At 50.9% G+C, this 55,530-nt stretch overlaps 4 protein-coding genes and 3 long non-coding RNA genes across 7 annotated transcripts; 3 read left to right on the top strand and 4 right to left on the bottom strand.

The window, feature by feature from the left end:
- Positions 1 to 6,433: 6,433 nt before the first annotated feature.
- LOC139075204 (uncharacterized) lies at positions 6,434 to 10,777 on the bottom strand. Its single transcript, XR_011525371.1, has 2 exons — positions 9,980 to 10,777; positions 6,434 to 7,894 (listed from the first exon to the last, which is right to left on the bottom strand). It is a non-coding gene; the product is annotated as an uncharacterized lncRNA (long non-coding RNA).
- Positions 10,778 to 18,271: 7,494 nt separating this feature from the next.
- Positions 18,272 to 19,376, bottom strand: H2AC25 (H2A clustered histone 25). Its single transcript, XM_070569966.1, has one exon. The coding sequence runs from the start codon at positions 19,374 to 19,376 to the stop codon at positions 18,984 to 18,986; it is 393 nt and encodes a 130-aa protein (XP_070426067.1). The 3' UTR covers positions 18,272 to 18,983.
- On the top strand, positions 18,974 to 22,410 carry LOC103560825 (histone H2B type 3-B). The gene has a single exon (XM_008535109.2). The coding sequence runs from the start codon at positions 19,688 to 19,690 to the stop codon at positions 20,066 to 20,068; it is 381 nt and encodes a 126-aa protein (XP_008533331.2). The 5' UTR covers positions 18,974 to 19,687; the 3' UTR covers positions 20,069 to 22,410.
- LOC103560826 (H2B.U histone 2) lies at positions 20,921 to 24,852 on the bottom strand. The gene has a single exon (XM_008535111.2). The coding sequence runs from the start codon at positions 24,504 to 24,506 to the stop codon at positions 24,126 to 24,128; it is 381 nt and encodes a 126-aa protein (XP_008533333.2). The 5' UTR covers positions 24,507 to 24,852; the 3' UTR covers positions 20,921 to 24,125.
- On the top strand, positions 23,649 to 30,688 carry LOC139075205 (uncharacterized). Its single transcript, XR_011525372.1, has 3 exons — positions 23,649 to 23,775; positions 28,869 to 28,959; positions 29,420 to 30,688. It is a non-coding gene; the product is annotated as an uncharacterized lncRNA (long non-coding RNA).
- Positions 30,689 to 35,073: 4,385 nt separating this feature from the next.
- On the bottom strand, positions 35,074 to 40,511 carry LOC139075206 (uncharacterized). The gene is made up of 2 exons (XR_011525373.1): positions 40,243 to 40,511; positions 35,074 to 35,366 (listed from the first exon to the last, which is right to left on the bottom strand). It is a non-coding gene; the product is annotated as an uncharacterized lncRNA (long non-coding RNA).
- Positions 40,512 to 40,732: 221 nt separating this feature from the next.
- RNF187 (ring finger protein 187) lies at positions 40,733 to 43,799 on the top strand. Its single transcript, XM_070570011.1, has 5 exons — positions 40,733 to 40,753; positions 40,851 to 41,459; positions 42,471 to 42,563; positions 42,774 to 42,995; positions 43,509 to 43,799. Exons 1-5 carry the CDS (start codon positions 40,733 to 40,735, stop codon positions 43,509 to 43,511), a joined length of 948 nt encoding a protein of 315 aa, XP_070426112.1. The 3' UTR covers positions 43,512 to 43,799.
- The last annotated feature ends 11,731 nt before the right edge of the window (positions 43,800 to 55,530 follow it).

The raw sequence follows: 55,530 nt of genomic DNA, 5'->3' as shown, positions 1-55,530 counted from the left end.
GAAAGATGCCCATGTATACCCAAAGAAAAGAAACATTCTTGTCATCGAGGAGGGGAAGGTAAGCCCAAGAAGGTTCTGCACAAAAGACCTTGTTAAAATAATTTGTATCTTCTGGTAGCTTCCCGTATGTTTTAGTTATTTTTCTACAATTCCCTCTCTTTGTTCAATCTGGTATAAAAGCATTTAGGTTTTGCCACTTCTGTGGGTCTTCATTTTCTTATGAGGGCTCCCGTGTTACTTGTCACATAAGACTTAAATACTTTTCTCTTGGTAATCTGTCTTTTTTAGACATCTAAGACGGGCTTCCTAAGAAGCTTCTGAAGTGGGGGCGGTCTTGTAGGACTGAGCCCTTAACCTGTAGGGTCTGATGCGATCTCCAGGTAGACAGTGTCAGAACTGAGTTAATTGCTTGGAGGTGGGAAGAAACCCACACCTCAGAACTGGAATTGGAATCATAGTGCAGGGCTCCCTAAGCCTGAGGCCCCCAGCGGATTCTTGTTCTCAAGCAGGTCCACATCCGGCCTCCAGCATTTATCAGAATGACAGTCAAAGTGCTTCTACCTGTTAATGCTCCAGCTGCTTCTGCCCCCAGCAAGCAGCTCTCACCTGTGACTATCTGCATGTACCTGTCTCTCCTGATTTGAGAAGAGGCTCTGCAACAACAGTTCTCTGATGGGCCCAAAAAAGTCATTAATTTTCAGTGTGTTCAGCTTTTCTGGCAAGGACGAGAAGGATGACTTCCAAGCTCTTTACATGTCAAGCTGAAACCTGAAGTCTCTGTAATGAGACACAGAAACACCTGCAATTTATCTTGGGGACAAAGTCACAGATATCACCAACACCAACCACCGTGCAAGGGAGGGAAATTCTACCCGTGGGCAGACATTACTGAGCATAAGGACGCAGCTTTCCCTAATGGTGGAAGTTTGTGGGTCCCCTTCCAGGCGATGACTCCCTGGAAGAGAGGATGCTTTCTCCACTTTGTCAGCTTCCACTTTAAGGAAGATGATTGAGGGCTGATACTTGCATGAGGCTCGAGAAGGACAGGACGTGCCTTGAAGCAGGGGCCAATTGGGGTCACAGCTCCTAACTCTGCTCATTATAGGACTCCGATCCCAGGAAAACTCAGAGAACACACAGACACCCAGGAAAATAAGGAAAAGCAGAAAGCACCTAGTGATGATTAACTTTGTGCATCAACCTGATACACTACAGGCACCCAGATTAAACATGATTCTGGGTGTGTCCGTGAGGTGTTTCTGGGTAAGATTAGCATTTGAACGTTGGACAAATAAAGCAGATCGCCCTCCCCAAGCAGGTGTCATCCAAGCAGTTGAAGGCCTGAATAGAACAAAAAGGCAGAGGAAGGAGGAATTCACCCCTTCTGCCGTGACTGAGCTGGGACATCCCTCTTCTCCTGCCCTTGGCCTCCTGGTTCTCAGGCATTGGGGCTCAGAGCGAATGGCCCCACCAGCTCTCCTGGGTCTCCCCAGCTTGAAGATGGCAGATCCTGGGACTTCTCAGCCTCAGTAATCACATGAGCCAATTCTTTATAATAGATCTCTTTCACTCTGTATATCCTATTGGTTCTGTTTCTCTGGAGAACCCTGACCAATACACACCTTTTAAGAGAAAAATGAAACTAAAGGTAGCAAAAGCCCCCTAAACACAGGGCCTGTGGTGTTTGAGAACATCTAATCCATTTCATGAATACAGCTTTCTTAGTGTGGGTGGCGACAGCGGTGAACTAGAGGGAGATTTGAGGGCCCTGTGGTGAAGGGACCTTTTTGACAAGTCAGGGAAATTGGGTTGGATCCTTTAGGTTACAGACAGTCAAGTTTTTGAAAAAAGATATGCTGTTAAACCTTTTTTTAAGAGAGATGAATTCTTTCATGAATGGCCTCTCCTTTCGAGTACGCTCTCACTTGGTGCGTTCATTGCAACAGACGATCAACCGTCACATCCCCAAGGTGCCAACGGCCTGCGCCTGCTGCTGCCTGGCAAGCTGGCCGAGCACGCTGTGTCGGAGGGCACCAGGTCCGCCGCCAAGTACACCAGCTCCAAGTGAGGCACTGGGAGCAGCTGAGCAACCTGCAGAACCAATGGCTCTCCTCAGAGCCCCCTCCACTACCAAGAGAAGAGCTGTGGTACTCATCAGCTTTTGTTTCAGTTTGCAGCAGGAAATAGAACAACATAGCACATTGATTTAGAAAATAAATTTATTTTGCTCCTCCCCTGTTATGGGCTGAATTATGTCCCCCCCCAAATTCATATGTTGAAGACATAACCCCGAGTACCTCAAAATGTGACTGTGTTTGGAGACAGAGTATTAAAGTGGAATGAAGTCATTAAGGCCCTAGTCTAATATGACCAGTGTCCTTGTAACAAGGTCAAATTTGGACACGTAGACACGCACAGAAGGAAGACAATGTGAAGAGACACAAGGAGAAGACAGCCATCTACAGGGAGAGAGACCTGAAACAGACACTTCCCTCACGGCCCTGAAAGGAACTGACCCTACTGACACGTTGATTTTGGACTTTTGGCCTCCAGACTGTGGGACAATTTCTATTGTTAAGCCACCCACTCTGCAGTACCTTGTTCCAACAGTCCTAGCTGACTAATACATGCCTTTAGTGGTTTCTATTTTAACGTGTCTCCTTTCATATGTCTCACCTATGGCCAACCTGGCAGATTCACCTCTATCCCCAGAGGGAAGAAAAGTGGCCCCATCCAAGGCGCTGGCCAGCGGTATATATGCAGGTTCCCTGGGAGAGGCTGACCACCACGTCCTGGGTGTGTTTTCGGGGGCCGGCTCTCATCCCCATCATGGACTGGGTCCTTTGGTCAGTGTTTCCTCATATGATAGCACGATGCTTTGCATCTTTCCAGATTTTGCTGTTTTACTTTCAGGTGATCTTTCTAATCATCACAAAATTTAAATATTATTCTATTGTCTTAAATTGACACATGAATATTGGGGCACAGTTTTTACATGACTGAGTCTGGCTGAGTGAGGAGGCAAAACCTTCTGCTTCTTAAGTCATTTTTAACCTTCTACAGATTTTTATGCATTTCTTCATCCCATTGTTTACACACTTTCATCAAGATTACTTGTGGGTGATTTTTTGCTGTACTGAATGGGATTTCCTCATTACACCTTCTGTTCACTGTCTGTAGTGGATACTGACTTTGCACAGCCATTTTGTGTTTGGACAACTGCAATCCCTCATTTCTGTGTTTCGGAGACCTTTCGGAAGGTTTGCTCTTTGTTGAATACTGGGTGACAATGAATATTCCAGAATAATGGTAAATAGGAATGATGATGGTGGTGTTCCCTGAGTTGTTCCCAACTTTCATGGTAACTACGCTCAAGTAATTTACCAACACGATGCTGGGCTTTTGCTGATCCTAATTTATAAAGATGAATAATTTTAAAAATGATGACGGATTAAAGATGCCTATGAGCCTTTTCTTTTTAGACCTAAATAAGGAGACTCATATTTTCCCCAGTACTAACAAAGCCATTCCATCATTCTTTCAAGAAATTCCGATTCATCATTGTTATCGTCATTCTTTTGATGCACTGCTGGAATCAATTTGCTAATATTGTAGTAGAATTTCAATTTGTTTCTAAATGATGCTGGACTGAATTTTTCTTTTTTTTGGTGGGTCATCTTCATGCATTTTAATAATATCATTATATTTTCTTTAGAAGAAAAAAAATGAGATTTTCTTCCATTCTTTATTTTGGGAGAATTTGTTTATCCATAGAATTTTATATTTCTGAGCAGCTTAACAGTAATTTGCCTGGAGGCCTGGCATTTCTTCAATACTTCAGGGTTTTAAAAATCTCTAACTCATTTAAAATACTTAAAAACAATTTTGTTATGAGCATGTATAAAAGTTGTATTATAGTCTTCTTGCAAGGAATAAACTAGTCGCAGCCCAATTAAAGAATTTTTCTTTTAAGAGAGATACTTACAAGAAAAAATAATAGTTAGGAAACCATCATTAACCTAGATTAGAAACAAACAGTTGGTGACAGTCCTAGGATTTTAAGTATGAGAGAATCTCCAGACAGGAAAGGAAGAAGTAAACTTTCTCTATTTGCAGATGACATGATCTTGTATATAGAAAATTCTGATACTTTTAAAGAATGTTTCTGCCTCTTTTTAATATATATATATTTTTAAGATTTTATTTTATTTTTTTCCTTTTTCTCCCCAAAGCCCCCCGGTACATAGTTGTACATTCTTCGTTGCGGGTCCTTCTAGTTGTGGCATGTGGGACGCTGCCTCAGCGTGGTTTGATGAGCAGTGCCATGTCCGCACCCAGGATTCGAACCAACGAAACACTGGGCCGCCTGCAGTGGAGCGCGTGAACTTAACCACTCAGCCACGGGGCCAGCCCCTCCCAGCCCCTCTGCCTCTTTTTTATTTCCTTCTAGAGGATCTTTACAAGTTTTTTTCTTTTCAAATAATAAAGAAAATCCTAATGGGATTATGTTGAATGTACAGATCAATTTAGGGGAAAATAGATTTTTTTTTCAAACTTGTTTTAATAGCCAAGAAACAGGTCCCTCTGTTTTATTTAAAACTTCTCTGTCAACCTCTCAATGAACTTTATATTTTTCAACAAAATAAATTCTACTTTTTTTGAGATAATCTTTGTCAATGTTATTTACTGTAATGAGTGAAATTTCCCTATTAGATTTTCCTCTTTCATTTGGAGGCAGGAACGATAATGTTGCATTTGGTTGAATTTCTGAGTGAGCCCTTCATTTGTGTTTGGTTCTTTCTCCAGGGCAGTGGCTCTCAGACATCGACGTCCATCGGAACTCCTGAAGAGCTCGAGGTAAAAGGGGGGCTGGGCCTCACCTCTCCTGACTTGGTGGGTCTCGGGGGGACCCAAGAGTCTGCATTCCTAACAAGTTCCTGAGTGATGTTGATGCTGGCCTGAGACCACGCTTTGGAAACACTGCTCTGGGATTTCCAGGTATTAAATACTCTCGAATAATTTGAAATGTGTACCATTTACCTTTTAAAAAAAATAACTAGGTCTTATACTACATTCTCTCATAGTCCAGATTACAGGCAACACTGGCCTTGCTCGTCACTTGGGGAATGATGTATTTCACCATCATAATCACGCTGGGGCTTTCTTGGAGAGCTACTTGTTTTTATCAGGAAAAGACGTCATTAATTTATTATTATCTTACCAAAAGTTTGCTATTTATTAGAGAAAGACAACTATCCGGTATTAGTAGTTTTAGTAATGATTGGGAATGTTTTTATTTTCATATGTATGAACGTCACGAGTCATACATGTTCCTGCTCATGCTCCCCAGGTGGTCCTCTCTGGAAGGGCGGGTCATATCCTGAGCTGGCTTCTAAGCTCTGACTTCTGTGAGGCATCTTTCTTATTCCAGCTGGAAAAAGTTCTCTGCTTTTAAGGGCTCTTGAGGTTAGATGGAAAATCCAGGATAATCTCCTTATCTTAAAGTCTGTAACTTTAATGACAGCTGCAAAGTCCCGTTGGCCATGTGACATAACTTATTAACACATCCTGGGGACTAGATCTTGGGTGGGGGAGGTTGCAGTATGCCCACCATGGACTCCTGTGCTCAGATTTCCCTTATGACCTATTTGCTGTCCATTCTTCAAACCACTGAGGGTGTGGAGTAAGAAAAATCTCACATCTTCACATGGACATTCATGGAAGGCCCAACAAAAGGGGATAAAACGAAGCTGGAAGTTTTTGAGAAAAATGAGATGCCGAAACTCGAGTGTGCAGAGAACCCTGATGCAAAAGCAGAAGGTTTTCTTACGTCTCTGAGTGTCTCGAGGGGAGGGATATTTGCCTGCTTGCATGAATGACTGTGGGCTCATGGGAGACCTGTGGGAATTTGGAGTGAGTAGATACTACGGTTATACACAGATACCAGACGTGTCCAAGGCAGAACACGTCTGCTCTCATGGGGAAGAAACGAGGACAGTAATAGGATTGCACCCTCCTAGCATGTATGCTGAACACATACAGAGCAGTGACTTTGGTTATGACCATATGATAGGGGTCATGCCAAATAAGGTGACCTCAAAGGCTTTGTAGTTCAGACTCGAGAAGAACAGAAATAATGTGTTAAATAACTGCATTCTCTCCCTTAAAAAAATGTGAAATTTAAAACATATACAAATATAGACAAAATGGTAAAAAGAACTAGACTTCAGCAATTATCAGCCTAAGACCAATTTGACTCATTTATACCTCTACCCTCTTTTTGCTCAGATTATTTTGAAAAAAATCCAAAATATTATCATTTCATGTGCAAATATTTCCCTGAGTTCTTAAGCCATCCCAGTCGACTGAAAGTGTGTGATTTAATATTTCAGGGATGCAATTAATCACCCTCACCAACAGATGACAGATCTTGTCTTCCAGGTGTTTATCACCAACAAACCTCAAGAGTATGCCACACAGGGTTTACAAGCATGAATGTTTTCACGATGGTAACAGCAAAGTGGCTTTATGAAAAACATCACCAGGAGCAGAGCATTTACCCAGCGTCCTGGCATGTCAGTCAGCTTGGGCTGACATAACAAGTACCACAGATGGGGCGGCTCAAACAGCAGACATTCATTCTCTCGCAGTCCTGGAGGCTGGAAGTCAGAGATCCAGGTGTCAGCAGGGCTGGGTCCTCCTGAGGCCTCTCTCCTGGGTGCGTTGATGGCCATCTTCTCCCTGTGTCCTCACATCATCTCCCCTCTGTCATGTCCGGGTCCTAATTTCCTCTTTTTTATAAGGACACCAGTCGTACGGGATCAGGGCCCACTCTTGCGACCTCAGGCAGCCTTTGGACTCCAGCTGCGACGCAGGCTCTTCCCTGGCCCCAGCCTGCCCTACAGACTTCACACTTGCCAGTCCCACCCACCGCCACGTGAGCTAGTTCCTTAAATCTTTCTCTCTAAATCCCATTGGTCCTGTTTCTCTGGAGAATCCTGACTGATAAAACCTGGAATCAGCATTCTCTCTTTTCTCTTTCGCCCATAGTTTTAAGCAGGCCAAGTTCTTTTCTGAGATTATCATTTTTTTTGTGATGCTTTATCAAATGCAGCTTATCGATCCACTCATGCTATCAACATTATCTATCAAAACGAGCGATGGTCTTACCACATGACGAGAAGTACAGATTTCCAACCTTATTACGTAGGCCACTTTCCCTGCCACCATTTCTTCTGAGGTAACCCTGCATAAAGATAGCCCTAAAGCTCGGTGACCTCAGCAGCAAGCCCCAGGGCTGCTGGTACCATGGCTGCTGGCTGCAGATTGCAGTTCTGACTAACGTGTTCTCTCTCTGGGCTCCAGGAGCAGCTCCCCTCCGGGGTGTGCAGGTCTCGGGGTGAAGACAGGAGTGCAAGGCTGGTGGTAACCTGCGTCGCCTCCTGAAGCCCTTGCTCCACAAATGGTGCACCACCCCTTCCACCCACCTGCCATTCGCCAACTGGGGCCCGTGGCGTGTTAGCTTCTTGGGGCTGCCCTAGCAAACTACCACAAACTGGGGGGCTTGCACTAGAAATTTGCTCTTCTAGTTCTGGAAGCCAGAAGTCCAAGATCAAGTGTCCGCAGGCTGCACTCCCTTCAGAAGCTCCAGGGCCGGATCCTTCCTGCCTCTTCCAGCTCCTCGTGGCTCCAGGTGCCCAGGGTTTGTGGCCACATCAGCCCAATCTCTGCCTCCATCTTCACCTTCTCTGTGTGTGTCAATGCTCCCTCTGCCTTCCTCCCATACAGAGACACACGATTGCATTTAGAGCCCAGGATGATCCAGGATAGGCTCCATCTCTCGAGATCCTTGATTTACTGCATCTTTTCCATGTAAGGTAATATTCACCGGTTCCTAGGAGGGGGAAGATAATATTTCACTGGGCAGCCATTTTTTGAGCCAGCCACACTCTGTCACACCCAAGGTCAGCAGGGCAGGGCAGTTTGCCCCTGGGAGCAAGGAGTGGGGCACACGACTGGGGGACACTTGCAGAACTCAGATCACATCAGTGCAGGACACATCTACCTCCTGTCATGATTGGAAACTAAAAGAAGGAAACTGCATACTGGTGACTTGTTAAATTTTTATTGCTAAAAGGAGTGATTCAGATGGAACAAAATATGCACATAGCCCACCTGGCTCTGCCAAAGTGGAAGGCCACACAGGAGTTATGCAGAAGGAGGGAATGTTCCTGTCGTCAGTGGTGGCGCCAAAGAACCACGGTTTTACCCAGTGTCACTTCAAATTAGGTGAAACCACATGGATGGCAGAAAACACCAAAGTTGCAGTGGTTTCGTGAAGCAACTCTAACACGTTCTTTGTTGGCTATTCACGTGTGGAACAGTCACCAGAGCCAAGGGCAGAGCCAAGTACGTGCTTTTAGAAATATTTCTCCTTTGTTTCTACCACGTCCTCACTTGAGACAACCAGAGGCCTGGGAATTGTGGAGGCTGCCAGTGATCCCAGTGACTCTGAAGGTCAGTCTGTCTCTGCAGGACCGACACCACGGACACCTACCTCACCGTTAAAAGAGAGAACGCGAACAAAAGCAGCAAGAAGGGCAGAGTCCCTGCTCTCCACGCAGACAAATATCATGGACAAAACAGAAGCAGCATTTGCTCCCCTCCCAATACGGACACCATCACATGTGAATCCAGTTCTACAGTTCTGTCTGTGAGACTAATTTTCATGAAGAGCAGAACAAATGCCTTGGAGTGTAGTTGAATCCATGCCTCGAGTGCAAAAAAACAAACCCAAAACAAAAAAAGTTGAATCCATGTCTTGAGTCAAAAAAACAAAATGCAGTATGTTTTCCACACTACCAAGCAATTCTCCAGTTCTCTGTGGACATAGCGTGTCCCAGGAATTTAACTCAGTTCCGACACTATCTACCTGAAGACAGCATCAGACCCCTTAGGCACACCCCCCACCCCTTCAGATGCCAGCCCGAAGTCCAGGTGTCACCTGGGTTCCTGACCACAGGCTCCAGACCGGAGGCTCCCTGAGCCCTCCCCGGCTGGACTAGTTTGCTAGAGCGGCTCACAGAACTCAGGAAACGTTTTGATGCCAGATCGCTGGTTTATTGTGAGAGCATGTAACTCGGAACCGCCAGATGCAGAGACGTACAGGGCAGGTCTGGGGAAGGGGCTCTGAGCTCCCACGCCCTCTCCAGGCGGGCCACTCTCCCTGAACCTCCGTGTTCACCAACCCGGAAGCTTTCTGAGCTCATCCTTTTGGGTTTTTCCGAGGCTGCATTATGTAAGCTTGATTGATTAAATCATTGGTCATTGGTGATTGATTTAATCTCTAGGAAGGTCAGGAGGTGGGACTGAAAGTTCCAGCCCTTCTGATCACCTGGTCGGTTCCCCTGGGGACCAGCCCCATCCTCAGGGACTTTCCAGAGTCACCTCATCAGCATATGCAAAGACACCTTTATTTCTCTAATCTGAGGAAATTCCAAGCATTTCAGGAGCTCTGTGCCAGGAATGGGGACGAAGACCAAATATGTATTTCTTGTTATAAGTCACAATATCACACAAAACAAAAAAACCCAAATCAAAATCCTATGATGGATCTGAAATAACTTGTCGCTGTCAGAAAGCAAAGATACTTTCAACAATTTCAGGGGCTACGCTACAAGGACAAAACAGACGTTTATTTTAAAGAGTCTCCTTCTGGGCCACAGGTGACAATTTGAACATCACACAACAATAACAACGGCTAATTAGAATACGTTTAGCTTATAAAAGGAGAAAAGTTAATACGTGCAATTACAACCATAAGACAATAAAAGGACAGAAATAAGACTTGCATTTTTACAGATTTTGCTAAAAAGGAAAGAATTGACATACTCGGGTACTTGTTTCTTAAGCAGATGTCTGTCTGTAACGTTTAGATGTGGACGTGTGTACCCCTCGAAGCAGGAAAGAGCGAACAAACCTGGGAGACGACCTGGGCCGGAGATCCGATGGGCGCTGAGCAGAGGGGCGGCCGGACCGTCGCGCTCGGGGAGGGCGGGGCCGGCGGCCGCGCGGGCGGTGCTGCGGGGGGCCTGGGGCGGTCCAGCCCCGCGCGCTCGGGGACCGAGGCGTCACGTAAGCCATCACCAGACACGGCGACAAGGGTTCCCCTTCAGGAAGAACTCGCCCTAGCCCTTACACGTAGGGACAGCGCGACCCTGCGGGACGCCAGTGACATCAAGCGTGCAAACCCGAGAGCGTCCAAGGTCCCGAGCCCGGGGGGAGGGGCGGCGAGGCGGAGTCCGGAGGGCGCAGGGCAGCGCCAGCATCCGGAGACCCAGAGGACGGTTGCGCCGCCAAAGCGGGCAGGCCGAGAGCTTTTGAACTGACCAACCGGGAAGCCTGCCCCAGTGTAAACAAGGGCGGCAAAGGCTTCCTGTTTCCCGCTGCGAGACCCGAGCACAGCGCGCAGGAGCCGGAGCCTCCGAACCCACCGTCCGCCCTGCCACGCGCGCCAGAAGCCGCCTGCGACCGTCCCCTGCACCCCAACACCCCAGTATCCCCGCGCCCTGCCTCCCCGCACCCTTCTATCACCGCGTCTCTTGTCCCTGCGGCCCTGCATCCCCTCACCGGCACCCCTGCCGCCTGGCACCCCGCACTGCGGAGCCCCCGTGCCGCGTCGCCATCAGGAGACGGCCAAGTCTCCCGCTCTGCCGTCACCCGCCTGTGCGCCACCCCGCCCAGCGCGTCCCGGTCACACTCGAGACCCCCAGAGCATGCGCCGCATCCCGGGGCGCGGGCCGGGCACTGCAATCCCGGCTCCCGATGACGTAAAGCCCACGATCCTTTTTACATTTCAGCAAAAACAGCCTTGCGCTCGCTCCCGGAATGGCCTCTGAAGAGGCCGCGCCTTCAGACTCCCTTTGCAACTGTCTGTCGCATCTCGGAGCCTGCGGGAGGGTGGCTCTCATCCTTGGGTGCCTAGTTTTCTTTTCTTGGAAACTTCCTCCAAATCAGAACAGGACCGTTGTAGAAAAGGATCCAGTGGGGCCGTTACTTAGTGCGGGGGGACTGAGGGCGCCCAGCGGCGGGATGGCACACCCTCCCCGCTCTTTGCCTGTGTGGTCCTTGGAGCTCAATTTCATTCCTTCTCTGCCCCCATTGACTAGAGGGAGAAGGAAGCCTTCGTGTGTGTGTGTGTGTGTTTTTAAATTTCATTCACTGAGTACTTGCGATGTGCCTGGCACGGCTCTGAGCACGGGGAGGAGGGCAGCGGGGGTCTCAGAGGAAAAGTGCCTTCCAGGAGCTACATCTGTGGGGAGGAGCATGACCCGGGAAGTGAGACAGTGTTGCAGAGGTTGACCGGCTGAGCAGAAATCGAGCACCAGAGGCCTGGGCAGTGTTGCCCGGGATGGTGGAGACTGAGATGTGAGCCGAAACTTGGAGGCTCCTAGAGTGGGGAGCGTCCTGTCTGCTCTGGGGATGGTGGGACGCCTGGGTTTGGAGGGACTGAGACCAGCAGCGGGTAGAAGGCGCTGGAGTGTGGCTGGAGGCCGGTCAGAGGTATATGGAAGTGCTGCTCGGGCAGCGGCGCGGAAGGATTGGGGCTGCTACCTGGCAAGAACTCCGCAGCCCCTGCGGGGTTCTGGGCACGGGGGCTGCCTTGAAGGGCTTGTGACCACATAGCTAAAGCTTCTCTGGCTAGAAATGTGACATCTAAAGATAGAATTTTACAAATAGGAGGAGGGTGAGTGTATCACACACAGACGTGCGCCCCACTCCAGAGTGTTCATTTGCCGTCAGACTCTAGAACCTGAAGTCCGGCACACCTGTATGGGGGCCTGCTGGGCTGCGCCATTCTAAGCGCCCATGTCCTTGGGAATCAAGCCGGACAGGTTTTCTCGTCTGGTCGGGGAGACCTGAGAATCACCCCCAATATCCAGTGCTGGGAGAGGCGGAAATGGAGGGGTTCCACAGCAGTAGCGTGTCGGGCTCATCTGCCTGGGGGCAGCCTCGGACGCCTCTCAGTGGGGGACGCTGGAGGCTAAAGTGCCCTCCAAGCTCACCACAGTCATGGCGCAGAAGGGTTCACAGGCCCGTTAGGAAGCTCAAACCACGAGGTTTATTAAGTCGACTTAAACCTCGCAGCAGGTAGGAAAAGATGAGCAAGGTGACAAACTTAGGAAGGGTGTCAGGGGAGGAAAGGCAGCATGCCTGATCCTGATGCACGTGTTGGTGGTTCGGCAGCTCGCTGTTGCCTTGGCTCCCTGCTGATGGCAGGATGACTAGGACCCGGGCCAAGGCTGGGGGTGTGGGCCAGTGCGCACCGGTGCAGCCTCACAGCACAGGATGTCCTGTGCAGAGCCCAGCAGTGGCTGACTAAGACCTTATGGAAATTGAGTGCCTTGGGGGGGTCCTGAATGCTAAGTACCTGTTGCATATACTGGCTGATCCTGAATATTTAGTGCTTTTTATATACTTACTGATCCTGAATATGTAACGCCTCTGGTACACTTAGCGAGCAGATCACTGAGTGTCCGGATGCCTCACATTGACCTGGGTCTTGGCCTTCCTACTCTTCTGTCTTAAGACCCACTTGCTCTTTTAAATTTATCTTCAAACATGATAGGAAACTCATCCCCCGACCACTGCCCTCCACCTTTTCTTCTTATCTTCTGTAGCAGAATTTAGTATTCTACAACAATAGAACCAATGCCCACTCCCGGAGGTGGCTGCCTGGTGGAGGCCTGGAGAGAGTGATGGCCGAGGGGGCTCCGCGTTGGCCCATTCAAGAACCGAGTGTGCTTCTTCCCTATGGAGTTTTCAGAGTCCCTTATGTGTTCTAGATTCTAGTCCTTATTTCAGATAGATGGTTTGCAAATATCTTCTTCCACTCTGTAGCTTGTCCTTTCGTCCTCATCTCATGGGCTTTTGCCGAGCAAAAGCTTTTAATATTCATGAGATCAAGTTACCAGTGTTTCCTTTTACGAATCATGCTTTAGGGCTCGCTCAAGTCCAAGCGCTCTTTGCCTAGCCCTGGATTCTGAAGATTTTCTCCTATGTTTTTCCTGAAAGTTTTATAATTTTTTGTTGTATATTTAAGTCCGTTATTTGAGTTAATTTTCACAAAGTGGGAGATTTAGCTCGAGGTTCATTTTCTGCGGACATCCCATTGTTCCAACACCACTTGTTAAAGGTTCTCCTTCCTCCGTTGAATTGCCTTTGCTCCCATCAAAGATCAGTTGGGCAGATTCGTGTGGGTCTGTTCCTGGGTCTCTGTTCTGTCCTGTTCATCCGTGTGTCTGTCCCTCTGCGACACCCACTGCCCTGACTTCTGGGGCTGTATAGCAAGGCTAAACGTCGGGTAGAGTGATTCTTCCCACTTTATTCTTCTTCTTCAAGACCATTTTAGCTACTCTGGGGCCTGTGCCCTTCCACGTGAGTTTTAGAACAAGCTTGTCTGTGCCTACAAGAGGCCTTGCTGGACTGTGATAGGAATTCCGTTAAACCTGTGGGTCAGTGTGGGGAGAACGGGCATCTTTGCTATGTTGAGTCTTCCAATCCATGAACATGGTATGTTTCTCCATTTATTTAGATCATCTGTGATTTCTTTAACCATCATTTTGTAATTTTCAGCAGACAAATTCTGTACATGTTTTGTTAGATTTATACCAGTTTTATTTTCTTTGGAATGATTTGACATGGTATTGTGTTTTTAATTTTGGTTTTTACATGTTCATTGTTTATGTATAGAAATGTAATTGATGTTTGTGTTGATCTCATACCCTGACACCTCACTGAATTCACTTATTGGTTCTAGGAGTTGTTTCAGAGATTCCTTGGTATGTTCTATGTAGAAATCATATCATCTGCAAATAAAGATAGTTTCATTTTTTTTCTTCCAATCTATATGCCTCATCTTCCTTCCCTCTCCACTCTCCATGACCTCTCTCTCTCTCATTTTTCTTTTTTTCTTTTTTGCCTTATTGCAACAGCTAGAACTTCCAACACTGCATTGAATGAGTGGTGAGGTAGACATCATTTCCTTGTTCCTGATCTTAGAGGGAAAGTGTCCGATCTTTCACCATGAACTGTGTTCTCAGGTGCAGGATTTTGCACATGCTCTTTATCAGGTTGAGGGAATTCTCCTCTGTTTCTGGTTTGTCCAGATTATTTATTTTTAAACCATGAGTGGGTGTTGGATTTTCTCAAATGCTTCTTCTGCATCAATGGAGATGATTACATGATTCTCCTTTCCTTCTACCTGTTGATATGGCTGATTCCATTGACTGATTTTATTCTCAAGCAAGGGAATTAAGTTTTTGAGAATCTCACATACGTTTTAGTGTGGGCAGTGGGAGATTGGTAGGGAGGCTGCTGAAGTAGTTCAGGTAAGAAATGATGGTGCATGAGGTTCCCACGGCTGCTGTGACAAATCACCAAAGCTGGGGAGCCTAAAACAGCAGACATGTATCTCTCCCGAGTCAGGGGCCCAGAGGTCCAAGGTCAAGGTGTGGGCAGGCTGTGTGCACCCTCTGGAGGCTGCAGGGGAGGGTCTTTCCTGCCTCTCCCACCTCCCAGTGCTCCAGGTGTCCCTGGGCTTGTGACTGCGTCAATCTCTGCTTCTGCCATCACTTGGCTCTCTTGTGTCTTCTCTTATGAGGACTTGTCATTGGATTTAGGGCCTGCACTAATCCAAGATGACCTCCTCTTCCCAAGATCCTTAATTTAGTTACACCTTCAAAGACCTTTTTTCCAAATGAGGTACAGTCACAGGTTCTGGGCATTAGAACGTGGATATGTTTCTTGGGGGGAAGGGGGTACCATCCTGCAGCCCATGACAAGTGTCATCCAGGACTAGGATGACGGCAGGTGTCACGGGGAGAGGGACCTGCCCTCCTGACTTCTGCCCACTTGCTGTTGGTCTCCCTGTGGGCAATCATGGGAAGGAACGGATGAAGGAAAGCTTCCATTCATCTGTTTATTTTATTTACTTGAGTCACCAGTGCACGGTGGGACCACTTACCAGCTAGGGAAGACTGGGGAGGTGGCCGTGTGGGGGGTGTGCCCTGCACCCACAGTACAGTCAGGGACGTCAGAGCCTGGCACTCCAGGGGAGCCTGGCACTCCAGGAAGACGTCGCTGTGGATGACCTTGGACCTCACTAAAAGCCTGGCCTGGATGAGGGCAGAGCAGATGAAGCCTCCGATGGAGCCACGGACCCGAGGCAGAGGGCAGCGTGACCCTTGTGGTTGGTTCCTTGTATCCGGAGCAGAGGCTGTTCCCCATAGCATGTGGGAGGAGCGACAGTGTGCAGGCCAGGCCTCAGGGCTCCTGGGGATTCTTCGTCTTCTTGGGACCATGTAAGGAAGTCTGAATCAGTCATGGAAAGAGACTGTGAGGAGAAAGAGGCACCCAGATGTGTGAGAGAAGATGCCAGGTCAGCACCTTCTCAGGGACCTCCCACCCACCTGTGACTGATCCGCTGCTGACCCCCAGCTGACCAACTGACCCCCACTCTAACCAACTGCCCTATCAGCTGATCCATCCCTGAACTCCAGCTCACCCCAAATGCCCATGAGCCAGCCTTCAGCATATTCACTGACCACCAGCTTCCCTGGGGGCCCGCAGACCCATGATCCGGGATGTTTCAAGCTGATCCATCGTCCTGCAGGAGAGAACTGTAGGGACATGACCAAAGGAGGCCCACCCAGGGCTGGGGGAGCAGGGGACAGAGCAGAGGCGATGGGGGCGGCCTCAAGGCCCAAGGGCAGCGCCCACAGGGGAGGCTGGAGGAGAGAAGCACCAGGACCTGGTGTCCCTGGAGCCCTGAAGACCTGCTAGGGACAGAGCCGACCAGGAGAGAGGGAGGGAAGAAGGCAGGGAAGCGCACCGAGGTGAGGATGCAGTTGAGAGAGTTTGTTGCGCTGGCCTGGGAGGAAGCAGAGCCTTTCTGAGGCTTGGTGAGCAATAGGGGCACGAGGTTGATTCTGACGACCAGGGCAGGGCCTCCATGTGACAGGGCAGCATGGGGACAACAGCTCAGCCCAGCCCAGACCGCACGGCACTCGGAACCGGTGACCCAGTCCTCCATGAGGAGTGTCACCTAATGCTCTAGCTCAGGGTCTCAGAGAGCACAGAACTGAGGGGATCCATTTGCTTTTTCACTTGGGAGATTCTCCAACATGTTGGAGAGCTTATGGGAACTGACGCAGTGGGGAGGAAAGACTAGACATGGGGCAGGGGCTGGGGACAGACCCAAGCCCAGGAGAACGGAGCGTGGGATGTGCTGCAGTGGGCAAGGGAAAGACCACAGAGCTCCGCAGAAGCAGGCAGAGCGACACCTGGCGGCCAGCCAAAGGGACTCCACGCCTGTCTTCCCACGTGGTCTCAGAGGGATGCTGCTGTGGGGGACGGCAGCCCGGTCTACCTCATCTTCCGCCTACTGGATAAAAGCGATGAAGCCACTGAGACTCCTCCTGCTCTTCCTCTTTTTGGTGTGTATCCGTGTATTAGATTGAGATTTCTCTTTAAGTCGAGGTGAAGTTCACATAATATAAAATCACCATTCTAAAGTGAAGAATTCAGTGTGGCGTTCAGAATGCTGTGCAACCATTCTCTCTCTCTGGTTCCAAAACATTATCACCCCAAAAGGAACCCTTGTACCTGTTAAGCAGTTACTCCTCATGTCCCCCCACCAGCCCCTGGCAACCACTAATCTGCTTTCTCTCTCTGGATTTGCCTATTCTGGACGTTTCGTATAATGGAGTCATAACATGCGGCCTTTTGTGTCTGGCTTCTTTCACTTAGCAGTGTTTTTGAGGTTTATCTATCTCGTAGGCTGTGTCAAGCTTCATTCCTTTTTGTGGCTGAATCATATTCCATCGTATGGATAGACCACATTTAGTCTATTGATCCACCTGTTATGGATGTTTGAGCTGTTTCTGCCTTGGGAGCTATGAAAAGGCTGCTGTGAGTGTGAGTGTACGAGCATCTGAGCCCTTGCCTTCAGGCCTCTGGGGTACAGACCTGGGAGTGGAATTGCTGGGCCACGTGGAGCTTTCTTCTTTAAGCACGAGTCTGACGGGCTTTCTCCCGCAGAGGCAGGCAACTCTGGACGTTGCATCGCTTTTCTGAACCTGATAACCCCTGACAGATGAGATTTTAGACAAGAGCCGTCCAATGCACTTTCTGCAATGATGGAGACCGACATCTGTGCAGTCCAATGTGACAGCCACTGACCACGTGTGGCTAACGCTCCTGAAAAACTGCATCTTTGGACTTAATTTTTTTGGGTACACTTATCAAGTTGAAAATTAAATATTTCCTGTGGTTATGGCTGTATAAGGGACAGCTGAGCCTAGAGGAGACCAATGAGGGGCTGCTCCCTCCTAACACCCGGGGTGAGGAATTAAAACTCTGAAGCTCCATGGTGGTACTTGGGTTACCTGAGCCCTCTACCCCTGAAAAACCTTTCTTCTTAAATACCAACTGAGAAATTTGAACACATACACTCATCTACCTCAGTATTAACGCAGACACAGATTTCAGGTGGAATTGAAGGCCGTCTCTGGAAACATAATGGCCGGATGTACAGAAGGCTCCATGATGTCTGCACAGTCCTCATAGTGCGGTCACTGAATGGAGCCCACTGGAAAACGTGGGTCCTGCTGTCTGCCTACACTGCAGGGAGACCCGCGTTTTCATCCACATGGACAGCGCAGTTCCTATCAAGTTTTGGTGCAAATAGTTTCACAGCGCTACGACATTTTCTAAGGCCCAGGAGATCCGTGGTTAGCTCCAGATGGTGTCCAAGGATCCCTGGTTTGAGTAGACTTAGTTTTCCTGTTATATTCCCAAACTGTCTTACTCGTCAGTATGTGTGGTTATAAGAAAAAATTAATGAAAATAGTAAGGATAACGATGACAAGAATAACTAACACATACTTAGCTCTTATTTTGTGCCAGGCGTTATTTTTTAAGGGATTACCATGAATTAACCATTTAATTTCTCCTTCCCCATGCAGCAGGTGTTGTTAAAGTTCTCATTTCTCAGCTGATTTTGCCAGGAGCATGTCTGCAACTCTCCAACCCTACTTTATAACAGAACATGGAGTTCACAATCATCTTAAGACCCTACATATATACTACTTAATCTGGTTCTGACAATATTCATTTGAAATTTACTGAATTCAGTTTTCTTTATCAAAGTACAAGCTATTTTACTAATTTTATCAATTTAAGGAGCTCTTTAATGTTTGACAGACCCAAATCAAACATAGTGAATTCCTTTAATGACGATCTTATTTACAACTGAATTTCCTTGAAAAGTTTACAATTCCTTTAAAAACATAGTTTGATTCTTTTTAAATGTTTAAAACCTAGCACACAAACCCATCCCAAGACTTTGTAAGAATTTCCAACCCAATAAATTAGATCAGTGAATTCCAATGGACCTCATGTTCTCTTCAAAGCTTTGCAATTTTGTCTCTCAAGCACTCATACATTTTAGTTGTAAATCATTAGATTTATATACCGAAATTTCAAACGGCAAATTTTGTCAAGATTAGGAGTATTTATAATATTCCGTTAATCGCCCCGGTTGTTCCTGAAATCCAAGATGCCTAGACGTAACCGAGTGATTTGAAGAGCCCAAGATAACCTGTCTCCGGCTATAATAAGGATACCTTCGGGATCACTGGGATCAGAACCCCAGGAAAGATTTGGGTGTTTCAAGGAAGGAGTAGACACGTGTCGCAGGAGTGTTGCCTGGATCGAACGAACAGGCAGGCCGGCCCCCCTCCGCTTCGGCGCACGCCCATCACGGTGGGGCCGGGCTCCCCGTGCGCCCGGACTGCAGCCGGCGCACACAGGAGCGGGCTCAGCGCAGCTCTTTCCTCGAAGCTGTGGGTGGCTCTGAAAAGAGCCTTTGGTGTCACGGGTGCCCGGGGGCGCACGGCCGTTCCCGGCCGGCCGCCGCGGCCTCACTTGCCCTTCGCCTTGTGGTGGCTCTCCGTCTTCTTGGGCAGCAGCACGGCCTGGATGTTAGGCAGGACGCCGCCCTGCGCGATGGTCACGCGGCCCAACAGCTTGTTGAGCTCCTCGTCGTTGCGGATGGCCAGCTGCAGGTGGCGCGGGATGATGCGCGTCTTCTTGTTGTCGCGCGCCGCGTTGCCCGCCAGCTCCAGGATCTCGGCTGTCAGGTACTCGAGCACCGCCGCCAGGTAGACCGGCGCGCCGGCGCCCACGCGCTCCGAATAGTTGCCTTTACGGAGCAACCGGTGCACGCGCCCCACGGGGAACTGCAAGCCTGCGCGCGAAGACCGCGACTTGGCTTTCGCGCGCGCTTTGCCGCCCTGCTTACCACGGCCCGACATTTCCGAACAGCAAGTGAACAGAGAAAAGACCTAAAAACCAAAACGCGAAATGACAAAATCAGCCGGCCCGTGAGCCTTTATATATGATCCGGAGGTAGGCGAGCCAGCACCGTCCCATTGGATGTCGACGGTAACCAATCAGAATAGGAAGCCGGCATCCCCTAATTTGCATATGCCTTTCCCAGTGATGACGTTACACTACACTTGACCCTATCAGAAATTAGACACTCCTAATCCTTCATTTGAATATAAGACTTATAAATAGAGTTGCTCAGAGGTTGGGCTTTTTTTAGTTAGAGAGATTCGCCATCATGCCTGACCCGTCCAAAGCGGCTCCCGCGCCGAAGAAGGGCTCTAAAAAGGCCGTCACCAAAGCGCAGAAGAAGGACGGCAAGAAGCGCAAGCGCAGCCGCAAGGAGAGCTACTCCATCTACGTGTACAAGGTGCTGAAGCAGGTCCACCCCGACACCGGCATCTCGTCCAAGGCCATGGGCATCATGAACTCGTTCGTCAACGACATCTTCGAGCGCATCGCCAGCGAGGCCTCCCGCCTGGCGCACTACAACAAGCGCTCGACCATCACGTCCCGCGAGGTGCAGACGGCCGTGCGCCTGCTGCTGCCCGGCGAGCTGGCCAAGCACGCCGTGTCCGAGGGCACCAAGGCCGTCACCAAGTACACCAGCTCCAAGTGAGGCGCGCCGCGCGCCCCGGAACCCAAAGGCTCTTTTCAGAGCCACCCACACGATCGAGAAAGGGGTTCGAACACGATGGAATGTTGTGTAAGCCCGGTTTCGTAAGCGCACTAGCGGTTCCCGGATTAGTGGGAGGGGCCCCGGCGGAACCGTGCGCGCGCGCTCGGGTGTACGAGACAGAAAGGCAAGAACGCTGACTGCCCTCCATAGAGACCGGGGACAAAAACTGGGGCGACAATGGAGCACTTTGCGTCCGCCCAGCACTATTAACGCAACACCAGGCGAAGTAGCTGTCAGCTCAAAGGGTTTTTGGCGGATGGAAAGTGCATTTCCGGCGCTTGCGCGCGTGACTCCGTTCAGGGCCCGGAGTGTCTCCGCATGGCGTGCGCCGTGTGGGTAAGGGGGCGCGGATCATCTACGCCAGAGAGATCTCGTACCACTGCCCCCACATCCGTCTCCCTGACGGGGGAGCCCGGAGGTGCACCAGAGGACGCGCCTGCTGAGGCCCCGGGTGTTGGCGCGCAGCTTCGGTGGTGGCGCCTGGCGCTGCATCCCTGCCTAGACTAGACATTTTTATTTTCGAGCAATGAACGTTTCCAAGAAAATGTTTACGTGGAGGGATCCTGCAATGGCAGGATGTTTTGAAACCGAAAAGGAAACGGAAGCTCGGTGAAAACGCAGCGCCTTGTGCGTGCAGCATGTAATAAGCCGACCCCTGGTGTGGGTAGCTTTAAGTCTGGGCCGATTGGGGGGGTGATCAATTTACGAAAAGAAGAATTTCTTTTCCCCAAACGAATTAGCTTTTCCCCCGTTAAGCCACATAAGTTTTTCATGAAGCTGTAGTGACGCACATTTGTCTTTCTTTGAATTCATGGTGTTTATTGGGAAAGTCATCTTGGCTCAGGGAAAGCTCTTCGGAATGAAAACTCTTAGCTCTGGAAAGGACATTGCCTGCTTTTTTCTTGGCTTGTTTTTTGTTTGTAAAAAAGAGATCCCTAATAACCGCTTCCTTGAGCCGTTTTGTGAATTAGATGTATTGAGAAGTGTCATGGTCTCAGGCAAGAAACAGATGTTCGATAAAAGATAATCGTGCTTTTGCAAATCGTCTGTCCAAAGGAAGCTAGTCGCGTGCCAGGCTGGGTGGGCGCGGCTGCGGAGGAAAGGTCCCCTGCCCCCAGCGTCTTCGGCAAGGCGGCTGGAAACCCCCATTCCTTTTCCCTCGTTGGGTCCGCTCTAAAAGAATTTTTTAAACTTTATACGTTTCAGACTTGGTATCTAAAATATTTTTATCGTTAATTGAAATAGTTGAAGGATGCAAATCCCAATATAAGACGCTTTAAAAACAAAATGATCAGATTAATCTTGTAAAGGTATCTTTTGGAATATCAATTTACTACCATAATTTATAAAATACGTGATCACGTTTCTCGTTAACGATGAGGTATTTTAGATGATTTTTTCTCCCTTAACTCATATTTCCATTCCACTATTGCCTTAGAATTTCATGCTAATATAAGATTTACTCTTTAGTTAAGTGTTTTATCTACCACTTTTCTCTACAAAAGAAGTATGTAAATTGAAATTTAAAAGTACTTGTAGGTAACAAAGTCAGTGTTTAAAAAATCCTGTGGACGGCACACAATTGTTGAAAACAAAAGCTTTGATAGATAATTATCAAACGAAAAACTTTAGTGAAATCTGCCGATTTTAATGAAACGGGTGGTGGTCCCTCCCTGCCTTCCTGTCTGACTCCCTTAGTTCATGCATCCATGGGCGTTTACAGTGGTGGTGTGCTTACAATGACAGCAGTATACAATGATAGCATGCTCTGTCTTTGTTTTGTTTTATAGATCTACGCTCTGAAACATTTCCAAAAATGAGAATGTAGAAATGGAAATCTTGTCATAGCTGTTTTACTCAGTTCTTTGCCTTCCTAGTTATCCAAAAATTAAACAGTGATCTGTCATCAAAAGTCAGCAACCTTAATCCTCTCAAGATACATACTATTTTCTGAACTGTAGAATCCAGTTCTCTCCTCTATGAAGCAGGGGTCTGTTTGCTGGCTGGGTCCAAGCCCTGAGCCTCTTAAATTGGGAGTGAATATCTTAATGATCACTCGCCACGTGAAATTTGTCTCTCAGTTCCACGAGGTTCTCTGCCTTAACGAGCTTAAAACACAAGTTTAATACAAGGAAACTGTCTCTAGCCGAGTGAGTGGAATAGATTGTGCTAGCAGAGATGACAAGACTGCTTAGTACCAAAAATGAAATGACGTAAAATGAACGTTACAATTCCCAAATACAATAATATAAAAATAAGTTTTGTTGTGTAGTAATGCAAAACATTAATTTCTCAGTCCTTTTGACTTCTCTGGGACACAATTAGCTTGAAGTAAACAAAAAAAAACGTTGCCTCTATTTGCTGAACAGTGGCGTTGAGGCTGCACAGGCAGCCCCAGCCTGTTTTCTGGGACCGAAGCTGTTAAGGAAGAGGCAAGAAGGTGACACAGGCCCTGCCATTGAGATTTTATGATCAAGAAAATTGGGACATACACAGAACCCATGTCTATAATGTTACAACTGAAAAAGGTGTTCAGTTGAAGGTTAAATGAAGGCAGTTCACCAGGCATCTGAGAATAGAGACAAAGGTAACTAGGATGCATCACAATGGAAATATTGAGTCTGAAATAACTAAGGTAAACGGTTAAACTAAAGACCTGGAACTGGGGGGATATTTTGCAGGTATACAATCTGAAATGCATTTGAGAGACTGCACCCCACTTGACCTAGAAATTTCAAGCCAAATTTGCTAGTTATTATGGCCTAAACCAAAGACTATGAAAGGGAGAAAAACTGTCCTTTTAAGAAGTAACTGCAAGTGCTAGACGATGAATTTACTACGTTGACAGTAAGAGGTTAAACTGCCGAATGCGTGGCAGTCACTGCAGATGGTGCGCGCCCTGAGGCCGCGGAAGTGAAACAGCCCCTGCCCAGCTGTGGGAACCCAGCCTCCGATGCCGCTCCCAGAAGGCGTTTTGGCTCTTGGAGACTGGGCTGCTCTCGGAGGCGTCCTCGGTGGTTTGGGAGTCACCAGCACCGTGGGACACCGCCTGGTCCCCCGTCAGGCCTGCACGCCTCATTTATGATGGGTCATCCATTATGCATACTGTGGTATGACTCACTGTTTTAAAAAGGTGCTACATTTGTTTTATTTTTCCCTCTCCCCAAAGCCGCCAGCACGTAGCTGTACGATGTTCCGGTCGTGCTGTGCGGAGCGTCACCTCGGCCCGGCCTGATGAGCCTGCCGCGACGGCACCCAGGATCCGAACCAAGTAAACCCCAGGCCGCCGAAGCAGAGCACGTGAACTTCGCCGCTCTGCCACAGGGCCGGCCCCCATTGACTGAAAGTGAGCTTAGAAAGTATATAGTTTCCGGGTAAAACATCACAATCTTCTGATCTGAGAGATTGTAGCTGAGAGAGAGGGAGGAGACCGGTGTCTGCGCGGTGGCCGTCTTGATTTTTCAAGCAGGAACGCGTACTGCCCACAAGGGGCTGCTTAGACTCAATGCTGCTAAAACGCTTCTCGCAGGAAGCTCCCGCGGCCGCCCTGTGGCAAAGGCGAGGACGCCCTAGGGCGCTGCGCGCCAACACCGGGGCCTCCCCGAGCACCACGGCCACACACGCGTCCCGACCCACGAGGGAACACGGTAAGGGGGAGGCAGCACGAGGCCTTCCTGGAGAAGGCGCGCCGGCACCAGCACGGCGCTCGCCCCGCGCAGACACGCAGGCCCCGTGTGGCGCACGCCCGCAAGCGCCGGGCCCGGGCCTTGTCCGGCTTCCGGCGGGGCCGAGGCTCACCCCGCGGGCCTCGCGGGTCGTACGCCGCTGGGTAAACCGCTTAGCTTGATTGCGGGACTCGCGTCCCCGTCACGCACGCCCGTCTCCCCCACAGCACCCACCCAACAGCCCGTCACAGCCAGACTACGTGGGACGCTCCTTTCTGAACAGGGAGGTGGCTCTGAAAAGAGCCTTTGGGTTCCGGGGCGCGCGGCGCGCCTCACTTGGAGCTGGTGTACTTGGTGACGGCCTTGGTGCCCTCGGACACGGCGTGCTTGGCCAGCTCGCCGGGCAGCAGCAGGCGCACGGCCGTCTGCACCTCGCGGGACGTGATGGTCGAGCGCTTGTTGTAGTGCGCCAGGCGGGAGGCCTCGCTGGCGATGCGCTCGAAGATGTCGTTGACGAACGAGTTCATGATGCCCATGGCCTTGGACGAGATGCCGGTGTCGGGGTGGACCTGCTTCAGCACCTTGTACACGTAGATGGAGTAGCTCTCCTTGCGGCCGCGCTTACGCTTTTTGCCGTCCTTCTTCTGCGCCTTGCTAATAGCCTTTTTGGAGCCCTTTTTGGGCGCCGGCGCCGAACGGGAGAGCTCTGGCATAGTGACGGATAGACAGAGTGACGCAGCCTAACGGGAGCGAGACGAGTGGAACGTAGCCTGGGCACCGCTATTTATCATCTCCATATTCAAATGAAGGCTCCAAAGCTGTACAATCCTATTGGATAGCCAGCCCGCCCGCCGCAGGGACCGCGAAAAGTTTATGTAAATAGTGGATCCCGGCTCTTCTTTCCTATTGGACAATAGTCCAACCAATCCGAAGGCGCGTCTGCTGCGCGCACGGAGTCAAGCAGAGCATCTTTGTTCAAACCATTTGTTGTAACGGGAGAGGTGTCTTCGTTTATTCCTGCCTGGACGGAGCGAAAACAGGAAATAAAAACCGGTTTTAAGCCCACGTCTCGGTCTTTTCTGGCTAGGAGGCAAATACAGGGGTCATTTCTTTCTGACGCCAAGAGGTAGGGAGGGAAAGTTGATGTTTATTCAGCAGAAGAATGGGAATGGGAGATTCCAACTGCCTTAACCATTTATTTCCAATATTTTTTCCCCCAAAAGCCAAGGAGATAAATTTCTCTTAGATTCGAGAGTAAATGCCAAAGACTCTTTAGGAAGGAGAGAAACTTGTACTAAAAATATATTAAGGTGCTTATATTGGAAGTGTAGCAACGGGGCCGGCTTAACTGGAGGGAGGAGTTGCATGGGTTTCAAAGGAAACACTAATCCTTCGTATCCTTATTAATGCCTAGGGGACAGAGCCCTCTGAGGTGACAGCCATATGCTGAGTGCTTGACATGGATGATCTCATGTAGTCTCATGTCTCCAAGGGTTCGATACTATTATTGTTCCCTAAGTACTCTTCAGAGCACAGGCTTATGGAACTGTTAAAAGAGAAACTAAGGTATATCAAACATTTTAAAAGCTTATTTGAGCAAAGTTTGATTCGAATGGGGCAGCATCCAATCTAATAGATAGAAAGGCGCTCTGAGAAGCCGTACAAAATGAGACTTTTATAGGCAGAAGGAAGCAGGAACAAGGAAGTTATACTAGGCAAAAAAGCAGGTTGGTTATTGCAAGGTTACTTTCCTTCAGGGAACAGCGGGGGTCTATCAGGCAGGTTACCTACCTAGTGCTGTGATTCCTGATTGACTGGTCAGGATTCCAATCTGGGAGAGCAGGAACTGTAATTAATAAGTCTTGGTTTGGTGACTTGGGGCCTTGCTTAAGTGATTCCGTTTGGGGACTGCTGTCTTGTTTTCAACAGAAGTCACCAGCTCCCAAGTTGTCTCCCCTATTAAGCTAATTCCTATGCACACAGGGTTAAATTCCCTTATTATTCTAACTCGCAAAGCAAATATAAGGTGTTGTGAACTCGCATTTCTCACTTATTTCAGCATCACCTGGCAAGTTCATTAGAAATGCTGCATCTTGGGCCCTGCCTCAAACGTATTGAGTCAGAATCTGCATTTTTAAAAGATTGGTAGGCATGTCAGGGTTTACGAAACTCTGGACTGGAGGTCATTCACCTGGCGGCTTGAACCAGCCAGAGCATTATCCAAACAGGCCAGGGAACAACAGCGCCCCCAAAAGACAAAATGGCTCACTGTGTTCAGGTTAGTTAGTAAGGTGCTTTCAAGATACCAAGACCAGCATACATTTGAAGCTGAAACGGGATACGTTGTTCCCTGGAAGGTTTGGGAATGAGGAAGATCAGGGAGGAGAGATGCGCCAGGGCCTCAACCCTTCAGATAGCCTGTGCTGGGCCCCCTCCCTCCTCTGCCCCTCCATTTCTGTAAACTGAGGAGGTCAATGCCTGCGCGATGGGGTGCTGAGAGTCAACGGGTGGGAGGCAGCCGGCAGGGTGCAGGCATGTATTTAGTGCTTAAGTCCTGTTGGCCCCCTTTCGTCCTCTCCTCAGAACTGACCCAGCAACAACCGGGGCTGCCTCAGCTGGGCTGCCTCTGTGCCCACGGCACATAAATACGGAGCATGAGCCTTTCTCTCTCCCACCAGAACATAGACTAAGCTGTAATCTCCAGGGCAAGAAATGTGTCTTCCATTTCTGAATCTCCAGGGTGAACACAGAGCTTGTCACATAGCAGAGGCCCAGTCAGTGTTTGTTGAATGAAGAAACCTGTATGCTGAGGCCGCGCCCTGTACATGCGAGTCCATCTTCTGAAGGCCATCGGGCATCTTGAGATTGCAGGTCCCCTGAGCCGCTTTGGACATGCTCAGCATTAGCCATTTTATCTGTTTACTTTAAAAATATGTAGTTTATCTAACAAACCTTTCTATAGAGCTCATTATGAACTAGGTAACCACTTAATAAGTACTTAACTCAATGTAGTGCTCATAACGGCCCTCCCAGGTGCGCGCTGTCAGCTCCATCTCACAGACAAATAGCAAGGGCGGAGGCAAACATGTCCCAAGGGAAGCAGCCGGTGAGGTGGGAGCTGGCGCTGGAAGTCTGGTGCTTGGCACCAGCTCCACGCTAACCACGACCTAGATTTTTTAACATTTGGATATTGAATCTCATTTAAAAGACAGACTAATATTTATCATGTGGTGTGTAGAAGAGAAACATTAACAAAATAAAAATGCATTGCTCTGTGTTTAAGTTTCTGAGGAAAAAACAAGTCAGAAATCTTAAGATTTCTACCGAAGAAGAAAGATGAAAGTACTGGAGATGAAATTGTGCTCAATTCCACAATTGCTGATTCCGTTTCTTAAAAAAAGTCTTTGAATACAAGCACCTTCAGGAAATAGACAAAAGCTTTCTTCTGGATCATTTATTCAACCCGTTTTTGTAACCATTACTGTTTTTTTATACCGGAGACTTAATGACCAATGCATAAAAATGATTGATCTCGCTCCAGCAGCACCGTTGGAAGCAGTCTGAAGCTTATCTTGCACAGGAGATCTTGATTTTACTCAAAGCAAAAGTCTCTCCTTTCGCCTGTAGATCTCCTTGGCATAGACCTCTCTGACCACAAGCTACCTTCTGTTCTTACAATTCGCCATGCTCAGCATGGCTTTCTGTCTCAACTGAGGCTCACTGGCAGAAGATATTGAAGCTGTTAACACATTTGTAATGTCAGGGAGGAAAGATTTTCCCTCTACCCTCCTGGGTTCAATAGCTAGGTCTATGAAAGAAACTGACAACAGGCAGGTTAACAGGAAAAAAAGAATCCCAGTTTATTCATGTTTAATATTGCATGCATGAGGACATCACAGGGGGAAAAAGTGAATATCCCAAAAGCGACGGGATTTCAGAGCTTAGATCTGTTTTCATAGGGGGAGTGGAGGGGGGATGTAGGCCTCTCAGGGAGAGTAAATGACTTCAGGAAAGATGACTGTGCCCTTAGGAGACCAGCCAGGAGGCATGACATTTGTGACCGAGTCTGGGTGTGCCCTTCTAGTCTGCCTCCAGTGACGAGTCAGTCTCTCTGGTTGAGGAGACTCCCAGGAGGGACTGATGGCAGCCGAGTTCCTCTGGAGGACCTGTCTTTAGGCAGACAGGATTTCAGAGAAAGCCTCTTCCAGCATTAGCTGTTTGTCAAGTGCCTTCAGCCCCAAATAATCAACACAACAACGTGGCGTATTTTGGGGCGGCCTGTCCTGAACTCCTTCAGCAGCAAAGGTATTCATCCCAGACATCTGTCATAGGAAATCTGTGACCGAGGAGCTTGAGGTTTGGGTAGGACGCGGTATGGATGTGTCACATGATCAGTGACATGATTTGTAGGGCCCGGAGCAAAATGAAAATGTGACTGCCTTGTCCAAAAACTATTAAGAATTCCTAGAAGACCACAGCAGAGCACTGAACAGAGCACTGGGGCATTCTCAGGGCAGCCCCGCTGTCTGCCCCGGTTCCAGCCCATGGCACTGTGGCCCTGGCTGCCCCTCGGCCTGCAGGCCCCATGCAGGAGGAGGGAGTGCTGGCTGTTTGTGCACACACAGTCCCCTCACCCTGCCTTGGTGCTGCCAGCCCCTGGAGAAGCTGGTTCTCCCACCAGGTCCTGGTGAGGTTTCTTGGCTTCCTTGTGGCATGGGAAGGCTTGGAAGAAAAGGTGGAGTGGGATAGGAGGAGAGCGTTTCTGGGAATGGCTTCAGGTAAGTTCTAAGGCTCTAAGATTTGGAAATTGCTCTGCTCCCACACAGAGGCCGGTCAGTGCCAGGAAATCAGGATCAGAATTAATGGACTGAATGTTTATGTCCCCCATCCCCAAATTCATATGTTGAAAACCCTAATCTGCAAGGTGACAGTATTTGGAGGTGGGGCCTTTGGGAGGTGATTGGGGTTAGATGAAGTCATGAGGGTGGCCCCATGGGGGGGTTAGCGTCCTCATAAGATGAGGAGGAAAGAACTTGCTTTTTCTCTCTTTTTCTCTGTTCCACTTGAGCACACAGTGAGAAGGTGGCTGCCTGAATCTGGAAGAGTGCTCTCACCAGAACCTGACCATGCTGGCTCCTTGACCTTGGACTTCCAGCCTCTATAACTGTGAGTAGCTGTCTGTGGTGCTTGTCAGAGTGGCCCGAGCTGACTGAGGCAGCTGTCTTGGGATAAAGACCAACATCATGTATTGACAGATGGCACACTATAGGGCAAACTGAGGTTCTCCTTGTGAGAAAGAAAGGAAGGAAGAAAGGAGGGGGAGAGGGAGGGAGGAAGAAAATGGAAGGCGAAGAGTGGGGTAGAGAAAGTCAAAGAGCAGAAAAGGAAAGATGGTGGCTGGCAGCTCAGCCTCACATTGCTGTCTCGCTCTCTTTTTTTTTTTTTACTACAGTGGAATCAGTTCTATTATACTAGCTATTATTCAAATCAAATCACTCAGTCTATAAAACAGAATCCAGGTGGGGCTGGGAGTAACAGCCTGAAAGAGTAATTTTTAAATGAATTTAGATGATAAAAGAAAAAAAAAAAACCCAAAATCAAAACTTTTTTTTCTTAATGGTTGTAGAGTGCAGTGCCTGGTGCTGGTAGCAAGTCCATAAAAACACTGAATGAGCAATTGCGTGAAATGAGCAGTTTATCCTCCCTGGTTTCTCTGCAGCGCGATGACGCCATCCTTTTCCACGAGCACGTGCAGGGAGCTCTCTCCTCACTCAGCCAAGAAACCAGGTCTCTTTAAAATTCTCAGAAACGAGCATTTCCTATAAATGAAACATTGCAGTGGCAAACAGAGATGTTGGGTTTTTCCTCCCTCCGTGGAAGCTGATTCTCTCCATATGGGGGCAGCTAAGGTAACGCTGCGCACACAGCCTGCTGGGAGGGAGGGAGGAATCTGCCTGGAGGCAGCACCCTGCAGATTCGCAAAGCACACCTCAAAAGCTTCCTGAGGATGAGTTTTAATCCTTGGGGTTCAGCCAGAGGAAGGTGGGCGGGTCAAATTACAGGGCGTGTTATGGAGCTTTGCAGAGAAAAGGCAAATGCTTGCAGGATTGAGAAGAGAAAGACGGCTTGGCCAGCCATAGTCCTCCAGCACAGCTTCCGGCGCGCTCCCTGCGGACAAAGGCCGTCTTCTTGCCGCCACCCGAGATGCCCCGCGTGGCGGGGGCCGGGGACCCCTTCTCTCCAATGCCCTGCCCTCCGCTGCGCCCGCACCGAGGGCCTCTGGACCCACGTGCGCAGGACCCGAGATAGGCAGGTGTTGGCCTTCGTTCTGCCCAAGGTGACCGGGTCGCTTTCCGGGGTGATCTTTTCCAAGCGACCGTTTCCATTTTATTTCGGCAACTAGAAAAGAGGAGGTCTGCAGTGAAATCCCAGAGGCAGGTGTGAAGGGAGGGCAGGCGACCACAGCTGGGGCGGTGAGACAGGACGGTGAAAACAAGTGTGAGAAACAGCAGCGCGCACGGCGATGGCCGCACAGCCTGCGGACTTGGTGAGCGCCTTCCCGTCTCGGCGCCCGGGCAGGACACGCTCACCCCTGGGTCCTGAGCGGCCCGGCCACCCTGGGAGGGACCGCGCGCGCCCGGGCTGGGGTCTGTGCGGCGCAGAACGCTCCGGAGGCCGCGCCCGAGCTACGGGCGGTTCTGGTCACATGTTCTTCGACCAGAGTGACCCCCCACCACGTGTATACCGTTTACTTCTCTTACTTACTGTCCAGGTATAGTGATTAAAGTATCTTAAGGGGCGTTGAGAGTAAATGTAGCAGCTTCCAGCAGTGTTGGAGGAGATATAAAACAGAAAACACATGGATCTGAAAACGAGACTTAAGGAGATTTTATAACAGGAGTATTTCTTTACATTTCGTATTTTTATATTTTCAGGAACGGTGGTCTGGACCTGGGAAAGCAGAGCTGTGGGGATGGGGGGAGGGGGACGGGGGGGGGCGGACCGCCGGCCTCTCCCCCGACACATCCGGGGACACGCCAGGCCCGCCCCGGGCTTTATTCAAGGACCCCCGCGCCCCGCCCCCAAGCAGCCGCATTCCTGCGTCACACGCGTGTCAGGAAATCACGAGGACACGAAAGACAAGGGGAGGAAACATTAAGGCAGAAATGTGCATAAAACGACAGATTCCGAACTCAGAAACCAAACGGAGGGGCGCCGCACAGGCCGTGGAATAACGGAAAAATGGAAAACTCGAGAAGGCGCCTCAGCCAATCGGTTTCTCCTGAGGAACGGTTTGGATTGAGTTTGAACCAATCGAGACGGGTCCTTTCGAAAAAGACACCAGAGGCTGCTGCTCCTTCTGGTCCAGCGCGGGCGGTCCCTGGACCGTGCCGGCCAGTGGGGGTCTGCGCCCCCCGACACCCCTCTGCGTTCGGGCACTCCCGCGCTCTTGTACTCCTCATCGCCCCTGCGTCCCCGCGCCCCTGCGCTGCTGTAGGCCTCGAGCCCCGCTGCCCGCCCACCCGCGCTGCGCTCCTTGCGCCCCCGGCGCCCCATCGCCCACGACTCCAGAGCGAGGCGGCCTGGAGGGGTTCTGTGGCCCCTGGCCTGTGCACCATCCATTCTCCTCGAGCCCCGCGCATCCCCGTCGCGCCCAGGGACCCCCAGCGCGCGCACCGCATCCGCGGGGAGTCAGCCAGAGAGGGCAGCCCGGGCTCTGGACTGGCTCTTCCCAGAGCCGCCCGCAGTGTCAACTGACTTGGAGTTTCTTTCTCGACGCTCTTGGCTGTTCTTTCGTCATCTTGGCAGGCCCAGAATTTTGGGAGAGGTGGGGCTTTTCCGGCACGTTTAGGAGGGAGAGAGTCGTGGACAGGGTGGGGATGATGGTTTCGCGTTTGGAATTCTACATCCATAAATCAGGCGCAGACAGGGAAATAGGGTCGCCACCAGGTCTCCTTAAAGGCTCCCTCGAGCCGATTCCAGAGACCCCGGCCGCGTCTTCTGGTATTATCTGCACTTCAGATTCTCTACCTAGCACCCTTCCTGAGTCTTGTGCTGGGACTCCAAATAAATTCTAAAATCTAAGCACAAATTACCTTTCTGGAGAAGTAACAGCCTCCTGCAATTTCCCCAAAGCAGGAATGGGCTCAGGAAATGGTTTTCCGGGGGGCTGAGGTGCAGTGGCCAGTGACCGGGCCCAGTGGCCTTTGGTTGGCAGAGTACCCACACCTGCATGGGTTTCCCAAATGGCACATGCGACTATCTGCCTGTTTCCCTGCTCCTTACTCCACTTCTCCCCACCTGTAGTAACACCTTTTCCTGAATTTTTCCCTATTATACAGATTGGGGGGGGGGGGCAATCATTTTGCAAAATGTGCTTCTGATAAGAGAGATTTATCTGGTTGTTCTTAGGGCTTCCCTTCAGATTTTCGAGGGCCGCGCTAATCCTTTTCCCTGGCTGTGTAACTCCCGGCGCCCGCACACACCCTGTGTAACTCAACCTTGCCACTGTGGACTGATCTTCACTTTTATTCCACGGCTTTGTTTTTCCACAACGAATGTTTGGTTTTGCCTTTAGAAGTAAGCAGTTTTAATGCTATTTGCAACTTCCTCGGAATTTAGAAAGGAGATGGGTGCTGCTGCTCCTGGAAAAATGTCAGATAACCTGTTCTTACCAGGATGGGCTGAATGAAGGCACCAGGCCGTGTCTGAAGGGATTTAAAAAGCAGTCACAAAGGCCCAAACGTGAGCTTCTGTCCACTCCACGTCTCTGTCTGGGATGGCACTACACACAGACAGCCCAGGTGATGGCACCTGTGCTCCAGCCTCAGTTCCCATCCATGACCACATTGCTCCTCCTGGTTCCGTGGGTCGGCCAGCACCCCAGGACAGCTTTGGTGCAGTTCCCATAGGGGCAGGGATTTGGGATGAGCCCCCCAGATCCGCGAGAACATCCATCTTTGCTCTTGGCCTCTCTACAACCAGTCCACTTTTCTGCATCTGGGCATTGGGACGTCCCGGAACCTGGTCACATCCCCCTCCCACATAAGCCCTTGCTCTGCACATGGCCACCGGACAATCACCCTAAATCTCGAGCTTGCAGCCCAGCCACACCCCTGCCACCTCTGGCTCTGGGCCTTGTCTCACTGTTTTAAAATATAGGGATTTTATTAGTAGTAGTAGTGTTCAGGCATGGTGAGACTAACAGATCAGGACATGACTGTTATTGAAAAGATAGCTGTTGTCCTCACAGATCCCAAAGGAGGGGACAGCCACACCAAGCAGGGCCACGTGGAGTAGCCCTCAGTCTGTCAGGAGGCAGAGGAGTGAGGGGAAACCGTGGGCAAGGCCTTTGCTGTGGTTTCTGCGGAAAGGTGAGGTTAAGGCAAATAGGCTCAGGATTGGCTAGTTTGAGTAATTTCAGCAGGCTCTGGGCCGTAGGGGCTGTCCCCAGCTGTCTGGAACCTGCCCTGGGGCGACGAGGACGGGGGACAGTGGCCCAGAGTGTGAGGGGAGACGCTGGGTGTGGGCTCTGCATCGGCGGGCTCGCACTCGAAGGGCGTGCTCTGGGTGAGCTGTTTCCTGCCTGCAGGAATTGGCCAGCTGTGGGAGGGGCAGTCCCTGCAGGGTCCGCCCCTGGCGTCAGGGGGTCAGGATGCACAAGGCAGAAGGCGTGGTCACTGTAGCTGCCCCGCCCCTTCTCCCGGGAGCGCCCCTACTCTGCTCGCCGGGCTGCTTGTGCGGGTGCCCTGTCTACGTCTCCGGGTCCTCCTTCTCCTGTTCTTTACGTCCATCCAGATGGCCCCGCACTCTGGGAAAGTGAACCTGGAGGTCCATAATAATACCAGCTCACCCGGCAACCCTGACCCGGGCTCCGGGCAGCTGAGGAGAGACTAGGTGGTCCGCCTGCGGCGGGCAGCCGAGGAGCCTGGTTCTGCAGGGGCCTCAACAATCAGAATCGGAGGGCTGAGCTCAGGACACACCGCTGACGTCCTGCCCTAGAAAGAGGCCCCTTTCCTAGAACTGAGCTGTCAACTTGTATCTCCCTCCTGTGTCCCATCTCCAGGGAGATGACTGTCACGGACATGGCTCAGTGTGCGATCCTTGGAGTGTGCAAGAACCCAAATTCCCAAAGTTGAGCCAGGAAGGAAGCGCCCTGGTGCTCTCTCCCTCGCGGGGCGTCGGGGAGTGTTGTGGGCTGATTGTGCCCCTCCCCAACTCGCATGTTGGATCCCCGATGCCCAGGACCCCAGAATGGAGCTGGACTTGGAGGCTGGGCCTTTAAAGAGGTGATGAAGGTAAAATGAGGTCACTGGGCTGGGCCCTGACCCCACGTGACTGGTGTCCTCATAAGAAAAGGAGATGAAGACACACGTGTGGATGAACGACTGATGGGGGCTCGGTGAGTCGAGGAGTCAAAACAAAGATTTCTTGGACTCTCGAGGTCTGGCAGTAGTGCTCTTTCATTCAGAGAATAGCATGGAATAGCGTGGGGACAGGGCCCATGGGCAGTGAAGAGCTGCAGGCATGGGGACAGGACCCTTGGGCAGTAAGAGCTGCAAACATGGGGACAGGACCCATGGGCAGTGAGAGCAAGCATGCAATTAGGGTAGGGCTAAATTTAAGACTTAGGTATGTGAGTTATCTCTTTACAAGACAAAGGAAAGATTATGTAAAAAAAAGTCCTTAAAATGGTATCAGTGCAGGTGGGGTCTGGTTATTGGGTAGTCCTATAACTTTAGGTAAGAATCAGATCGGATCAGGTCAGGACATCCTATGCTTCCTGGAGGATGATACAGATAGGTATGTAGGGCAGGTCACCTTGAGCTTCTCTCCTGGGCAGCCTTGATCCTCATGAATGACCCTGTGAGGACATGGGGAGGAGATGGCCATCTACACACCAAGGAGAGGCCTCAGCAAGAAGTGGCCCTGCTCACGCCTGGACCTCTGACCTCCAGCCTCCGGAGTGGGAGACAATGAACACTGTGGGTTGAGCCCCCCTGTGGTGTTTGTTATGCAGCCCGAGCTCACTGAGACGAGATATTGCAAGTTTTGGACGGAACTGCGAGAGGTGGCTCTTGAGTTTGAGGAATGTACAGGGTTGGAAGCAGGCTCTTGAGTTCACGTCCACACTCTAGTCGACGGACAACCAGGTTACAGCTGACAACCCCATCCTGTGATCTGAGCCGAGATGCTATTGTAAGGGAGGAGGACATTTCCTCTCCCCAAATGTGGGTTCGTCTGGCCAGAGAACGAATTAAATTCACATGAGACAGAATAGCAAGAGAAAATTAAACAAGGCTTTATGAGGAACCATGGCCCGGGGCCTTTCTTCCCGAAGGAAGAAAGGGCACCAAAGAAGTGGGGTGCACATAGTGGTTATATACCCCCAAACAGGGTGTTTCACATGTGATTGAAATGTCCCTCCCACAATAGTCACAAGATTGCCCCGTCAGCACAGCGCTTGATGGACACAGCAGGTAGTGGTCTGCTGTCTCGGAGGGCGTAGCCGGAGGCAAGTCGATTGTCTGGAGCTGGGCCATCACGGGTGAGCTCAGCAATCAGTTCCTTCCCTAAGGAAAGATGCTTAATCCTTAAAGAAATGCCAACGTTGGGAGGGGGAGGGGAGTCAGTTACAGGAGGTTACCAGACTAGCACAATAAAATGCAGATTTAAGTCTTTGCCTTTGGTATTGATTAAGAGTTTCTAGAGAGAAGGTCATCTCCTTTCTTCTTCCTGGTACAGAGAGGGAGGCACCTTTTACAGATAGAGATTTACCTTACAAATGCAAATGTGTGCTAACAAAGGGCAAGTTCCATTCCTCAGAGCCTCCTTCCCTGTTCCAGTTTATCAAAAGCAATCAGCCTCAAATAATCCTGATGCCAAAGAGACATATCTTGGGGTGGCCAATTTCAGGTCCCCACACTATCGTCCACTCCCTCAGGGCCCTATTCTCTACTTCCTTAGGGCCCTATCGATCATTCCGTCAGGACCCTGGGAAAGAAACTCCAATTTGCTTGGGTCGGGATAATGTAATAGTTTTAGACTTACTTATATGTAAATATATATAGTGGCTCAAAGTCTTAGAATTATTATTACTAGTATTGATTTAAGTTTAGAAATACCATCAGTATGTTTGGGTTTTTACTTTTATTTACTTTTTTTTTTGAGGAAGATTAGCCCTGAGCTCGCTGCTGCCAATCCTCCTCTTTTTGCTGAGGAAGACTGGCCCTGAGGTAACATCCGTGCCCATCTTCCTCTACTTTATACATGGGACGCCTGCCACAGCATGGCTTTTGCCAAGCGGTGCCATGTCTGCACCCGGGATCCGAACCATTGAACCACAGGCCGCAGAGAAGCAGAACGTGTGCACTTAACCTCTGCCCCACGGGGTCGGCCCCAGGGTTTTTAGGATTTAAATTATTTCACAGTTTTGACATCTAAAATGTCTAAAAGATTAGCGTTATAATTGCAATTAAAATGTAAAATTGAGTAATTGGTTTTGATGTGATTTTGAAGTTGAAAACCTAGAACATTGTCCAAAGTTTGTTATAACACTGGAATGTTCAAGGAAACTTAACATTCGCCATTTGTAAGTTTAATCATTAGTTTTAGGAGTCGGCAGGCTCCTGGGGAGGGCAGGGATTGCAGCCAGCACACCTTCCAGGTGCTTCCTGGCAGCGATTTGGACCCCGGCCTGGCTCCTGGGCTGTAGGGTGCGGGTGGTAGTGGCAGTTACCTGAAATGTCTCCTGAGAGGTCCTCTCCATGTCCATCTGGCTCCTCAGCCCAGCAGGTGACCCCAAGGCCTTCCAGTGTCCTCTTAATCATCTCCCCTTTTTCTTCCCCTGGTCCCTGGCTGATACATGACTCTGTGCAGTCCAGTCCTGCCCAGAATTCACTGTCTCTGGCTGGTGCTAGGCCCAGCCCCCAACGAGAGGTCTGACTGCTTGGTACTCAAGCCCTTTCTCTGGTCATGGCCATGACGTCAGTGACCAGCACAACACCCACTCTGGACTTTGGTTGAGGCATTCAAAGAGAGGGGCTCTTGTTTGTAAAAGGATTGACTCCAATTCCAGTGTGGAGTGGGGTGTGTTTCTCCACAGCACCAAACAATTCTGCATCTCCAGCGGGGGTCCCACCATTCAACTCCATTCTGACACTACCAACCTGAGGTGGCGTCAGATCCCACAGGTTAAGGGCTCAGTCCTACAAGACCACCCCTCCTTCAGATGCCAGGTATCACCTGTGCACCTGACCACTGGCTCCAGATCAGAGACTCCCCGACCCCTCCCCGGTTGGACAAGTTTGCTGGAGCGGCTCACAGAACTCAGGAAACATTTTGCTTGCCAGATTGCCTGTTTCTTGTAAGAGCATATAACTCAGAACCGCCAGGTGCAGAGACGCACAGGGTAGGTCCAGGAAAGGGCCCCGCGCTCCCACCTCCTCTCCGAGAACACTGCCCTCCTCCAGGCACCTCCACGTGCCCACCAACCCACAAGCTCTCGGAATCATCCTTTTGGGTCTTCTGGAGGCTCCATCACATAGACTGATCAAATCATGGCCCACTGGTGATCCAGAAGTTCCAGCCCCTCCCCCCTCCGGGGCTCCAGGGTGGGACTGAAAGCTCCGGCCTCTAATCACGTGTTTGGTTCCCCTGGCGACCAGCCCCATCCTCAGGGGCTGTCCAGAATCACCTTGTTAGTGTAAACTGAGGTGTGGGTGACAGGGGCTGGTTGTGACTGTCAAGACCCCTTTATGGCTCTCATCACAGGAGAGTCCAGGGAGCTCTGTGCCAGGAACGGGATGAGACCGAATATATACTTCTTATTATAAATCACAATATCGCAACCACAATGAATTCAAATTTACTTCCTAGTAAGTTGTATTTCTTAGTCCTAGTTCTGCCTTTTGAGAGCTATGAAAATTAATTACTTTCCATTTCTTTTCCATGTGCCAGACAGGAAATTTCCATGGAATCAAATCTTAACCTGACCACCCTCGTATCTTCAATTGTTTCCCCTACACACATCACTGAGGGTCTCTTTACCAACCCTTTCGGTACACCCTGGTTTGTGAGAATAAAACTTAAAATAGGGTAACCCGAAATGCAATAAAACACACACATCAAATACACAAGGCAAATGTGGAATTACAAATTCCTCTAATTAAAACTCTAGGGGAAGAAAAAACATTTTCCTCTGTCCGTCTTAGGTTCATTGGCTGGGGCCCCGTAAATTAGTGACAAAAAAATAGATTAACAAGAGAAAAACGGTTTATTAGTGTGTGTAGCACACATCAGGGAGGAGAAAACTCAGTGGTGAGTATCTCGAAGGGGTGGTTAGAACTTGGGCTTCTAGAGCATCTTAACAAAGAATAAATGTACAGAGAAGCGACAAGACAAAGAAAAAGGGTTTGGGGCTTCCAAGGGTGGTAAACTGTGGGAAGGTAAATATTTGGGTGAAGTTAATGGACAATAAAGGTTATTAGTGCAGGTCCATTTTGGCACTGACTTTCTCCTTCGTGGCCATAAAACTTCCCCCAAGAGGGCATTTATGGCAATTCTCATTTCTCAGAAGTTTCTGCTTTTGGTCAGATAAGGAGCCCCGGGTAGGCATCTTTCTGTATCTGTTGATTCTCACTTGCTTCCAGCTCCAAATCTCTATGCTGAAGGGGGACATTTTGGAGTGGCGGATTCCGATACCCTTCAGAATCCTTACTTTCTATTCCTGGTGGTCTGCATTTTGGTTGCCTTTAAAAAAACTTTATCAAACTCTTATATTCTCTGTAAGAGAACTTTTTCAGAGTTGCCAATTTAATCCCTGAACATTTTATATCAATCCAATTAAAATACAAGTTTGAGAGAAAGAAAGATGGTTTAGAACCCAATAAATTTGGAGTTCTGCCCTTTTGTGGTGAGGCATTTTCTGACTTATTCAAAGTGATGGGAATTCAAGAGCACGAAGATACCCAGAGACCAGCAAGCATCCTACTGTCCTGTGGGTTTTTATTAAATATAATTCCGAGCAATAATCCAGACCACCACCAGCTCCGATTCTGCCTCTGACATGAAAGTGGGAGTCTTCAGTTTTCTGGATGGTTCGAGGCAGATGAGGGAGAGCATGCGCCTCTCCGCCCCCCCCCCCCCCAACCTTGTCCTCTAACAGCACCTGCTAAATCTCTCACCTGGAGGGTGCAGAGGAGGGTGTGGAAGAGGAGGCTGGGGGAGAAGTGCAGGGTGACTCCTCTCAACCCGCCTTGGAAGTGCAGATGCTGCACAACTCGGATTCTGCTGGCATTAAGGAAGAAGGACGGTGTGATATCACGATTGGAACCTCCGCTCCACAGCCATGCCCTCAGATGCACAGGTGACACCTGGACCTGGGATTCCGTCTGAAGTGGGGCGAGTCTTGGAAGACTGACCCCAACCTGGGATGCGATCTCCAGGCTAGCAAGGTCAGTGCTGAGTTAAATCGTAGGACACCCAGTGGTATCGTAGAGAATCGCCTGGTGTGGGGAACAAACTCCACAAAGTACTTGGGAGAGGGAATAGGGCTATGAAACGTTTGCTGTTCCTCATTTCCACAAGTCTCTTGTGCACTCATTTTCAGATTGGTGGCTACTACAATTTGCTGAGCCAGTCCCCTACCATTGGAACTTTAAGGTTTTTGTTTTTTTCCAGAGTGATATGACAAACATTTCTCCGAACCAAACCAAAAAACGCTTTATTTGCTTTTATTTTGGGTTATTTTTATAGAACACATTTTGAGAAAAGGAATTCCAAAGGTAATGAAAAATCTGCAGGTCCTTAATACATATTGTTACATTGCCTCCCAGAAACAGTATCTGCAAAATCAGGTTTTTGGGGTCTGCTAACTCAATAGCGGAAAAAAAAAATCTCATTTGTGTCCCTATTTCTTAACAACCGGTCAGAGTGTCTATTTTTTCTCACGTCTACTTGGCATTTGTGTTTTTTCTGTGGACAGAGAAATCACATCGGTGGGGGCACGTATTTTTCCATTGTACTTTTCTGTACCAAATTTGATGAACCCTTTGTGTATTTGTGGCTGAAATTTCTCTAGTTTGCCGTTAGTGATTGTGCCTGGTTATGTTTCCCTCTCACAAGATTAATGGAGTTTACTCAAGTGACTTTTTTTCTTTTCTTTTTTTTTTTTTTTACTTTTCTCTAGACCACGTTCCTAGTTTACCCAACAAATCATCCAGTGCTTTTCTCCTTCTGACCACCACCGCACAGGACAAAACCCAGCTCTCCAGCCACGCTTCCGACTGCCCATTTAGTGCATTTCCAAGTATATACCAGATTTTTAAAAACTCCCACAAAACCGGAAAGCAATACCTCGGAAAATGTTGAACTTCTATGGAATGACAGATACATTTTTTAAAGAATTGAAAAATCACGTAATGCCAAATTACAGTGAACTTTTTTTACCTGCGCGATTGGTTGCTTCCAAAGTAAAAAACAGATCGGTCCTCCCAGAGACCTTTTTGTTCCCCAAAGAAAAGCTAACAGACGTCCTGGGGCCATGGCTGCGGGTCTCCTAGGACACCTCCGCTCGGAGTCAAGGGGCGCTTCCCGGCCTCCGGAGCCCCGCGCCCGGCCGCGAGGGGCCGTGGACTCCAGGCCCCCGCCCCGCTGCGGGACGGAGGCTCGCGGGGCGGCCCCCGCGGGAGGCCCAGGCAGGGCGAGCGCGCGCCACAGGCCCGCCCGCAGGCCCACGCGGGGCGGTCGGCGCGGAGGCGCACGCGCAGGAGGCCCGCGCCGCCGGCCTCAGCCCCGCCCGCCCCGCGTGGACGTTGCGCCGCGGGGGGCTGTGTGCGTGTGCAAGCGCTGCTCGGGTCCTGGCAGCTTACACAAAAGACTTTTAAAATGGACTCTCCAAATAATAAACCTTTGTTTCCCACTCGCCCTCCAGTCATTTATGGGGGAAAGGCCAGTCCCTGTAAGATTTCAGGGTGCGAGGACGCGGAGCGGCAGACGGGCGGCAGCGAGAAGCGCCCCGCTGCCAGGACCCGGGCGCGTGGGGCGCCCGCTGCCAGGACCTTGGCTGGGGTACACCGCTGCCAGGACCCTGCGTGGTGGAGCGCGCTGCTGCCAGGACCCTGCGTGGGGCCCCAACGTCCCTGTCGCCATCCTTGTTCCGTGCCCGCTCCCGTGCGCACTCTCCGTCCCGGTCCCCGCGGCCCCGTCCCCGGCGCTCCGCCGCCCCGCGCCCGGCCCCCGCCCGCGCCCTCCCCGAGGGCCCCGCCGCCGCCGCCCTGGCGCTCCCCGCGGGCCCCGCCGAGGCCGCCTGCGCCCTGTGCCAGCGCGCGCCCCGAGAGCCGGTGCGCGCCGACTGCGGCCACCGCTTCTGCCGGGCGTGCGTGGTGCGCTTCTGGGCCGAGGAGGACGGGCCCTTCCCGTGCCCTGAGTGCGCCGACGACTGCTGGCAGCGCGCCGTGGAGCCCGGCCGCCCGCCGCTCAGCCGCCGCCTGCTGGCGCTCGAGGAGGCGGCCGCGGCGCCCGCGCGCGACGGCCCGGCCTCCGAGGCGGCGCTGCAGCTCCTGTGCCGCGCCGACGGGGGCCCGCTGTGCGCCGCCTGCCGCATGGCCGCGGGGCCCGAGCCGCCCGAATGGGAGCCGCGCTGGAGGAAGGCGCTGCGCGGCAAGGTGCGGGGCCCTCCCCACCCCCATCCGCATCTGCAACCCCAACCCCGGATCCCCGCCCCGGACGGCGCCCTTGTCACCGCTCCCCCCATCTCTTCCTCCTCCCCGAGTTACCCTCTTGGGACCGTCCTGTCTCTTCCCCCACCCGCCTAGGCGCTCTGCTGCCGACGCCGCCCCCCATACCATTCCCCCGGCGCCTCACTCCCGCGCCCCCAGATATAACGTCACCCTGCGTCCCCCCTGCCCCGGGTTCAGTCCTGGGGACGAGGTCTGAGGCCGTCAGCCCCTCGGTCTGCCAAGGCGCGAGCCCCCACAACTCCGCCGTCTCACCCGCTGTCGGCCGTCCCGGGGTTCCCCCACCCACTCCGTTCTGGAATCTTCTCCGTTGTGCTCTCGGGCCGTTGCATGGGGCACCTAACCCTGGGTCAAAGCCTTCCATGTTAGAGAGATCGCGGGGACTTTGAGACCTGCCTGTGTTGGGTGGGGGGAGGGCACAGTGATAGCCTTTGGTCCCAAAACAATCCGTGTGGCGGTTGAGGATTCCTTTGTCGGGGTGGGTCCTGCGGTCCTTGCTTGAGCACTGGGGGTGGTGACCAGCGGCTGCACTGGGGCTGGAGCAGGTGGCAGGGGCACTGCAGCTTGGGTTCTCCTGCTGGTGGATGCCACCCATCCGGTCACTGCACAGCAACTGGACAGGCCCTTGGTGTGGCCATGCTCACCCCAAAAGAGCCACCCTCCATCTCTTGGCTGGTGCCAGTAACACGGGATCTGAGGGAACTGTCTTGCCTCGTTACTTGGTTAGAGCCTTAGCACAGGTTTTTCTGTCAGACTTGATGGAGAGAGCTTAGTGGGTTTGTTAAGACCCCCCTAGTGCCTTCAGTGTGTTTCCACAGTGTCAGCAGGCCAAGACCACCTGCTGGGGCCTGACTTCTGCTCAGACTGTTAGCAGACTGGGCTGAGGGGGCCCCAACCTTCAGATGGGGCCCCCACCGCGTAACCAGCGTTTCTCTCTAGGAGAACAAGGGGTCTGTGGAGATCATGAGGAAGGATCTGAATGATGCACGGGACCTGCACGGCCAGGCTGAGTCTGCTGCCGCCGTGTGGAAGGCAAGTGGGGGTGGGCTTGGGGTCTGGGGTCCGCCTGTCAAGGTGACATTGGTGTGTGCCCTGACCCTCTCTGTCAGGGTCTCAGTTCACAGCTGAGTGCTTTGCAGTAAACTCAACTCTCCTCCCCAAGCTGGTCAGTGGTGGGGTGGGGGTCTCAGGGTGTTGCCCGAGGACACAGGTGTCCCTCCCTGCTGCCCACCCGCCCTGCAGGGACATGTGATGGACCGCAGGAAGAAGGCTCTGACGGACTACAGGAAGCTTCGGGCCTTCTTTGCTGAGGAGGAAGAGCGCTTCCTCCAGGAGGCAGAGAAAGAGGAGGGGTCCCTGGAGGATGAGGACGCCGACCCGGCGGAGAGGTTCAGGTCCCTGCTGCAGGCCGTGTCGGAGCTGGAGAGGAGGCACCGCAACCTGGGCCTCAGCATGCTGCTCCAGGTGGGCACCCCGTCCCATCCTGGTGGTCAGGGAGGGCAGATGGGCACCGGTGTGAGAAGTGGCAGGGGGAAGCTCACCAAGAAAGAAAGCTAAAGGTCACCACCTTAATTCATTTGGGGCTGAGTTTCAGGAATGAGTAATCCAGGAGATTTTCTGGCCTCCCCGTGGGGGAGACTGTTTGCTGAGAGGAGGGTCTTGTACCCCAATATTAAAGCACTGGCCACTGTCCCGCCCTGGGGCTCCACAGGCAGGAGCAGGCCGTGGGGTCCAGCAGTGGCGGGCACCCCCAGAGGGGTGGGACTGGGTTCTGTGGACTGCAGTGTCTGATCCGGGGGCCAGCAGCCCTGTCCTTCAGTCCTTGGGGAGGACAGGTGTCATCTCACTTTTGGCACAGCTGGTTGATCAGCTCCGAGTGTTGGGGACACACCTGCGGCTGGTGGAGCTGGGGCGTCCGTCGCCTGGGTTCCAGGATAGCAGCCGCCTGTCTCTCTCCCTCTCTCTTTCTCCATGCAGTGATCCACCGGGCTCCAGGCAGAGGACACTCACTCCACCCATGGCCCACAGCAGCTCCTTCATCCACCTCCTTCCGGACCCATAGTGCCCTTCACCCTTCGCTCCCTGAGGGTCTTCACCTAGGTGTGGACGCCCACCTGGGGTTGTTCAGATCACGACTCTCGGCAGAGTGTCCCTTTCGTCCGGGTGTTCATGTTTCCAGGCTGTGAATATTTCACCTCAGAGCCCCGTGTCGGGGAGGTTAACCTGAGTGTGTTCCTCTCTTCATAAAGCTCTTGTTGCTGCTGCTGAGTCTTGTCAGATCTGCCTGGGGTCTCTCTGGCTCTCGATCGTGGTCGCCAGGCAGCCTGGGTTGTCTGGACTTGGCACCCACTTGTCTTAAATGCCACCCACGACCGCCATTCTGCTGGACATGCGCACCAGGCCTGCAGAGCCCTGCCCATGCATCAGGCATGCCAGTTAGGGTTAAATTTGGGGTAAGCGTCAAAGGAAAGGAAGGTCCAGGGTGCCCCGGTGGGTCAGACCTGTCACTCCTGCTCAAGGCCCCCGACAGCATGTCCCCCCCACAAACCTACACTACAGCTTGAAGTCTGTCCTCAGAAACGGCCCCTTGGGGTCCCCCTGAGGTCTGTGCGTCCCAGCACTGTATCCTCGTGGTTCTGTCCCTCTCCTCCCTGTGCGTTCACTCGTCTGTTTTCTTGTCCCTCCATCACCCGTTCCTCGGATACTGGCAGTTTCTTAGCATCATCATCCATCCGCCCCTTGCTGATGGGAGCGTTTTTCCTGGGGTGAGGGGTCACCCCCAGGCCTCACTGGAGGTTTGTGTCGCTGTGCTTCTGGCATCCCTTCCTCTTTCCTCCGCTAGACAAATTTAGCAAAACCTGTGACTTAGTGGTAGCGTTGTTGTTTAGATTAGTTCAAGTAACAGGCATGCTGCACAGAGACGGGGCCAGGGATCCAAGAATATAGACAGACAGATGTTCAGGATGGTGGGGCTGCAAGTTGCCCCTAATGTGCAGCTCTGTGACCAATGTCCATTTTTACATGAAGCTGCAGCTGTCAGAGTCACCGGACTTTGGGGCTGCCCTCATCTCAGCACTACCCCAGGCAGGGGCTTCTGTAGGTGGGCCTGCTCTCTGATGAGCCCCCGCCTCCCAGTTGCCCCAAGTGAGCAGGGGGCTGCCTGCCTCCTTCCCCTTTCAGTCAGCTGGGTGGAGACCAGTGGGCAGCCAGCGCCGGGGCACAGCCCGGAAAGGTGATACCCATGGGTGCCGGGTGCTGGGGAGAAATGGGAGGGACGCCTGCATGGATGCTCTTTCTTGCTGACGGAGTGTTGGTGGCCATCTCGCCTGCTCCCACACACACCGTCTATGTGAGAGTGATGAGCAGAGAGTGGGAAAACCTGCTTGGTTGTGTAGGAAAGAGTGACAAGTTAATCGTCTCAGCGAGCCATGTGACCTTGGCCGAGTAAGCCTTATAAATAACCCTGTCCCTGATGTGGTGGGGACACAGGAGGGAGCTGCTGGGCTTGTGTCCCGCAGGCCAGAAACGCCTCCAGCACGGATGGCCTTCAAGTCCAGCGAGGCCCTGCTGCCACTCAGCAGCTCTGAATGTCAGGTTCACAGAGGCCTTTCTCACCAACGCTTCTTTTAATGCCCCCATCTAGAACAGAAGGCTTTCTGTTAGCTCATGATGTTAGCTCAGGACACACCACCCCAAAATGTGGCACCTTGGTCTTGTTTGCAGCCTCGGGAGGTTGGAGGAGACCTGGATCCCTGTTACTGAGGAAGCGGAAAGGCAGATATTTGGGATGCCACCACGGGAGCTGTCCATCAGAACTGGTTCTGGAAGACGTGGACAAGGGGGCACCCTGCCTAGATGTGCACAGCAGACATGCGGAGAACTCTAGGGAGAGGCTGGGCTGCCTCCAGTGTCCTAGTAGCAGGCCAGCTTCTGAGGGTGTAAGCTGCAGGGGAGGATGGGGCAGGCTGCAGGGTTATCACCGGTCCTGAGGACGGGGCTACACTCTGCAGACGAGTGCACTGATGCCCACCCTCTTCACTGTTGGTGGTTGCTGGTGAATGTCCCCCAGCTCTGCTCTCCATGGGAGACTGGAGTCCTGGAACACAAGAACCACCCACAGTAGTTTGATAGGGTGCTGCACTTTTCTGCCACCAGCAGGCAGGCTGGGGTCACTAGGTGCTTCAAATGGTTTCCTCAGGTGAGATGGTTGATCTTATAAAAATGCCTCTTCTTGGGGGCTGGCCCCGCTGCCGAGTGGTTAGGTTCGCGCACTCCGCTGCAGGCGGCCCAGTGTGTCGTTGGTTTGAATCCTGGGCACGGACATGGCACTGCTTGTCAGACCATGCTGAGGTGGCGTCCCACACGCCACAACTAGAAGGACCCACCACGAAGAACATACAACTATGTACTGGGGGGCTTTGGGGAGAAAAAGGAAAAAGTAAAATCTTTAAAAAAAAAATGCCTCTTCTACTCAACCCAGTGTCCCATGGCCAGAGTAATACAGACAGATGAAGCAGTAGAAGAAATTTGTAGTGTCGAGACCAACGTGGTTCATACTAAGACTGCAAGGAACTCCCACAAATCAAGAAAAGCCTAAAGCAGCTGGAGTGGTGGAGGAGCAGTTGCAGAGGAGGAGCCAGGCGGCTCAGAAGCCAAGGTGGAGGTGCTCAAACTTGGAGCTTTTGTTTTGTTTTTTGGGTTTTTTGATTAGCTTTTTTTTCCCCTTTGCTGGGAAAGATTCACCCAGAGCTAACGTTTGTTGCCAATCTTCCTTTTTTTCCCCTCCCCAAAGCCACGTTACATATATGTATATTTTAGTTGTAAGTCCTAGTTCTTCTATGTGAGCCACCGCCACAGCATGGCAACTGACAGATGAGTGGTGTGTTCCACGATTGGGAAGCAAACCCAAGGTGGGTTGGGCCGCCAACGTGGAGCTCACTGAACTTAACCACTAGGCCATCAGGGCTGGCATTTGCTCAAACTCTGTTTTTGGAGCAAGGGAAATCATACAACCATAGGAGCAAGGACTTTGCTGCACTGTTGGATCTGTGGAGATGGGCAAGCTTCCCCGCCCCCACACTGCTGTTGAGTTCTGCAGCAGTGGTTGCCAGATGTCATCAGATTGAGGGCATGGTGAGCCTGGACCCAGCAACCCCACTCCCAGGTCTTCAGTTCCAAAGGTGTCCTCTCTAGGCCCACAAGATGATGCACACACAGGAGCTGGCTGCACCACCGAGGGGCTGGCAGGGCCCATGGCCCTCAGTGGGGGAGGTGGGAGATCAAGTGGGGGATGGAGGACACGGAGAACACCGCAGCCCTGCCACAGAGAGGTACAGGGAGTCATATTGGGGTTTAGGGTGCCGTGCTGAGCCACAAAAATAAGACAGTGAAGTGCAAAACAGCATTCTTGCCCTAAATTTAAAATGTGGACACAGCAATTCGTGTTTCCAAGAACACACTGATAAATGGGGTACTTGCCTGTAGGGCGGAGAATGAGGGGTAAATGGAATACCAACAGAGCAGGAGAAAAACCAAGATGCCAGGCAGTTGCATCTTGGGGTGCACGGCCCGGAGGGGGGACGCCTTGGTCGTCCTGGGGAAGGAAGTCAGGCTCCAAGATACTTTAAGTTACTGTGGGTTTTCTGTAAGGAGGGGTTAGCTGGTTCTGTAACTAGCTCTTTCTCAAACCTGGGTGTCCGGGTGTGTGTGGAGGGAACCTTAGAAGTTTTTGCATGTTAAAGCGATACCCATTGGGAGAACGCTGGGAGCCCGGACAATAAACAAGGAATACTTTCCTATTCTAATGCGCACGCACAGTGCCCTCTTACACTCTCTGGCAACGTGACATCATTGAGATAGTGGGGACTCTCCCCGCGACCCCCACCTTGAGACTCAGGAGGCTGTGCCCTCCCACCTCGAGTGTCTTCTTTCTCCGTCTTAGACTCGCGGTCCTGCAGGCATCCCAGCGACAGCAGTTCGGAAGCCCCCTGCCCTGGACATCCCCCCACCCCACCCCCTCAGGTGTGCGAGGAGCGGAAGCAGCTGTTCCCACGCGGGTCGGGTGGGCAGGTGCGAAGACGCAGGGCCTAGCGTTTTCTCAGGGGAAGGCAGGTGCCCTGGAGGGGATGAGGGGCCACAAACTAGGTGACAGCAGAAGTTACTCGGGAAGCGAGGTTCCCACGCGTTCCCATCGCGCTGAGGAAAGCGGTAAAGCGGCTCCCTCCACGCCCCACCTTCGCAGTCAGACGGCGCAGAGCTGCGGTGCCGGTGCCGGTTTTCTAACCGGAACCTTACTCACTTTGGAGATAGATAATTTGTCAGACAAAGACCCCGAAGTCCTTTTTTTTCTTGTGAAAAAAGAGATCATCTTTTGGACTCCCGGGTTTTGTTAAACCTCCGTTCCTGAAGAGCGATGTGCTAGTGAGCCACTTCTACTCGACAAGTGTTTACAGAACCATTTGGAAATGAAAAAATGTCAATTAAAACATTGTCATCAACACAACAAATGACCGAGTACATCAACCGGTCAAACTTAAACCCTCACAGGACACGGTAACAACCTCCTAAGGACAGTTTTGCACAAATAGAAGTAGGCAGATTTAAACAAAAATCAGAAAACCGACCACGTCGGTCCTAGACGTCGACTCCTCAGGTCCCCTATTTGGCAGAAGAAGACTATCCTCTTGTCTAAGTTCTCAACCCCACACGTTTGGTCTAAGAATGGCGTCTCTCCCTCCACGCGGCACGGCTCCTAGTGGCCTCTGCGCGCAGACTCCTTTCTTTAGTTAATCTTAAAGGCTGTGCTCTCCGCCAGCCTGCACAACTCCACTCTCGTCTCCCGACAGCGAGCGGGTCTGCGGGGACTGCCCCGGGCCCCGGCCCCGGCCGGCCGAGCGCAGGCTGACCGCCCCCCTGCGGAGAGCTGGGGCGCAGCGCCCCGCCACCTCCGGGGTCCGGCGCACAGCAGTAAGGCGACGCTCTCGAGCAAGGCCAGCCCGTCCCGGGCTCGGTGTTTCTTCGGCCCCTAGAGGCCCCGTCCCGGCCGCAGCCCCGTGGGGGCCCGCAAGCCCCCCCCGGCCGCCGGTGCCACCAGCCTCGGAGGAAACCAGAGCGTGCACGGGGACCTGAGGAGTGTGGACGAGCCGAAACGCCTATTGCTTTCCCTTCCGGGGATAGGGCCACCTCCAAGAACGCGTGCCCCGAGCACAGGGAGGACAGCACCGCGCTCTCCGGGCCCGCGCCGTATGCAGATGAAGCGATTTCCTGGGTCTCGTCTGATTGGAGAAGCCTCAGGATTTGCCGTCGCAGAACAGCCAATGGGGCTCCCGGGATGCAGGGCACCTTCATCCCATTGGTGGTCACAGCATGCAGCGGGGCGCTCCCCGAGTATAAAGGCCGGCTCTCCCTTCTCCCTGTGCCTGCCTCGGAGATGCCTAGCTGCTGGAAGTAGGTTGTTAAGGTGGTAACGATCAGCAGCTCACGGCAGCGTTCTGCTGGACACCCAGGCCATGCTGCTGCGACAGCAAAGGCGCTTTTCAGAGCCACCCACAAGGCCAAGAGAAGAGCTGCTGGCACGTGTCCTTTCCTCTATCCTTGTATTTCCAAGACTTTGTGCATCTTAAGTCTGAAAGCTGAGACTGGCACACAAACTGCAACAGCAGTGGCAATGGCCCTTTGGTAGGAGAGACATATGCCTCACTGTTGGTGCACAGCAGGTGCTCGAGTTGGGCCACAGTGGTCGGTGCTCAGTCGTCCACCAGAATGCTGTGTTGAGTTGGGGTCACACATGGGCACGTTGTAACAGGGGTATGGAATAGGTATGCCGGGGCACCCACCAAGGAATGCTCTCTGAAGCCTGGGCCCACGCGGTCAGCAGCAGGCACCCAGTCCTGAGCAAAAATCACCCCAGGAAAAGAGCTGGGCTTAGTGCCAGATTCTACCCAGACTCCATCCTTCTGGTTCACATAGGCCTTTCTCACCAATGCTGCTTGTAATGCTCCCATCTAGAACAGAAAGCTTTCTGTTAGCTCATGATGCAGTTCAGGACACACTACCCCAAAATGTGGCACCTTGCCACATCAAGTATGTTAAGCTGAAGCAATCTGAGGAAACAGCAGAAGCTCTCTGATCTCCTCAGCCCTTGCACTCCTCTCCTGAAGCAGGTCACAAAACCCTCTTGTGAGAGCTTCCCTCTCTGTAGTCCGAAGAAAAGAGCATCTTCATCGTGGAAGACAAGATGCCCAGAACCTGAATGGGCCTCGCTCTTCCCCCCTATTCACTTCACCAACCTCATGCTCCTGAAGCTGTCCTGTTCCTCTAACTGCCCCCTCTTCAAACCCAGCATAAAATACTCAGGTCTGTCTCTTTGGATCTTCATTTCCTTACAAAGGATTCTCTGTCTCCTAAAACATATTAAATAAATGTGTCTGCTTTTCGCCTGTTCATCTGTCTTTGTCAGTTTAAGACCCAGCCAGAGACCCTAACAGGGTGGAGAAAAACCTTTTCCTCCCCTTCTCTCACTTGCCTTCTTCTCCCACGTTGTGTTGTAAACTGCACAACCCAGAACCGTAACTAGGTAGGGCTCCTGGTCTCTCGAAGTGGCCATGGCCTCAAATGAAGTCTGGCACAACTGACCCCAGACGTGAGACCTAATCCAGTCTCCCAGAGCCTGGCCCAGCACCACCTGTGGAGTCAGCATGCCCCAGTCGGGATGAGGGAGGCAAAGGGAAGAGAGAGAACGGAGACACTGCAAAACGTGTGAGCTTCCAGGATGGTCTTTTGTGCAGAAGCTGCTGGCCAGTGACCTTCCTCTGTACTGCTGACCTCCAGTCCCCCTCACTCAATCCTGGCTCTTCCACAATCTTCCCCTCACCTGGGACCCATGTTGGCTAATTCCAAACTTAGACAGAGATTGAGAAGTCTGTAGGTGCCTGTTAACTGATGCCTGGAGTGAGTTAAGAAAACCAGGAACATGGGTCAACTCACCAGCCTGTGAAAAAGCGGGCTTTTGAAAACACAAATTGTTCTGGGGCCTCGTTCCAGCAGCTTCCCTCTGGGTTCCTGGGCCCCTCATGCTTTGGCTGCTCTTGTTCTCCGGCCAGATGCCCCTTCTGAACCCTGCCAGGAGGAACCTGGTCCTGAAATTTTCTGAAAGGTTTGCGTTGACCTGTGTTTCAACTGCAGGCTGCCGACTGCCATGCCCAGGTAGGTTTTGGCTAATCTTTTTAACAGTTGCTTTCTAATTTTTTTCCTGCATGACTTTTTTACCCAGCTGCCACTGGTCCCGGTTTTGCATCCTACATTTCTTCCCATCATAGTGTAATGCTATTGCCTTCCATATGAATTGAGGTTCATTGTTTCCAGAACACTTTTGCAAATATTTATGCTTTCCAAAGGCATTGTGAAGCGACACCTCTGCACATTTTATAAGAGGCCATCGGAGCTCAGAGACGTTATGTGACTCATTACAGTGGTGGAGCCTAGTGGGTGACACATATTGACTGAGCCTGTTTGTGGTGGGTCCGCTGCTAAGAGTTCTTAGCTCATAGGCCTGGCCACTGCTGGGTGTTTTTTATGCATTAATCCTCCAACCACCTTACACTCTAGGATGGTAGAGCCACGGACTCTCATCTAGCAGACATGGTTATGGGTCCTCATGGGAGATTTTGACAAGAGAGTGGAATCTCTGGGAAGGTGTCTGGGCTGGACAGGAGATATCAGGGGCTCCTGCCACACACGTGCACAGAATCCCAAAGGACTGTGGCTCCTGACACGCTTAAGCTGTTGCCAGTCCAGGGAGAACTGCCTCGTAGACAGGAAGATGTAGTTGGACCAACCAGTGTGTCTCCAGTTCCTCCACTTGGTGGGCACGGCCGGTCAGCGTTTCCCAAGAGGATGGCTCGGTTGGAAAGGCTGAGGGCAGGCAGACGCTGGCCAGGACACTGCTGACCACAGCAGGTCCTGCTAGTACAAAATGCAGAAAGCACCATGGGGAGGACATGGGAAAACGGCCACCCAACCACAGTGCATGGAAAACCGGGAGATATGCGGCTACAGAGCCCCAAGGCATCTACCTGGATGGAAGAAGGATTTACAGCCAATAGACCATCCTGTAAATGTCCCCGACGAGCTGATCCTTCTTGTAGTGTGTGTGTATGTGTGAGTGTGTTTTAACTGGGGTGTAATTCACATACTTAAGTTAAGCATTTTAAAATGAACAACTCAGTGGCATTTAGCACATTCACAATGCGGTGCAACCACCACCTCTATCTCCTTCCAAAACATTTTCGTCACTCAAAGAAGAGACCCCCCCAAACCCATGAGCAGTCACACCCCATTCCCCCTGCCCCAAACTCCAGGCAACCACTAATCTGCATTCTGTCTCTATGGATTCGCCTGTTCTGGATGTTTCATATAAATGGGATTATACACTATGTGGCCTTTTGTGTGGGGCTTCTGTCATTGAGCAAAATGTTTTTGAGAGTGTAGGGGAGGAAAAATTTTACCTTCCTCCTCTTAGGGTCTCCACCTGGGCCTGAAAATTAGATTGACATAAGACAGATTAACAGGAAAAAAAAACCATACATTTTTACATGTACACAGAAGCCCTCAGAAGGAAATGAAGACCCACAGAAGTGGCAAAACCTAAATGCTTTTATTCCAGGTTGAACCAAGAGTACAATTGTGGAAAAGTAACTAAAACACATGGAGAGACCAAAGGAAGATGCGAATTTTGTAACATGGTCTGTGCAGAATCCTCCTTGGTCTTAACTTCCCATCCTTGATGATAAGACTGTTTCTTTTCTCCTGGTACAGGTTGGGTATCTTTCACATAGGAGTTTTAACTCCTGTCTTCAGGAAGAAAAAAGGGAGACTGGAATGCCCTTCTTGCATGTGCTATTTTAATTGTCTCTATTTCAAAATAATCCTTTGGCCAAAGTGGTAATTCATTTTTCCCAATTAGGACACTTTCGAAAGTGAAAGCAGTGTGATTATTAATGACCTATTAATAAACAAGTTAATAGTGATTACTAACAATACTATGGACAAATAGTTAATAATAACATTACAGAAGGGAGCAGCCAGCGTGTGCTGGGGCCACACCAGCAAAATCCAGCAGGGAAAGACTCTCCTGCTGTACCCTTCCCCAGCCAGCAGTCTTAGCTTTCTACAAGGACAGGACCAAAGGGCAAGGACAGCAATGACCTCGGAGATTTCCTCTTCCATGTTCCTTCAAAGGGAAACCCTGACCTACAGCTTAGCAGGTGCTGCTTGGTGAAAATCAAGCTTACTCCTGTCAGTAAGCAACAATGCTGGCCTCTGCTCCCTTCACCGCTCTTATCAGGCTGTCTCAGTCGGCTCAGCCTACGTAACAAATACCAAAGACCAGTCTGCTGAAACCACAGACATCTATTTCTCACAGTTTTGGAGGCTGGATGTCTGAGATCAAGGCACCAGCAGATTCGATGTCTGGTCAGGACCTGCTTCCTGGTGTCCAGTGAAGTTCATTTGTGAACACGCCTGTTCCCCTTGCTGACCTGAGGGGTCAGTGGCAGTCTCCCACAGCAACTGGCCATTACTTAGTGGACTGAATTTGGATGAGAAGAAGGGCCCAGCAAAGGAAACCATCAACAAAACAAAAAGGCAACCCACCAACTGGGAGAAAGTATTTGCAAATCATCTATCTGACAAGGGGTTAATTTCCAAAATGTATAAAGAACTCATACAACTCAACAAAAAAAAACCAACCACTCGATCAAAAAATGGGCAGATGATACGAATAGACACTTTTCCAAAGAAGATACACAGATGGCCAACAGGCACATGAAAAGATATTCAACATCACTAATTATTAGGGAAATACAAATTAAAACTACCACGAGATACCACCTCACACCCATCAGAAAGACCATAATTAAGACAAGAAACAAGTGTTGGAGAGGGTGTGGAGAAAAGGGAACCCTCATACACTACAGGTGAGAGTGCAAACCGGTGCAGCCACTATGGGAAACAGTATGGAGATTTCTCAGAAAATTAAAAATAGAAATACCACACGACCTAGCTATCCCACTACCAGGCATTTATCCAAAGAACTTGAAATCAACAATTCAAAGAGACTTATGCATCCGTATGTGCATTGCAGCATTTTTCACAATAGCCAAGACGTGGAAGCAACTCCACTGCCCGTCAATGGATGAATGGATACAGAAAATCTGATACACACACACCCCCCGAAATACTCAGCCATAAAAAAGACAAAAACGTGCCATTTGTGACCACATGGATGGACCTTGATGGTATTATGTTAAGCAAAATAAGCTAGACAGAGAAAGACAAACACTGATTTCATTCATATGTGGAAGATAAACAATCAAATACATGGACAGAGAGAACAGATTGCTGGTTACCAGAGGGGAAGGGATTGGGGGGAGGGCAAATGGGGTAAAGGTGCACATGTGTATGGTGAAGGATAAAAACTAGACTGCGGGTGGTGAACATGACGCAGTCTATACAGAAACTAAAATCTAGCGATGTACACCTGAAATTGCAGTGTTATAAACCAACGTGACCTCAAATAAAATAATCTAATTTAAAAAAAAAAAGAGGTCTAGGCTTTTGCACACAGTGGAAAATTATTCAGCCACAAAGAGAAAAGAAATCGTGACACATGCTACATCCTGGAGGAACCCTGAGGACATAATGCTGAGTGAAATAAGCCAGTCAACAAAAGGCAAACACTGTGATTCTGCTTATGTGAGGTCCCTAGAGTCAGATTCAGAGACAGAAAATAGAACGGTGGTTGCCAGCTACTGGGTGGAGGGGGACAGGGAGTTATAGTTTAATGGGGACAGAGTTTCAATTTGGGAAGATGAGAAAACTCTGGAAATGGATGGCAGTGATGGTTGCACAATATTGCAAATGTACTTAATGCTGCTGGACTGTACACTTAAAAAGGATTAAAATGGTAAACCTATATATATTTTACCACAATAAAATAAAAGCGGTATGATGTGCTTTGCTCTATACCACAAGACTAGCTTTTCAAACTTCTTCACCATGATCCATGTCTTGGGTTGGGTTCCCTTGGAAGCCGATTCTGAAGTGTATGCAGGTGGTTCCCAGGGACTTTGTGGGCACAGCGTGGGAGGAGCTCTGGCTGGAAGTGTCATATCTCCCCAAGCTCAGGGGCTGGACGGCTCTACAGAGCTGGCCCACATGCGAGAAGCCACTCTAGTCCACGCCATACAACAAAAGTTCCTGTGGCATCTTTCCTTTCTGCATTTGAAACATTTTTTTCTATTATATTTCATTAAGAAAAAAACATGCTGGTCACTCCACTAAATGGATTTGAGAAGCTACTGATGGTTTGGCTCTACAGTCTGGGAAGTTCTCCATGAGGCAGGTGGGCAAGGAGGGAACACTGGACAGCCCAGAACATTCAGTCTCATCCCATTGTTTTGCTCCGTGGTCAGTCTCACTGGCTCGTGCGCCAGAAGCAGCTCTCAAATGCGGCCTAACCATGCGAAGGCGATCAGGAGCGTGTCAGGGAGAAAGGCGGCGCTCCCTCCTGAGGCTCCAGGGGAGGATCCTTCCTGCCTCTCCCAGCTTCTGACGCCCCAGGCATCCCTGGCCTTGTCAACCTGTTCTCTGCGCCTGTTGTCAAGCTCGTATTCCTATGTCTGACTCCAATCTCCCTCTCCTTTCTCTTGTAATACCTGTCACTGGATTCAGGGCCCACCCTAAACTCAGGATGATCTCTTCTTGAAATCCTTAATCACCTTTGAAGACCCTTTTTCCAAATAAAGCTACATTCCTGGTTCATGGACAGGGCATATTGGGGGAGGTCACCATTCAACCCACCATGCTACTATATTAGCTCCAGTCCTCTGGAACATCTTTTCAGAAGGAACACTTTTTGAGAAGGAATGCATCTAAATATGGCTTGCCAGATGGAGAGAGCAAAGTGGTGCTGTTGCAGGAGAGCATAGCAACATTACTG

This window comes from Equus przewalskii, chromosome 13 (genome assembly GCF_037783145.1).
Source record: "Equus przewalskii isolate Varuska chromosome 13, EquPr2, whole genome shotgun sequence".
Lineage (NCBI taxonomy): Eukaryota > Metazoa > Chordata > Mammalia > Perissodactyla > Equidae > Equus > Equus przewalskii.
This window is presented reverse-complemented; position numbering and strand designations above follow the sequence as displayed.

What these genes read in the sequence shown, in the direction of transcription:
- LOC103560826 (XM_008535111.2), bottom strand. Translation starts at nt 24,506, where the DNA reads ATGCCAGAGCTCTCCCGTTCGGCGCCGGCGCCCAAAAAGGGCTCCAAA.
- RNF187 (XM_070570011.1), top strand. Translation starts at nt 40,733, where the DNA reads ATGGGGGAAAGGCCAGTCCCT. An exon ending in TGGGGGAAAGGCCAGTCCCT is followed by an intron (nt 40,754 to 40,850) that starts GTAAGATTTCAG and finishes GCCCGCTGCCAG; the next exon opens with GACCTTGGCTGGGGTACACC. An exon ending in CTGCTGCCGCCGTGTGGAAG is followed by an intron (nt 42,564 to 42,773) that starts GCAAGTGGGGGT and finishes CCCGCCCTGCAG; the next exon opens with GGACATGTGATGGACCGCAG.
- LOC103560825 (XM_008535109.2), top strand. Translation starts at nt 19,688, where the DNA reads ATGCCTGACCCGTCCAAAGCGGCTCCCGCGCCGAAGAAGGGCTCTAAA.
- H2AC25 (XM_070569966.1), bottom strand. Translation starts at nt 19,376, where the DNA reads ATGTCGGGCCGTGGTAAGCAGGGCGGCAAAGCGCGCGCGAAAGCCAAG.